At 47.4% G+C, this 70081-nt stretch overlaps 5 protein-coding genes across 54 annotated transcripts; 3 read left to right on the top strand and 2 right to left on the bottom strand.

The window, feature by feature from the left end:
* Positions 1 to 3821: 3821 nt before the first annotated feature.
* Positions 3822 to 5724, top strand: LOC141020504 (GDSL esterase/lipase At5g37690). Its single transcript, XM_073502297.1, has 6 exons — positions 3822 to 4176; positions 4283 to 4410; positions 4510 to 4636; positions 4727 to 4839; positions 4952 to 5201; positions 5299 to 5724. Exons 1-6 carry the CDS (start codon positions 3855 to 3857, stop codon positions 5559 to 5561), a joined length of 1203 nt encoding a protein of 400 aa, XP_073358398.1. The 5' UTR covers positions 3822 to 3854; the 3' UTR covers positions 5562 to 5724.
* An 881-nt stretch (positions 5725 to 6605) lies between these two features.
* LOC109745275 (probable LRR receptor-like serine/threonine-protein kinase At1g63430) lies at positions 6606 to 11002 on the top strand. Of its 50 annotated transcripts, none has more exons than XR_012188010.1 (13): positions 6606 to 7271; positions 7806 to 7877; positions 8022 to 8104; positions 8183 to 8387; positions 8459 to 8596; positions 8689 to 8846; positions 8937 to 9086; positions 9179 to 9260; positions 9419 to 9550; positions 9640 to 9858; positions 10212 to 10358; positions 10455 to 10711; positions 10801 to 11002. XR_012188010.1 is itself a non-coding variant. In XM_073502307.1 (13 exons), the coding sequence occupies exons 4-7, from the start codon at positions 8298 to 8300 to the stop codon at positions 8955 to 8957; spliced, it is 411 nt and encodes a 136-aa protein (XP_073358408.1). In that variant the 5' UTR covers positions 6606 to 7271; positions 7806 to 7877; positions 8022 to 8104; positions 8183 to 8297; the 3' UTR covers positions 8958 to 9086; positions 9179 to 9260; positions 9419 to 9550; positions 9640 to 9858; positions 10212 to 10358; positions 10455 to 10711; positions 10801 to 11002. The 50 variants fall into 50 exon arrangements, 32 of the variants coding, with proteins under 32 accessions (XP_073358408.1, XP_073358401.1, XP_073358422.1 ...); XM_073502307.1 differs by having other exon boundaries at positions 8459 to 8600; XM_073502321.1 differs by having other exon boundaries at positions 6639 to 7271; positions 7437 to 7877; positions 8918 to 9086; positions 9660 to 9858.
* Positions 11003 to 12122: 1120 nt separating this feature from the next.
* LOC109745272 (D-aminoacyl-tRNA deacylase) lies at positions 12123 to 20098 on the bottom strand. Its single transcript, XM_073502328.1, has 11 exons — positions 19630 to 20098; positions 19532 to 19594; positions 19272 to 19422; positions 18283 to 18466; positions 17776 to 17918; positions 17644 to 17707; positions 16929 to 16980; positions 16305 to 16361; positions 15508 to 15576; positions 13495 to 13680; positions 12123 to 12588 (listed from the first exon to the last, which is right to left on the bottom strand). Exons 1-11 carry the CDS (start codon positions 19755 to 19757, stop codon positions 12489 to 12491), a joined length of 1197 nt encoding a protein of 398 aa, XP_073358429.1. The 5' UTR covers positions 19758 to 20098; the 3' UTR covers positions 12123 to 12488.
* Positions 20099 to 55945: 35847 nt separating this feature from the next.
* On the top strand, positions 55946 to 56564 carry LOC109745269 (GDSL esterase/lipase At5g37690-like). The gene is made up of 2 exons (XM_020304400.1): positions 55946 to 56201; positions 56299 to 56564. The coding sequence occupies exons 1-2, from the start codon at positions 55946 to 55948 to the stop codon at positions 56562 to 56564; spliced, it is 522 nt and encodes a 173-aa protein (XP_020159989.1).
* A 4148-nt stretch (positions 56565 to 60712) lies between these two features.
* On the bottom strand, positions 60713 to 67088 carry LOC109745277 (probable potassium transporter 16). The gene is made up of 10 exons (XM_020304406.4): positions 66832 to 67088; positions 65247 to 65469; positions 64894 to 65136; positions 64747 to 64797; positions 63879 to 64139; positions 63637 to 63689; positions 62756 to 62873; positions 62377 to 62631; positions 61315 to 62132; positions 60713 to 61225 (listed from the first exon to the last, which is right to left on the bottom strand). The coding sequence occupies exons 1-10, from the start codon at positions 66970 to 66972 to the stop codon at positions 60971 to 60973; spliced, it is 2418 nt and encodes an 805-aa protein (XP_020159995.1). The 5' UTR covers positions 66973 to 67088; the 3' UTR covers positions 60713 to 60970.
* Positions 67089 to 70081: the final 2993 nt, after the last annotated feature.

Below are 70081 nucleotides of genomic sequence, written 5' to 3'. Positions count from 1 at the left end.
GCCCAGATCTAGCCCGTAGCACCCTCCATGGCCGCCGGCGGTAGCTCCACCGCGGATATCGCCGCCTCCAGGAAGCACCACCGACGGCCGCAGCGCTGCCAGCTCCGCCTACACGGCCCCAGGAAGCCGCACGGACGCAGACCTCGCGCCGCATCTCGTCGCCTCCAGGCCCGCGCCGCCGCTCCCATGGCCGCTCACCCCTCCGAGCTCCGGATCCCCTGCCAGCCATCATGCTACTCCGCCACGACCCTCCTCTCGCCGCCCGCCGCCTCTCAGCTCCGCTGCCATGCGCCGCCCGATGAGCCTTCCTCCGCGCGAAGTCAGGGCCACCAGGCGCACTCTCCTCCCCATCGCCTTTGGCGGTCAGGGGGCCGCCACCACCGCCAAGTCCGGCGGCGGCAGCGGCCGGGTGGATCCGGGGTAGGAGTGCGCTAGCTAGGGTTTCTGCCCCACGGAGTCGCCCGCGCGTGCGACCCGGGAGGGGGAGGGGAGCGTCGATCCGGTTGTGCTGAATTTTAAAATGGAAGCATGCAGTATGAATGTGCGGACTATTTTAATTTGAGCTAAAATGGAAGCATGCAATTTCTTTTTGCCAGATTAGGGCATCTCTAACGGTGATCTGCAAATCGGACAACACATCCGTTCGCGGACAGGGAGAATCGCTATCGGCAACATTTCAAATCGCATTTCAATTAACCGGATGAAATTCATCAAACATGACGGAATTCATTAAAGTCCGCACAAACCATTCATACATAGCATTGCAAATAAGTCTGTACAAGTTCAAATTCAACGAGAAATAGTTCAAATTCAAATGCTTAACCGGATGTTCAACACTTTTTTCATGAACGGATCATGTCGTGCCACTCATACTGTCCCTTGAGCTTCACCCAAAAGTGTATGTGCGTAAATGGTCTGCCCTTTACCCTGTGGTACATCACGACAACGCGTACATGCTATACAATGTGCAAACACTGAGTAAATGAATGAATCAAGCAACAAGAAGCAAAACTTACTATCTCCAAGGCTGCTACACGCAATGGCCGCATTGCCTTCAGCCGGTCCGATCAACCGCCGTATAAAACTTGGCAACGGTGGTCTAGATATTGTACCGTCGATACACTAACGACTGCACATTGCGTTCATGGATGATGTGCATGTCGTAGTGTGCAATGTGCTTTCGAGCGTGAAATGAACCATGCACACGCTACCGGAAGAGCCCCTTTCTGCTCATGCCTACGAAATCCGTGGATACAGCCAACCTCGCATCACATAGCAACTCGTCCTCCATGACCGAGTACCCCCGCCATCATTCGTACTCTAAAAAAACGACGTGAAGTTCCAAAATAAGCTCAATGGCATTTGACCGAACACCTGTTGGGCGTGGTGACTGCCATGGATGTCGTCGATGGGGGCGGAGGGTGCCTGGTTGCGGATGGATCCTGGGAGGATGGCGCCGTAGTACAAGGCGAGTGGGCGCGTGGGTGGTGATTGCGAACGTCCGGCAATGTCTGGGTGGCGGCGAAGAGGTACAACGGCGGCAAAGAGGAGGAGAGCATGGATGCAAAGTAAGGGGAGCAGGGGCAGAGTGGAAGAGAATGGAATCGGGACTGGGGTTTGAGTGGGTCGGGGGTGGTGTAGTCCTATGTGGCTGTTGTTCGGACTCCTGCAAAGCCCACCAACTTGCTTCAAATTTGCGGGAAAAAGCGTGTTCGGACCGGTCGGCGGATCGATACAGGACCGCGTTGGATGGCAAAGCACGTCCAGACAGCATGATCCGGACAGATGAGGGCGGTTTGAGGTTCGCTTTGGAGATGCCTTTATGTGCCGGGAGAATATCTGTGCTAGGCCCAGGTGCTATCGCGATATGGGTTGCTGGGCTGACGGATCTAAGATCTGAGGACATATGTGAGCTGCTGGCTCTACTGGACCTATGCACAATTTTCAAACTCCTAGTGGCTTTTTTGCAAAATTGCAGCCATTCCAGGAGTTCATATCACCGTAGCACCTGAGGTGTCGGAGGACCAGCTATTCTCCCCTTCTATGCCCTTATTAAGAACAGTAGCAAGGCAGAGGTGAGGCGCCGCGACCATGTATTACAACATCTACAACCGGGCTCCCTAAACTGTCCGCCCGCCCGGTCAATGCCTGGTTGTTGGGAAACATGGTAGGTAACAAAAAAATGGCCCTACGATCACAATCCCATGAACACTATAATGATGCATTAGAGGCAGATCCCACTGAGGGGCTCCCATAGCCGCAATCGCTATAGTTTGCCAGCGTGGGCCTAGTCCACCTGTGTGGGAGGGAGGAGTAGCAGAGTGAGAGGGAGGACCCACAGCAGAGTCGGGGGCGCAGGGAGGCGACAGCTTTGTGGAGGTCGGGCTGGATAATGGGAACGAGAGAGAGAAAGAGAGAGAGGGGGGGGGGGGTAGACGTGCTGATCGCTTCACTACTTTTTTTGTTTTACATATAAGCCCTACCTTGTTTTCTCGGCAGTTCTGCCAACGTGGCGCTGTCAATTTAGCGGTCAGCGTGGTCAAAACCGGTTGAGCATCCCAAAACCAAGACTAGGGTGTTCTGAACCTCAAGGTTAGTTGGAGTGTATTTCAACCGGTTTTGTAGTTCAGGGTTGTAAGTTAAAACATGTGGTTAGTTCAGGGTTGAAATGCAGACTTTTCTCTAGTATAAATAACATTTAAATCATGCTTTAATGTGATTACAAAAAACTACTCCCTCTGTCCCAAATTACTTGTCACACGAATGGATGTACCTAGACGTGTTTTAGTTCTAGATACACCCGTTTCTATCTTTTTTGAGACAAGTAATTCCGGACGGAGGGAGTATAATTTATCATTGGCTACTGTATACTAAACAATTCTATCAAAGGGGAATAATAAAATTGCAATAAGAAGTTTATGGTAGGTATAAGAGCAACTGTCAAAACAAAGCACATTGTAAAGACGTAAACAATATTCCTAACAAAGCATTTACGTATCCCCGCATAAAAGAAGCACTTATCTATGTTTATTGTGTAAGAAACCTGACAAAATAAAACATAGCAGGAAACTTTTTGTTTCAGCACAACAACTCACTGACTTATAAACTTAACATTGTAAAGGCACTCCTTGGCACTTCATTAAGAAAATAAAAAATAAAAACATAGTGGTTACAAAGAGCAACATCTTTTTTTTTTACGAAGAGCAACATCATCATTGGCACACAAAGGAAACAAAAGCATAACATGGTTGCCTCCCACATGCTCTGTCTTTAATGTCTTTTAGTTAGGCAAGACAATTTACTAAGTCTTCTCATCAACATTTTCCAAGGAATCCTTTACGTTCAATTAGGAGGGTATAATGATTTTCATCCTTATCTTCCTTCTCATAAATAGAGTGCACAGTCTCAATGGAAGGATTGATGACAAGTCCCTTTTTCCGACCGTATTTACCGTATTTACTCTTTCACAAGAGAAAAAGAAATCTGGAGTTTTCTCGTTTGTCCGGTTGCAGCAGGTTTGCAACGTTCGCACCCACCACGGAACTGTGTTTTTCACGTTCTCGATGCAAAGCAAAGCAAAACTGCTTCCAGCAACAACGTACGCAGTGCAGCGCGTTATTCTTCTTCAACCACCTCAGCTACCACGTCTGCTCGCACGGCCAACTCCTCTGTTTTCTCGTTTCCCCGCACGGCCGCCACACTCGGCTAGCCGTGAGCACGCAGTCCTGCGGTTCATCGCACTACACTCAACTCAAGCTGGCCGGAAAACTATAGACCGCTTCACTACAATAATAACCCGACCTTCTAGACGAGCCACGGTTTTGTACCGCACTATAAATCGGCGCCGCCCCGCCATGCAAATCAGCACCAACACACAGACGCTTGTGTGTGTTCTTCGGTTTGGGAGTACTGCACCAAAGCAACAAGCAATGGCAGCTCTCCGCGCGCTCGTCGTCGGCATCGCCATCGCCGCCGCACATTGTTGGGTCGCCGGCGGCACGGCGACCAAGGGCCCGGTGACGTACGTGTTCGGCGACTCGATGTCGGACGTGGGGAACAACAACTACTTCCAGCTCTCCCTCGCCAGGTCCAACTACCCCTGGTACGGCATCGACTACCCCAACGGCGTCGCCACCGGGAGGTTCACCAACGGCAGAACCATTGGAGACTACATGGGTAAGTCACTACTGACTGTCAACGTTACTACTTAGTTCATGAACCGTGTATGTACACGTGCGACGCGATCGAGTGGCATGACCGAAGGATGTTTGGACTGATGCAGCTGCCAAGTTTGGCATCCCACCCCCGCCGCCGTTCCTCTCCCTGTCGATGGCCGACGACGACTTCCTCGCCGGCGTCAACTTCGCGTCTGGTGGCGCCGGCATTCTGAACGAGACCGGCGTCTACTTTGTAAGCCGCATTGCTAATCACTTCTCCTCTGCAGAAACTGATCGGTAGCTCCCGTGGAGAGTTTTCTGACACGGTTAAATGAGGCATTGCAATTGGCAGGTGGAGTACTTCTCGTTCGACGAGCAGATATCGTGCTTCGAGACTGTGAAGAGGGCGATGATAGCCAAGATCGGCAAGGAGGCCGCCGAGGAGACCGTCAACGCAGCGATGTTCCAAATTGGTCTCGGTACGTCGTTTGCCTTCGTCTCAGTGCGTGAAGTACGAGCTCATGGATTCAAATATGTGCATCATAAATTAATTTGATCGTCTGAACTAGGGAGCAACGACTACATCAACAACTTCCTGCAGCCGTTCATGGCGGACGGCACCACGTACACGCACGACCAGTTCATCCGCCTCCTCGTCGCCACTCTAGACCGCCAGCTCAAGGCAAGAACACATCTGATCACTGTCCCAGACTAGAGACATGCACAAAGCTAGAGTCGATTATCAAGTCGGGAATGCATCGATTTCACAGACAGACGACTGATGAACTATGCAGAGGCTGTACGGGCTCGGGGCGCGGAAGGTGGCGTTCAACGGGCTGCCCCCGCTGGGCTGCATCCCGTCGCAGCGCGTCAAGTCGGCCACCGGGGAGTGCATAGCCCAGGTGAACAGCTACGCCGTGCAGTTCAACGCCGCCGCCAAGAAGCTGCTCGACGGCATGAACGCCAAGCTGCCCGGCGCGCAGATGGCGCTCGCCGACTGCTACTCCGTCGTCAAGGAGCTCATCGACCACCCAGAGAGAAACGGTACGGTAACATCGACGGCGCCGGCCAAGCCGTTCCGGTGCGTCGTGGTCCGTGCCTGACCTCCTCTTCTTTTCTTCTGCGCTGGTGTTCGTTGCAGGGTTCACGACGTCCGACACGTCGTGCTGCGGCGTGGACACCAAGGTCGGGGGCCTCTGCCTGCCGGATTCGACGCCCTGCCGCGACCGCAAGGCGTATGTGTTCTGGGACGCGTACCACACCTCCGACGCCGCCAACCGGGTCATCGCCGACCGCCTCTGGGCCAGCATGACGACGGCGAGCGCTCCGGCTCCGGCTCCTGCTGCTCGCGCCGGCGCGCCAGGGCCAGCCGCGGTGCCGGCGCCTTCTCCTTCTCGGGCTTAAAGAGTTAAACCCGAATTGATGTTGATCGATTTCGCGTGTTTACTTCGGACAGTGTTTTAGTTTACGGATTTGCAGTCCCTTAGTTTAAGCTGTGAGATGTGGGTGAAATACCGCAATATACGATTTTTTTACATCAATTTATACGAGTTGTTGTTTGGTAGCGAAGGGGACGAAATGTGTACGAGGATCACTTACACGGGGCCTGTTTCCACACGTGGATCATTCTGAGATTCGGTCCTACACGTGTCTATAAATACTCAAATTTGTGCCACTGTCATGTGTGGCGGCGTAGTGCACTCGTGTGCCTGCAAAATTATACTCAGAGTGCTGCTATACGGACCACGATGTCCAGCCGATTCTTGCACGATGGCATGGATCCAACCACACATGAACATGAACAAGTGTAGCACACCCGCTGTATTAAGAGTCGGCTGCAAATCAGGCAGTAAGCGTAGGTTGCAGAGTAGTTCCGATTATATTCCTTCGGTTTCATGATATAGTGCATATGAATTTTCTGATAAGACAAACTAAGGAAAGTTTGACAAAGTGCATTTGGTACATATTCGGAAATATCAACACTAATGTAGCACCAAATTATAAATTGAATGGTAGCTAACAAAACAATAATTGATAAATCTAGCCGCGCAAATGCATGGGTCACCCAGCTAGTTTATATCTACAATACCAAATGTATACAATATGAAAAATTAATTCATGATGTATCTCATGATATGCATTTAGTACTCAAATGTAAATAGTTTTCTCTTTAAAAATGGTCAAACTTTATGAATTTATGGTGTCCTAGGAGTGGTGTACTACACGTATAAAGAAATTATCAATTCTTGTGGTCTTTTGATGGTGAAAATCACTTCGGGTCATTCGGTTAGATTGTCATGTCAGATTTTATTTTGTTATTCATATGCCAAATCTTTCCATAATAATAAAGCGGCTAGTGGTTCTGCCAGCCCGCTCATCGTCACGCATTTTTTGCAAAAAAGCCCCTGTGATTTTGTGTATTGAACCTGCAATCCATCATTAATCTGCGAAGAAAAAACGGTTCGCTGGAAAAAAATACCCGTACGCTTCCCTCGCCTCGACCCTGCCTTGCCGAGCCAAATCCCCTAGCCGCCGCCGCACCACTCGCCGCCGCCGCCGCCGCCGCACCTCTGCCCGCTCGCCGCCCCTGCCGCAGCGCTCGAGCGCAGCTTCTGGCTCAGGTCAGCGCGGCGGCTCGAGGGGCTGGGGACGATGCGTCTGCTCGGTGCAGACCGGCGGCGGCGGGATCCAGCGGGCGCGGGAGAAGGAGGTATCCGGCGCGGCGGGAGAGGTCCTTGCAGGTGGAGGCAGGCCTCCATGGCTGGCAAGGAGAGCTCCAAGGTCATGGCGGGGCTTTGATTTTTCTGGTATAAAAGAGAGACAGAGGGGGATCCAGGGAGGAGGAGAGGTAGGAGAAGAAGGACGGGGAAGAAGGAAGGGTGCGGCAGGGGTGCAGCGGTGCGAGGGCACTGGTCTCGCGCGTGAGGAGCGCCTCTCCTCGGGAGGATAGGGAGGGAGCGAGTGAAACTCAAATCCACTTCAGATCAAGGTAATGTTGTAGAAGTACGAAGAAGCAAGCTGACCAGATGTACACGTACTAGCCGGCAACGACGATGAAGCAAGCCAACCAGATGTGCACGAAACTACCATACATCATGCCTGATTGATCTTCCGGTACGTGTTCCATTGGCTAATAGCCCATGCTAGCTAGCTAGCAACCATGTAAATTTCCCACGCTTGATCGATTCCTTTAGCACTTTATTAATTTTATATGTTCTCATGGTTATCTAGATAATACTAACTGTTGATGTTTCTTTCACGCATACATGGCTTTGCTAGGAGTTTTTCCACTGGTGAGGTCTGAACTCTGAATATTATGAACTTATAAGGATAAATCTTATAGCAGATCAAAATCATAGTCCACGCAAAAAAAGATCAGAATCATGGTTGTGCTGATTCTATAGGGGCCTCATGATGGTTTGTGTTCTTTTATTCAAATGAAAAAACCAAGATTATTATTGTAACTGTTACAGTTGTACTAGCAGGATTATCCTAGAAGCTGTGTCAATTTTTCATCAATTGATAACACAATAAGGTAGTGAATCATCTTTATAGACTGTACCATGCCTAGATTGGTTGACTTGGATCATGTGTATGTCTTAAACTTTTAGAAAATTCTGACTTTTTATGCTAAGCTCGTATTTGAAGATACAAGTTGAGGTCTGTCTTGGGACAGTGTGACTAAAAAACGAACCTTCAGTTTCTGCAATCTGAAGAAAAGTGAGTGATTTTTCAATGAAAACATAATACTTCTGAGCATAAGCATGATAAAGTGCAGCAACTGACTTGGCTTATTGTTTTGGAAATCGCAACCGGTACTCACCTAATTGTTTTTGTGATCACTGGTGTTGTTACTGCCTCCAGAAGCTGCAATCTAAAGCCTTCTATAAGAATATCATCACAGAGTAGATCAAAAAGTTGGAGCGGCGAGATAACAGTACTGATTGGTTGGTATTAACTTTATAAAATAAATTGATTATTTTGTCTAACATATATTGTTGCTAATGTGTTCATGCTTTCCTCAGATTTTGATATGCTGAAAATTTGCCAAAGTTGAGTCGCCAGGAATTTGACGTAGCGTGTGAGGATTTTAGCAACATAATTGGCTCAACTCCGGAGAATGTAGTCTACAAAGGAGCAATGAAGGATGGACCTGAGGTTTCTTTCATATTACTATTCTCCTTTGAAGGTCATTGGACTAGCCAGCATGAGCTCTTTTACCAAAACAAGGTAGTTCATTTGTCTAAAATTGTGACTCAAAAACACCTCTTAATTCAAATAAAATGGGATGAACATTGTAGGTTATTGATATGGCAAGGTTGAATCATGAAAACATAGCAAAGTTTCTGGACTATTGCAGAGAGAGTGACCCATTCTCGAGGATGTTAGTCTTTGAGTACGCATCAAATGGGACCCTGTATGAGCACCGTACCTACACTGTAGGTCTATCTCTTCAGTTTCGTTACGACAGACTAAATATTTGCATTTTCTATGTGTCGTAGATTTGATCTCATTTGTTTTCTTTCTTTAGATGGGGAAGTGGCCCAATTCTCTTGGCTCAGACGAATGAAAATAGCCATCGGCATCGCCCAAAGTTTAAGGTATCTGCACACCGAGTCGCGGCCTCCTTTCGCTATATCAGAGCTGAAATCCAATTCAGTATACGTTCCAGAAGATTTTACCCCCAAGGTATTTACATGGCTTTTCTGTACAAACTGAACTTTGAAATCCACTTTAGACAATTGCTCATGACTTGACAGAAATCATTCTTATGAACAGGCTGACGACGTCATCTACTGAAGCCCCACCGGCGACGCGATGGGAGAGCTCCAACCTGTACGTGGGTGTGGGGACGCAGATCCGCGTCGCCAGCCTACACAAGGCCATGGTCAAGGTGCCGACGCAGGGTTCATCATCCGTCTTCGTCAGGTAACCAAAGTGATCCACCTTTCCTCTTTCTCATCAGATCCATTTTATTGTGATATTGCATTTAAGTCAATCAATTTTTATGATTCTTTCAGTGTTAAAGAAGATGGATTTTTACCTGAATAAATTGCGTGTATAGATATGTAGAGGATGAACTCAACAAGCGGATCTTTCAAGGTTAATTAGCTTTGCACATTTTATTAAATAGATGCAATGGCATAGCACCTTCAATATCATGCTTGCACTCACATGTTGTTCCAACAGCACCATAAATGCTGCCCAGAATTGCCATGCCTTCAGCTTTCGCTATAAGTTCATATGCTGCTCCTTTTCAGGTGACTTTGTATGTGATTTCTACTTCTAAAAATTAGAAAATACCTTCAGATCAAAGCAGCGGATTTGTAGATTTCTGGGTATTGGTTACTCCATCTCCATCCAGCTTACGGTCTTTGGTCACTGATTCTAAGGTACGACACTGTTATACTTTTATGTTAAATCCCATTTAGCTCGACACTGTTAACTAAGGGTAAATGGTGGATTTCTTTTTGGTGACAAGCATTGGGAATGGCTGAACAGGGGACGACCAGGATTACGATGAGGGCGAGACGTTGAAGCTGGCGTCGGCAACTTTGACCGCAACCGCGACCTTAACATCGACCATGGGAGCGAGGCGTCAGCCCTTGACATAGACCGTGTTGGCCCCTTGTGTTTCTGACCAGCCGCGCTCCGGTTCCGGCAGCTCCCATTCCAGTCGATCCCTTCCGGGTGCCTTCAGGTGAGCGAGCAACTTCCATTCCACCGAAGCAGACATCTAGAGGTTCCACTGCTTGGGCGGAAGCTTTGCTGGATTGATATGCATATGCATTTTTCATCCTCTTTTAATGCAGGCAATGAAAATAGGTCTCTTTCAGTTACCACATATTTTAGTTTTTTTCTACTTACTGTCATCTCTACTTTCTTGTCAAATTAAGTAACTAATAAATGAATATGTGCACAGTCCTAGCATTTTTGCACTCAGTTATGGGGCCATATATATGTTAAACCAAGACTAAGTGTGCTCTGCTATTCGGCAACTTAATGCAGTCTCATGTGATCATTTCATTGCTAATGTTGCTTTTCTCTCTCCAGATCGCTAATGATACTAAGATTGCATGAGTCCATGAAGCAAGCAATAATCTATCTCAAAATATTGTGTCCAAGCATATAACGGTTCATCAATTTTCGAAATGAGACTATTGCTATGTAGCACGCTGACAAGACAAGAGAATAATTCTTGTAAGGTTCTGACTATGAGTTTCGTGAGTTAGCAAAATTTTGTTCTCATGGATAACTGCAAATATGAGAAGTTTTTACATCTTTTTACTGATGCAGGCATATGTCTGAGCTATGCCGCCTCCCACCAAACTCGAGCTCGGCGCTCTCGCATGCAAGGCTAAGCTATCTCCACCGACTCCTTTTTCTGTCCGAGCTCCTCCCTACCCTGGCAAAACCAAATGCTACAATCTCCTTTTTTTGGGATTCTAAAACTTATGTCAGTTCACTGTCATGGATAGATTAGTGATAATGAGGTTAGGATCACTACATTGGAGAGGATGAGGAGCTATACTGGCTACGAGATGTTGCTTGAGGTGTGGTTCTGGGACATGCTGCTGTTCAAATTACAGTTTCCTTATTTACTAGTACTAGCCATTCCCACTAACACTGACGATACGTGCAGCATTTCCAGCAGTGGCAGTAGACACATGTGGCAGCACTTCTGGGTAGATTTTGTCCATTTACTTTTTGTATCCTTTGAATTTGAATATTCTGTGCAATTGAGTCTAAATATGCTCAAATTAATCTTGTACACTCTGAATAAAATTAATGTTTTGTATCTTACTAAATTTTGTTTTGTAATGGAAGTATTTTTTTTCTTCAAATTCCCTTATGATTTTGGAACATACTGATAATTTTTGCAGGGTTCTATTGTACAACATCAAGTTATACTCTTACACCGATAATAAACTTTTACCTATCAATAATCGCATATTTACTCTCCAATGGATCAGCCTATAAATAAGCGAGCAACTGACCTAGATGTTCATTGTCGAGTGCCCAAACCCAGGCTCAAAGTCAACTTAGGTCTGAGTTTTCTTAAATTGGCATTATGGAAGTTGAGTACCTTAATTATTCTCCATATTTGTGATACACTAAATGTTTTATCGTGATGTTCTTGCCGTTGATGCATTTGAGAGGGGGAAAGAACGTCAATTTTGCTTTTTAAAGGGAAGACAAAGAAGAACTCCCTCCGTCCCATAATATAAGAACGTTTTTGACATTAGTGTAATGTCAAAAACGTTCTTATATTATGGGACAGAGGGAGTATGTTATTGATGGGATATGGACCCTGGCTTCTAGCGATGATCAATGTTGCAAGGCAACAAAGGCCATGGTTATTGAAGAGACGAAAGCTCTAGCAAAGTTCAGTTGGCAAATAATTGAAGCGATTGGATGAAATTAACATGCTAATGGCTTGCATTGTCCTCAGCTTTCCCATGAAACATTTTCTGATTCATGGCTCATGGCTAATAAAATTTCATCATCTTGATACCTTTATATGAAACCATAAAAAATGATACATAAATATGCAGTAATGCTTTTCTTCAGAGGTACAAGTGAAAAACATAGGTCAAAACGTGTTTGGATTGTTAAGGCAAAGTAGTGGATAAGGAAGGAAAACATGAGGATGCTAAAGCTATATGTTTGATACAACTGATGTTGAACCAGTATAATATTATACCCCCGTTGCAACGCACGGGCTCTTTTGCTAGTGGATACTAACATGATTACCAGTACCTGTCATGATTACACGAACAACCCAAATCGATCCCACAGGCAGCAGCTCGTCCATGGATAAGGGTCATTATAGTGCACGTACGCCCAAACGTGTTGAGATGGCAGCGTGTTAGCTTGCCCACGCCTCTTGGTGGCTTGGCGTGCGAGGACTAATTAGCAGTTGAACTCTGACGGGCTCCATTATGTGACCGGGATTGATTGGCATGCTCTAACCAGCTGGAACGTACGCGTACCAGTCTCAACCATGTTCTTTTTGTAAAGTCTCAACCATCATCTAGTCAGTCAATAGAAATAAAATACGGATAATGATAGCCCCATTTGCCTGCCAACTCTTCGAACCACAAGCACGCGTATTCTGGCAGACAAACGTGCCCTTAAGATACGTCTCTCTCTTATTTTTTTTTTTTTTCTCTTTTGGCACAAGCCAGGCCTTCTAAGATGAATGGGGAGGGAGTACTCTACATCTTGAAATCGGATTATCAAAATACAGTGCTCTATATTTACTCAATTTGCATGAGCCAAGCCCTAGGGAGGGTGAAGTCACTTCGACGACTTGCCTTGTGGGCGTGGTCAAGTATTTGTGCAGAGGAAATCATTGGGTTTTCCTATCCTGATATTTTGCTCCTGCAAATAGCTCGTGATGGCGTTCTTTTGCCAGCCCTTGAAGCTCCTGCAAAGCAAGCACCAAAAACATCAGACTACAACACGATCAAGGTAGCATTAGCACACAAAAAAGGTGGCATTAGCAAATGTTCATCGCTGTCGCCATCCAAATGAACCCTACACTAAATAGGCTTGCAGTAAATCATAAATGAACCTTTGAAGCAGAATTTTCATTGTGATTAAAGCTATACAAGAACAAATTTGGGCAAAATGCCTCCCAATGAAACATCATATGATTATATATGAAGTGAAAGGCGAGTATGATGAGATAGTCATGGACAAAAGTTATTAAACAGTTGCAGAAAACTTCAGCTGTTAATGTTGAACTTAAGATAAATGCGGACCGTCCAGCAGAAAAGAAGAGGGAAAATGAAAAATGTGATCACAACTATTACTGCTGCCAAGAGTGTCACTCAACAATGTTCGATGGACATTGATATCAAGAGACTCTAGACAAACAGTACAAGCTAGTATGAACCAAAAGAACGTATATGATATCAAGGAAAGCTTATCATGCTCATTCAAGATTCAACTAGCGTAATATTTAGGTGCTTGAACTAGTCAGAGATTTTGAATTATATGGAGGGTATAACTAGGTTAATAAATGATTTAGCCATATACATCAAATAAAACCAAATGCCAGAAAAAGTATTGAATATTCATTTCATAGATTGTGATGGCATGCAGTGCACAGGAACCGCACTGAGCAACATTGAAAGATCACAAGAGTTCCAATACGACCTATTTGCAAGAAAGATTATTTGAGATTTTGCTGTTTGGGAACCGAAACAAGCTTGTTTTCACCTTAAGGTGGGTTGGTTGCTGCTAATTAACCCAGTTTATGAAACTGCTACTACAATTATGCAGTCTTTTTATAAGAGGTGTCCCAGAAGAAACTGGTTATGCTACTTACTTCTGATCAAGATGTGCTATAACTTCACCACCAGGAAATCCTGCCTTCGTGGCTTCATACGAAACTTTGATGGAATGCATCCACATCCCACCAACCTCACCAGAACTCTTTCCATTTACTTGAGGCGGAGCGTCCATTGGCAAAGAGTAACCAGACAGGAGATGACCCACCCAGACACCATCTTTGCTGATAAAAATTGAGGATGTAAACAATATCAGACTACTAATATTGTTCAAGCATGAATGGAATGCTCACATCTCTGCCAGTTTGCCCCTCACTAAATAAGTATATACATAAACTGAGAACACATAGCTCGGAAAGAGTAGTCACTTAGGAATAGGGCTGCATACACATTCGCTTCAGCATAAGAGATACGGAATTTATCGGCAATTAGGTAAAAGTCAGAACCGATCAAACAGTACAGAACAAACTGTTTTCTTTCTAGTATGGTTATCCATTTCAACGGTATGCTTTGTATAATAATAACATTTAAACTAATAACTACATAATCATGTTACAAACAAGTTATAAGATGTTCAAGAATGCATTTTTGCACACTGGCATTAGAGCACTTCATAAAGGCCACATATTTTGCTTCGAGATCCATGTATGGTATATTTGGTTGTACTATTGGTGAATTTATCTTATGCTGCTGTGACAGGTGGAACCACGTGTATTACCTCTCCCCCTTCATCTCTCTATGTGTTCCAGGTTACCGAAATAGGCTTGCGCCCGCTATATTAATATAGCAACCACCCGATACAGCCAGAAGTTCGACACTGGGGCAAACAGCACAATCATGCCCAAAAGAAAAACAAGAGAAAAGCAAGAGAAAGAAATGCCGGCAGCACCGGATGAACGAAAGCTGAAGCACCCCGCAACCGCTGCGCCCACCGGAAACATCCACCACGCTCCAATGCCATCGAGCCGCCGCGAACCAAGCAACACCCTCAATAAGGACTGCGACGACGACGACGCTGCTGCCCGGACGAATCCTAGGATTTCTCCCGGTACACGGAGGGAAGCGGGTGAGAGGTACTCCCGACGCCCTTCAAGAAGGTTGATGGCGCCCGCAGGCGTCACCGCGTCGGTGCCGGGCGGACACGAGAGGGATTTCGCCCTGCCCCTCATACCCACAACCCAGGACCAACCGGCGGCTCCACCACGCCAACCGCCCACCAACCTGCGCCACCACAGTCACGAGGACACCACCGTCGTCTCTCCACCACAGACGCTGCGAGGCCGGCCGAACCAAACGAGACCACCGCCGATAGGGACCGGGAGCACCACAGCCACGTGGGAGGGGACAACCTCCACTGGCACAAGCCGTAGCAGACCGGACGCAGGCGCGGGAGCACGCCGGACCCCCTGCCCAGCCGGGCCCAGATCGGGCCCGTTAAGCTCCTGCTGCCGCACTGCAGCCGACGCAGCGCAGAGCCGCCGATCCCAACGACCTCATCCCGCCAGCCCAGCCGAAGGAGACCCGTCGGAGGCCAGAGTCCAGACCAACCCCCCGCCGGCCAAATCTGGGCCTGCAGGGCTCCGCAGGCCAACCCCCCGCCGCCAGCCGCCGCCGTATCTGCGCCCGATCTACACCGGAGCAGCGGCGGGAGGAGGGGTGGGAGGTGGGGGCTGGGCGGCGAGGGGAGGGAGGGCCGCCCCGGTCGCCCCGCTCGGGAGGGCGGCGCGGGGGGTACGGGGAGGGGTGTTCCAGGTTTAAGAAGGAAGGAATCACAAAATGCAGGTATTAGGTGATCTAAGGTGAATCTCATGGATGTTCCCTCAGATAATATCATCATGATTCATGATCAATATCAGGGAGCAACTTCACTACATAACATGAGCATGAAAAGAAACAGCCAGTCATCTATCTGTAACAAAGTGGGTTGGCTTAGGTCATACACTTTTATACTGAATCATTACAACTACAATAAGCATTATAAGTCCAGAATTCGAGGGGTGGCAATGCATCGTTAGAAACTGCTGCAATGATAATTTCACCTCAGGGCTTACATGACAATATCCATATGACGAGGGGCGTAGTGACCACCACCGATACCTAGTAGAACCTTTTCACCACTCCTGCATAACCAGAAATGAGGTTTGGAGCCTTAAGAAGAGCAAAAGTAATGATTGAATACTTGAAACAAAAAAGGGAAGGTTGCCATTTCAAATACCAAACAAGTATGACAGTGATAAGATGCAGCCCTGGTATGCAAGAGCATAACAGAACTTAATTATGCCAATGCAGAATGATACAGGTTTCACAAACCAAGGTCAACTGAATTGTGGCACATATTGCTAAAGGACCAATGTTTGTGACTTGTAATTTCAAACTTTTACTGTCTGGACCTCTCCTACAGTTTTCAGTTCAAAAGAAAAATTAATTTGCGAAGCATAATATATTGAAAGTGAAATTATTTTTCGTTTATCATAACACTGATCCATCTATGTCCTGGTCTGTCGAGAAGTAACATTTTTACATACTGACAAAAATAAGTGCTTGACTGCATGCATTTAAGAAAACCTATATTTAGTGATGCAGGGAGTATAGAAGACTGTTAAGTCATAAATCTTTTGACTAATACATCGTTGCAGATGATCTAACATTTTATTCGCACAATCTTGAATTCGAGTTGTTAAATTCCAATCATCCTAATTCCCAGAGCGGTTTAAAGTTCCTGTTAGAATTCTTAATTAAATCACTGCTCACCCCCATAAAACATAATAAATTACTGCAAAGATTCTAACCAGCCATGCAACCACCTCATTGTTAGACTCCATAAAGAGAAAAGAATATGTCAACATACCCCAGCCAAGTTCCAACAGCATTTCCTTCCTCAAGACCAAGACCTTTCCATAGAACCTGAAATGATTGGAGAGCTCAGTTTCATGTTCTCCTATGTTTTGTTTTTACTTTTGAAACAAATTAGTCGTCAAATGTACATTTGATTAATATTTAGAGAATTATGAGCCTGCGGTTACTTTAAACAGTGATAAGAGTGCATTTTTTGCAAGTTCTTACCTGCTTCTACCACATTAGGACTTATGGTGACAATTAAAACAAAGTTCTGCACATTGGGTAGTTGCCTAATTGGTACTGCTCCAACAGGTACTATGCATAATTAAAACAAAAGAAAGTTTGACACTCAAGAAAAAGGATGAAAGCTGACATTTTAGCTGAAAGGTATTGAATATGGGCAATGCGCCAATAAATGTCAATGCTTTGCTGTACTAATTTCAACCTATACATGCATTATGATCTTTTTCTGGAGGGGGGAGGGGGGGTGGCATGAGATCTTGCAGTTCGAACAATAAAACCCTTCGGGTTCTCTTGCAAATCCACAAGGAACAAAGTACATGACGAGAGAGAGAGAGAGAGAGAGAGAGAGAGAGAGAGAGAGAGAGAGAGAGAGAGAGAGAGAGAGAGAGATAGAGCAATGGCCTGCGCAGCATCTTGTCTACCCCAGTATTCTTGTGTACTTCCTGTCATACAAACATTCACATTAGCTATTCTGGTACAACATACTCATTGACAATAGCGTAGACTTGCTTGTTTTGCATTTATATGTAAATCAACTGCACGAGTGGCCATCTGCTGCTTTTATATCAGGAAATTCATATGAACCCAATGTAACCACTTTATTGCATCTCGATCAGCCAGTTTTTTCTGTGCAGCATCTTTTGGAGGAGTTGATTATTTGGTTCATTAGTTTTCATGTCAAATGCAGGATGTTTTACAGAGGTGGGTTGTCTGGCTGCTTGGGCTGCACAAGTGTGAATCTTTTGATATGATAAAATATAGTCCAAATAATAAATTATCTATCTTTTGGATTTTTAAGATTCGGAAGTTCTAATATAATAATATAAATGATTGTTGGCATTTATAGACTAAATGCTTCAACAGAGATACTGTGGTATCCTCATTATAGTTCGTGTTTGTCTGTTTTGTGAAAGAAACGGTAGAGGAGAGCCCAACCCTACATATCATATGTTAAATAGGCCCTTGTCCCTGAATTTATGTGTAATTCTTAAATAACAAACCACCGATCCTTTGGCTGCGCTAAGCGATAAAAATTAGCTTGTATGAGTTTATCCAAAAGAATGCACAAAAAATGTAAGGAACTAAGGATGGATATAAATGTGTACCTACCTCAACAAACATCGTGGGTGTACTGGTAAGTGGTCCATGGTGAGTAGCTTCAAGTGTGATCTTCAAAAACAATCAGTATTAAAATCAGTTGATTCAGAAATAGAAAAGGCGTCAAGGAAGCAACGTACCTCAAACTCTGGAACAAGACCTTGGTCTGCAGCAACCTTTTGCATCAACCGGAACCATGGGCCAATTCGAGGGTCTGGCACCGCTGCCCATCCAGGCCTCCCACCTTGAGGGGGGGTCTCATCCTCCCTCAGATGTGGCACACCTTCAGAAGTAGATTCACAAGAACGAGCGAACCATCAATTATAAAACAACGATTGTGGTAAGAAGGAACCACTAATTAGTAATCAACATGTCTGTATGCATGTGGATTGAAAAGCACGGACATTGCTCACAAATCATGAAACTAAACAATCGCAGGCTCACAGTATACAGGGAAATCAGGAAAATTATAGAATATAATTAACTGCCTGTATGCTAGAAGAATAAGTGCAGTACCTTTCGAATGTATTAACAATTTGTATGTGGTATCATATTTACGCATTTAATAGGATTTTACACATAACATATCGAGGTTTGATTGCACCTGTGCGTTAAACAAGATACAGACAGATGAATGCAGAACCAACCGATTGGATGGACAGTGAGCGCAGGGCGGTTGGAGACTGCAGTGTGTTTGCTGAGGAATATGACCTCGGAAACAGCTTCTCCAGTGGCTTCCTGCCACCGACGGTCAAGATCATCCTCTGCAACAATGCTGCGTTCATGCTTCAATAACCTAACATTCCCATTTGTAAAGCTCTCCATCCCCTCCTAAAAACAAATATCAGCAACAGTTAGTTGGGAACTATGCCACAAACACATTTGTCAGATACCTTACAAATAAATAAAATAAGGATAAAAGTTGCAGGTAACTTTAACTGAGATCAGAGTGGAACATGATGGACCATTGTTTTGTTACATTACATGATCCTAGATCTCTGTACACCAGTGAGGTATGCAATTTACTAGGGTATACTCGTGGATAAAATTCTAGCAACAACGCACCTAATAAACAGTTAGCTTGTTACTCCCAGATTACAGCCACTGCCACTATGTTGCCAGCAACAGCAGTCATGCCTCGGGTCACAAGTGTCATTCCAGACACCGTAATAATCTCAATAACACAGCTTTGGCAACAAATTTCTATTTAACATATCAAAACCTAGAGAGTATAGGTTGAATCTATTCTTCAAGACAAATCTAACCAAAATAATGATACAGAATACAGTCAAAATAATTTTACTGCACGCATTCTAAGATGACATCTATTCCCACATGGAGGTTTTTCAGTAGACAAACAAAAAGCGAAATTCTGCCCTTCAAGAAGCAAATCGTGAGGCAGAGATTTTTCTCATCGAAAGAGCTTCCTGCTTCACAGTCGCAACTACTCCTAAACGCTAGGTACTGTGCCAACCCTAACCGGCACCACACTTCGTCGCCTACTAATCATCCTTAGTCAATGGCAAAGTTAATCTTGCGATTGATGCATACAGATTGCCAAGAACAGCGTCTACAGCCGAATGTGCTCGAAACTCAAAGGGGTTAGATTGATGGGTGATAGGAAGAGCTTCCTCACGGGGATGGGCGGGCCGGGGGACCAGCCAGGCATAGCCAGGAACGCGGCGGCGGGGCCGATGGACGCCGGGTCGGACGCCGTCGCTACCACGAGAAGAACCATCTTCTCCGATTCCCCTCCTCCTCCGGCTCTGCTTCTCGCCGCCTCAAAGCTGTGGGAGTTTATTAAAAAATAAATTGAGACGGTAGTTTACGGAAGAAAATCTTATACGACCCTGGTCGTACGCTCTCAAACGTGAGACCCTCTCCAGCGCTTGACACCTGGACGAACGAATCTTAAAGCAATGTGAATCCCCTTTTTGTTCCTGACTCGGAGCCGCCGCCCACGCTCGCCCGTCGTCGTAGCCGCCGCCGCCGCCGCCGCCGCCGCTGCAACTCTTCCTGCTCGCTCTATCCCTGAAGCACCGGCGCCCCGTCCCCGCAGCTCTTCCGCCCTGTCCACGACCACGCTCCTCGGCGCCCCGGCAGCTTGACCATGGAGGCACATCAAATTCGTTTAGGCCACATCTTGTATGAGAACAAATTCAGAAGAAAGCGATGTGCCTTTGTTCAGATTTTTACAGCTCAAATTTAAGCATCAACAATGTACAGGGAGCACAGGGAAAATGTTGATTGACTCATCTAGTGAACCCAGGCGAGAAGACGGAGCTAGCTTCGCAACACACCGTCGCCGTCGGCTAGAAGCTTGGCAGCCAAGGAGTGCGTACAGCCTGCGTAGTGCGCCGGCGGTGCCGCAAGTGGAGGCGGACAGAAGCATCGCCGTGGCCGGCGGGGACGAGCACACCGGCGGCGATATGGAGAGATTGAGCTGGATAGAAATCACGATTTGGAGATGAGGAGGTGGGGCAAATTTGACAATTTTGACCTTGGGACGAAATCATTTCACAGAATGAACTGGGTGCGAAACTATTTCACTTCCCTGATCCTTTTGTGTAGCGCCCGCCACGCCGGCGCCACACCCTACTGTGCAGCGCCTAGCGCGGCAGCGTTGCACTCCTGTCCACCGTGGCAGCCCCTGGGCCCGCACCCAGCAGTGTAGCGCCTCCGAGCTACGCGCCACACATGTAAAGTGCAGCGCCTAGCCGTCGGGCGCTGCACTGTGACTTAGATCCAGCCGCGCCAGCCCTCTCCTCCCCCACCCACCCCCATTGCCAGTTACAGAACAGAACAGGGCGGCGGCCCTCTCCACTCCCCCTCTCAATCCCCTCTCCCACATCCTTCAGATCCGACGATTTGGTCCGTGCATTTCTTCACCAATCCACCCTAGAAGGTACTCTCCTCCGATCCCCTTCTTTCTATCCATAGAAAATATGATATTTTGAAGATTTGGGAAATCCTTGTTTGATTTGATTAGATTTGAATCTTGCATGTGTTAGAACTTTGCATGTATTACAACCCTTGTTTGTTTGATTTGTGGAACCCTAGTTTAGTTTATGGAAAAGTTATTTTATGAAGTTATTTGTATGAAATAGGCCTAGTTTATGGAAAAGTTATTTGTATGTAGTTATTTGTATGAAGTAGGCCTAGTTATTTGTGGAACCCTAGTTTATTAGTTTTGTTTGATTTGATATGGTTGGATACATAGATTGATATGGTTGCATCTAGTAGGCCTACTTTAGTTTTTTTGAATTGAAAAGATAATCGTGTTGACAAGAATGCTTTGTTGAAATTGTTAGGATGGTTTGGCTTCTCGATGATCATTGGGACAAACAACACCGGTCGTACGCTATGTCGGTGGAGCAGCGGGTAATACTAAAAGTGGCCGGTCGTACCCTAACCATAACCATAACCCTAGCCCTAAACCTAACCCTAGCACCAACATAAGAACACCCATAAGAATAACCCTAGCATACTAACAAAGCCTAATCATAGAAATTGGCAAACAAACATCTCACATCTCCATCCAAATGTCTAGATCCAAACAAAACTAGGGTTTCCCCAAACTAGGAACAAATGAGCAATGGGAGAACTTTACTTGGATCAAAACAAATGGATCGGAGAATATTACCTTGAGGGAGGGTTTGACTTCGAAATCCACGGACAAATTCTTCAAATTTGCAAGATTTGGAAGAGGATTTGAGAGGGGGAGAGAGTGGGAGAGGGGGCAAAGCTCGGGGAGAGAGTGCGAGAGTGTGTGGTGTGGGGGGGTGGGAGAGGGGGGCCAACCAAGTGGTTGGATAAGTCACAGTGCAGCGCCTACGCGCTAGGCGCTGCACATTACATGTGTGGCGCCTAGCGGCTAGGCGTTGCACTTTACATGTGTGGCGCTGTGACGCCCGGATAATTAAGCTACAGTAAACCTCTGCTACTGATGCCACATCATCTCGGTTACTGTAGATAAACTCGCGTTAGTTCAAAACGATTCAAATTCAAATTTAAAATATAGGCAAACAACAAAAGTTTTCAAATATAAGAACTAAAAATGTTCGAGATGTTGCAATTTTTTCACTAATTGACATGTAGAAACTAACATCATTTGACTCACCGATTAGTCCCTAGTAAAATTTAAAGTGGCCCAGCAACAACTAAAATAGCCTTTTAAAAATAAACAAATGTTTATGTATTTTCCAAATCACTTGAAATCTTGTGTGCTAGCTCAAAACATTGCGTACTAATTATGTGACAAGTTTTAGTTTCAAGAAAACTTTTGGGGTATTAAATTAAAATACAAAGCGATGAAGAAAATTACAAGACAAAATATATAAAAGAAAAATAAACAAAAAAGGAAGACCACCGTGCACTATAGGCCTAGTTATAGGCCTAGTGCTACAGTGGGCAGCCCAAGCCCACCACCAGCCTTTTTCTCCCTCCTTTGTACAGTACAGAGAGGAGGCAGAGGCTTGTGCGTGGCGGCCATCCCCACCTCCATGGCCATCCTTGCCGCCGTGTCGTGCATCCGGCGAACCCCTAGAGATGTATAAGAACACGCCCACGCCCCCGACGAACCCTAGCTTCCCCCTTTCTCCCCACACGCGTCGCTGCTCTCTTCGCCATCCACACCCGACGCCACCGTCGCCGTGCCGTCGTCGTTCGCGCGCACCGAAAGCTCCACGCGCCACCTGGGGACGTCCAGGAGGACCGCCACTCTCTCCTTCGTCCATCCCGGGGGCCAGCTCAAGCTAGGACACCGCATAGCCTCGCCATCGCCTCTTCTTCCCGCCACGGCCGTCGCGCGTCCCCGCCATCGATCTCCACCACCGGGCCTCCCCGGCCATCTCGAGCTCGTCTACGACCTCCCGGTGAGCTGCTCCTCCATTCCCCCCTACTACCCCCTTGCTTCGTCGCCGTATCGTCGTCCTCGTGCTTGGTCGCCATGGCCGAAGCTTCGCATCCGTGCGCACTAGCCTGAGTAGGGCCCCGTCCGCGTGCACCCCTGCCTGCCAGCCCGCGCCCTGGCCATGCCCCGCGCTCGCCTGCTGCCTTGGCCGCCCGCACCCCGTGTGCCGCGCGCGTCCGCAGCCGTTCGCTGCCGGCTCCCCTGCTGCGCCCGCCTGCTGCTGCTGAACTGCTCCTAGCCACGCTGCTGCTGTTGGCTGTGTTGCTCATGCTTAACTGCTGCTGCTAATGCGTTGCTGCTGCTTGCTACTCCGCTGTCGTTTGCTGCCGCTGCTTGCTGCCTCCAACGTCGTTGCCTGATACTGCCACTGCTGTTGGCCATGGTCATGGTCATGGCCGGGTTGTGTGTGTGTGTGTCGTGTGTGGCCGTCTGTGCCACGGCTGTGTGCCTCTGGCCGGCCCTGTGCAGTGTGCCGTGTGTGTGTGTGAGGCCATGTGTGTGTGGCCGGCTGGATCTCTGGATGAGGCTGGCCCTGTTTAGGTTAATAGCTAATTAGTACTAGTAGTTAGGCTAATTAGTGGTTAGGTGTAGTATATAGGCCATATGGTTAGATAAGATAAATTAGATAAAAATATCTAAGCCTATGACACGTGGGTCCCATTTAATTAGGTTAGTTTTATTTATTTTTAGGTACAGCCTGTGACATGTGGGCCATGCATACGCTTTTGACTAGTCAAATTGACTTGGTCAATTCGGATTAAACTAAATATAATAAATCCAGAAATTTCAGAAAATACTTAAAACTTTGGAAAATCATATAAAAAATAACCGTAACTCCGATGAAAATACTTTGTACATGAAAGTGTCTCAGAATTTCGAGACGAATCCGAATACGCAGTCGGTTCGTCCGCCACACGTCCCTAGCATAGCGAACATGTAACAATCCCCCTCCATTTCATCTGTCCGAAAATGCCAAACACCTGGAACACTTTCCTGGATGTTTCCCCCCTTCGCCGGTAGCACCTAGTACTACGTTAGGTCACCCCTAGCACCGCGTATTGCCTTGTTATGTTTTGTGATGCTGTGTTTGCTCCGTATTTACTGTTTCTTCCCCCTCTTATTCTCCGGTAGACTACGAGAATGACGTCGTTGCTGCCCCGATCGACTACGTTGTTGACGACCCCTTCTTGCTAGAGCAACCAGGCAAGCCCCCCCCCTTTGATCACCAGATATCGCCTATTCCTTCTCTCTACTGCTTGCATTAGAGCAGTGTAGCATGTTACTGCTTTCGGTTAATCCTATTCTGCTGCATAGCCTGTCATTGTTGCTACAGTTGTTACCCTTACCTGCAATCCTAAATGCTTAGTATAGGATGCTAGTATTCCATCAGTGGCCCTACACTCTTGTCCGTCTGCCATGCTATACTACTGGGCCGTGATCACGGGCATATACTATATACTGTTACATTACTTATGATACTGTACGGAGATGGGGGCTGAAGGGGCAGGTGGCTCCATCCCGGTAGAGGTGGGCCTGGGTTCCCGACGGCCCCCGAATGTTACTTTGTGGCGGAGCGACAAGGCAGGTTGAGACCACCTAGGAGGTGGGCCTGGCCCTGGTCGGCGTTAGCGGTTACTTCATAATAACACGCTTAACGAGATCTTGGTATTTGATCTGAGTCTGGCCACTGGCCTATACGCACTAACCAACTACGCGGGAACAGTTATGGGCACTCGGCGTCGTGGTATCAGCCGTAGCCTTGTGACGTCAGCGACTGAGCGGCGCGTGCCGGATTGGACTGGAACTCCTCCTAGGCAAGGTCTGCTTTCGGCCGCCCTCGCAACGTGCAGGTGTGCAATGGGCGATGGGCCCATACCCCTGCGCCATAGGATTTAGACTGGCGTGCTGACCTCTCTGTTGTGCCTAGGTGGGGCTGCGACGTGTTGATCTTCCGAGGTCGGGCATGACCCAGGAAAGTGCGTCCGGCCAAATGGGATCGAGCGTGTTGGGTTATGTGGTGCACCCCTGCAGGGAAGTTTATCTATTCGAATAGCCGTGATCTTCGGTAATAGGACGACTTGGAGTTGTACCTTGACCTTATGACAACTAGAACCGGATACTTAATAAAACACAACCTTTCAAGTGGCAGATACAACCCGGTGATCGCTCTCTAACGGGGCGACAAGGAGGGGATCGCCGGGTAGGATTATGCTATGCGATGCTACTTGGTGAACTTACCATGTACTCTCTCCTAGATGCTGCAAGATGGAGGTGGCCAGAAGCGTAGTCTTCGACAGGATTAGCTGTCCCCCTTTTATTCTGGCATTCTGCAGTTCAGTCCACCGATATGGCCCTTTACACATATACCCATGCATATGTAGTGTAGCTCCTTGCTTGCGAGTACTTTGGATGAGTACTCACGGTTGCTTTTCTCCCTCTTTTCCCCCTTTCCCTTCTACCTGGTTGCCGCAACCAGATGTCGGAGCCCAGGAGCCAGACGCCACCGTCGACGACGACTCCTACTACACTGGAGGTGCCTACTACTGCGTGTAGTCCGCTGACGACGACCAGGAGTTGTTTAGGAGGATCCCAGGCAGGAGGCCTGCGCCTCTTTCGATCTGTATCCCAGTTTGTGTTGGGGAACGTAGCAGAAATTCAAAATTTTCCTACGTGTCACCAAGATCAATCTAGGAGACTTCTAGCAACGAGAGGGAAAAGAGTGCATCTACATACCCTTGTAGATCGCGAGCGGAAGCGTTCAAGAGAACAGGGTTGATGGAGTCGTACTCGTCGTGATCCAAATCACCGATGATCCTAGCGCCGAACGGACGGCACCTCCGCGTTCAACACACGTACGGAGCGGGGACGTCTCCTCCTTCTTGATCCAGCAAGGGGGGGAGAGGTTGATGGAGATCCAGCAGCACGACGGCGTGGTGGTGGAAGTAGCGGGATTCCAACAGGGCTTCGCCAAGCGCCGCGGGAGAAGGGAGATGTGTCACGGGAGGGAGAGGGAGGCGCCAGGGCTTGGGGTGCTGCTCCCATGCGCCTCCCCACTATATATAGGGGTGGACGGGGCTGGTTTCTTCTCCAAGTCCATTGGGGCGTTGGCAAAGGTGGAGGAAAGAAATCCCATCATTTCCCTTCCCCACCGATTGTTATCCCCCCTTTTTAGGGATCTTGATCTTATCCCTTCGGGATATGATCTTATTCCTTCTAAGGTGGGATCTTGGTGCGCCTTGACCAGGGGTGTGGGGCCTTGCCCCCACTACCCACGTTCATGTGGGTCCCCCCATGCAGGTGGGCCCCACTTCGGAACCTTCTAGAACCTTCCCGGTACAATACCGAAAAATCCCGAACATTTTCCGGTGGCCAAAATAGGACTTCCCATATATAAATCTTTACCTCCGGACCATTCCGGAATTCCTCGTGACGTCCGGGATCTCATCCGGGACCCCGAACGACTTTCGAATTTCCGCATACTAATATCTCTACAACCCTAGCGTCACCGAACCTTAAGTGTGTAGACCCTACGGGTTCGGGAGACATGCAGACATGACCGAGACGACTCTCCGGTCAATAACCAACAGCGGGATCTGGATACCCATGTTGGCTCCCACATGTTCCACGATGATCTCATCGGATGAACCATGATGTCGAGGATTCAATCAATCCCGTATACAATTCCCTTTGTCAATCGGTACGTTACTTGCCCGAGATTCGATCGTCGGTATCCCAATACCTTGTTCAATCTCGTTACCGGCAAGTCACTTTACTCGTACCGTAATGCATGATCCCGTGACCAAACACTTAGTCACATTGAGCTCATTATGATGATGCATTACCGAGTGGGCCCAGAGATACCTCTCCGTCATACGGAGTGACAAATCCCAGTCTCGATTCGTGCCAACCCAACAGACACTTTCGGAGATACCTGTAGTGCACCTTTATAGCCACCCAGTTACGTTGTGACGTTTGGTACACCCAAAGCATTCCTACGGTATCCGTGAGTTGCACAATCTCATGGTCTAAGGAAATGATACTTGACATTAGAAAAGCTCTAGCAAACGAACTACACGATCTTGTGCTATGCTTAGGATTGGGTCTTGTCCATCACATCATTCTCCTAATGATGTGATCCCGTTATCAATGACATCCAATGTCCATGGTCAGGAAACCATAACCATCTATTGATCAACGAGCTAGTCAACTAGAGGCTTACTAGGGACATGTTGTGGTCTATGTATTCACACATATATTATGGTTTCCAGTTAATACAATTATAGCATGAACAACAGACAATTATCATGAACAAGGAAATACAATAATAACCATTTTATTATTGCCTCTAGGGCATATTTCCAACAGTCTCCCACTTGCACTAGAGTCAATAATCTAGTTCACATCGCCATGTGATTAACACTCAAAGTTCACTAGAGTCAATAATCTAGTCCACATCACCATGTGATTAACACTCAATGAGTTCTAGGGTTTGATCATGTTATGCTTACGAGAGAGGTTTTAGTCAACAGGTCTGCAACATTCAGATCCGTGTGTGCTTTACAAATCTCTATGTCATCTTGTAGATGTAGCTACCACGCGCTACTTGGAGCTATTCCAAATAACTGCTCTACTATACGAATCCGGTTTACTACTCAGAGTCATCCGGATTAGTGTCAAAGTTTGCATCGACGTAACCCTTTACGACGAACTATTTTACCACCTCCATATCGAGAAAATTCCTTAGTCCACTAGATACTAAGGATAAGTTCGACCGCTGTCATGTGATCCATTCCCGGATCACTATTGTACCCCTTGACTAACTCATGGCAAGGCACACTTCAGGTGTAGTACACAGCATAGCATACTGTAGAGCCTACGTCTAAAGCATAGGGGACGACCTTCGTCCTTTCTCTCTCTTCTGCCGTGGTCAGGTCTTGAGTCTTACCCAATACTCACACCTTGTAACACAGCCAAGAACTCCTTCTTTGCTGATCTATTTTGAACTCCTTCAAAATCTTGTCACGGTATGTATTCATTTGAAAGTACTATTAAGCGTTTTTGATCTATCCTTATAGATCTTGATGCTCAATGTTCAAGTAGCTTAATCCAGGTTTTCCATTAAAAAACACTTTTCAAATAACCCTGGATGCTTTCCAGAAATTCTACATCATTTCTGATCAACAATATGTTAACAACATATACTCATCAAAAATTCTATAGTGCTCCCACTCACTTCTTTGGAAATACAAGTTTCTCATGAACCTTGTATAAACCCAAAATCTTTGATCATCTCATCAAAGCGTTCATTCCAACTCCAAGATGCTTACTCCAATCCTTAGAAGGATTGCTGGAGCTTTGCATACTTGTTAGCATCTTTCAGGATTGACAAAACCTTCTAGTTGTATCAGATACAACCTTTCCTCAAGAAAATCGTCGAGGAAACAATGTTTTGACATCCTATCTGCAAGATTTCATAAATAATGCAGTAACTGCTAATATAATTCTAACAGACTCTTAGCGTCGCTATGAGTGAGAAAGTCTCATCGCAGTCAACTCCTTGAACTTGCCGGAAAACATCTTAACGACAAGTCGAGCTTTCTTAATGGTGACACTTACCATCATTGTCTGTCTTCCCTTTAAAATCCATCTGTACCCAACAGCCTTACGACCATCAAGTAGTTCTTTCAAAGTCTATACTTTGTTTTCATACATGGATCCTCTCGAATTTTATGGCCTCAAGCCATTCGTCGGAATCCGGGCCCACCATCGCTTCTCCATAACTCGTAGGTTCATTGTTGTCTAGCAACATGACTTCCAAGACAGGATTACGTACCACTCTGAAGTAGTACGCATCCTTCTCGTCCTATGAGGTTTGGTAGTGACTTGATCTGAAGTTTCATGATCACTATCATAAGCTTCCACTTCAATTGGTGTAGGTGCCACAGGAACAACTTCCTGTGCCCTGCTACACATTAGTTGAAGTGACGGTTCAATGACCTCATCAAGTCTCCACCATCCTCCCACTCAATTCTTTCGAGAGAAACTTTTCCTCGAGAAAGGACCCGTTTCTAGAAACAATCACTTTTGCTTCCAGATCTGAAATAGGAGGTATACCCAACTGTTTTGGGTATTCTATGAAGATGCATTTATCCGCTTTGGGTTCGAGCTTATCAGCCTGAAACTTTTTCACATAAGCGTCGCAGCCCCAAACTTTTAAGAGACGACAACTTAGGTTTCTCTAAACCATAGTTCATACGGTGTCGTCTCAACGGAATTGCGTGGTGCCCTATTTAAAGTGAATGCGGTTGTCTCTAATGCCTAACCCATAAACGATAGTTGTAATTCGATAAGAGACATCATGGTATGCACCATATCCAATAGGGTGCAGTTATGATGTTCGGACACACCATCACAATATGGTGTTCCAGGCGGTATTAGTCGTGAAACAATTTCCACAATTTCTTAATTGTGTGCCAAACTCGTAACTCAGATATTCATCTCTATGATCATATCACAGACATTTTATCCTCTTGTCACGACGATCTTCAACTTCACTCTGAAATTACTTGAACCTTTCAATAATTCAGACTTGTGTTTCATCAAGTAAATATTCTCAGCATCTACTCAAATCATCTGTGAAGTAAGAACATAACGATATCCACTGCGTGCCTCAGCACTCATTGGACTGCACACATCAAATGTGTTACTTCCAACAAGTTGCTCTCTTGTTCCATCTTACTGAAAACGAGGCCTTTCAGTCATCTTGCCCATGTGGTATGATTTGCATGTCTCAAGTGATTCAAAATCAAGCGAGTCCAAATGATCCATCTGTATGGACTTTCTTCATGCATATATACTAATAGACATGGTTCGCATGTCTCAATCTTTTCAAAAACGAGTGAGTCCAAAGATCCATCAACATGGAGCTTCTTCATGCGTTTTATACCAATATGACTCAAGTGGCAGTGCCACAAGTATGTGGTACTATCATTACTATCTTATATCTTTTGGCATGAACATGTGTATCACTACGATCGAGATTCAATAAACCATTCGTTTTAGGTGCAAGACCATTGAAGGTATTATTCAAATAGACAGAGTAACCATTATTCTCCTTTAATGAATAACCATATTGCGATAAACATAATCCAATCATCTCTATGCTCAACGCAAACACCAAATAACAATTATTCAGGTTTAACCCCAATCTCGATGGTAGAGGGAGCATGCGATGCTTGATCACATCAACCTTGGAAACACTTCCAACACATATCGTCATCTCACCTTTAGCTAGTCTCCGTTTATTCTGCAGCTTTTATTTCGAGTTACTAACACTTAGCAACCGAACCGGTATCTAATACCCTGGTGCTACTAGGAGTACTAGTAAAGTACACATTAATATAATGTATATCCAATATACTTCTGTCGACCTTGCCAGCCTTCTCATCTACGAAGTATCTAGGGTAGTTCTGCTTCAGTGACCGTTCCCCTCATTTCAGAAGCACTTAGTCTCGGGTTTGGGTTCAACCTTGGGTTTCTTCACTAGAGCAACAACTGATTTGCCGTTTCATGAAGTATCCATTCTTGCCCTTGCCCTTCTAGAAACTAGTGGTTTTACTAACCATCAACAATTGATGCTCCTACTTGATTTCTACTTTCGCGGTGTTAAACATCGCGAGTTGCTCAAGGATCATCATGTCTATCCCTGATATGTTATAGTTCATCACGAAGCTCTAATAGCTTGGTGGCAGTGACTATGGAGAACCATCACTATCTCATCTGGAAGATTAACTCCCACTCGATTCAAGTGATTGTAGTACTCAGACAATCTGAGCACATGCTCAACGATTGAGCTTTTCTCCCTTAGTTTGCAGGCTTAAGAAACTTGTCAGAGGTCTCATACCTCTTGACGTGGGCACTAGTCTGAAATCCCAATTTCAGTCTTTGGAACATCTCATATGTTCTGCGACGTTTCAAAACCGTCTTTGCTGCCACAATTTTAAACCGTTCAACATGACGCCCTGAACTATCACGTAGTCATCAAAACGTGTATGTCAGATGTTCGCAACATCCACAAACGACGCTCGAGGTTCAGCACACCGAGCGGTGCATTAAGGACATAAGCCTCCTGTGCAGCAATGAGGACAATCCTCAGTTTATGGACCCAGTCCGCATAATTGCTACTATCAACTTTCAACTAAATTTTCTCTAGGAACATATCTTAGTAGAACTAAAGCGTAAGCTACGACATTATTTGCAAAGACCTTTTGACTATGTTCATGATAATTAAGTTCATCTGATTATTTAATGAACTCCCACTTAGATAGACATCCCTCTAGTCATCTAAGTGATACATGATCCGAATCGACTAGGCCGTGTCCGATCATCACGTGAGACGGACTAGTCATCATCGGTGAACATCTCCATGTTGATCGTATCTACTATACGACTCATGTTCGACCTTTCGGTCTCTTGTGTTCCGAGGCCATGTCTGTACATGCTAGGCTCGTCAAGTCAACCTAAGTGTTTTGCTTGTGTTCCGAGGCCATGTCTGTACATGCTAGGCTCGTCAACACCCGTTGTATGCGAACGTTAGAATCTATCACACCCGATCATCACGTGGTGCTTCGAAACAACGAACCTTCGCAACGGTGCACAGTTAGGGGGAACACATCTCTTGAAATTTTAGTGAGGGATCATCTTATTTATGCTACCGTCGTTCTAAGCAAATAAGATGTAAACATGACAAACATCACATGCAAATCACAAAGTGACATGATATGGCCAATATCATCTTGCGCCTTTGATCTCCATCTTCGAGGCGCGGCATGATCACCTTCGTCACTGGCATGACACCATGATCTCCATCATCGTGTCTTCATGAAGTTGTCTCGCCAACTATTACTTCTACTACTATGGCTAACGGTTAGCAATAAAGTAAAGTAATTACATGGCGTTTTCATTGACACGCAGGTCATACAATAAATTAAGACAACTCCTATGGCTCCTGCCGGTTGTCATACTCATCGACATGCAAGTCGTGATTCCTATTACAAGAACATGATCAATCTCATACATCACATATATAATTCATCACATCCTTTTGGCCATATCACATCACATAGCATACCCTGCAAAAACAAGTTAGATGTCTTCTAATTGTTGTTGCATGTTTTACGTGGCTGCTATGGGTTTCTAGCAAGAACGTTTCTTACCTACGCAAAAGCCACAACGGTGATATGCCAATTGCTATGTAACGCCCGGATAATCAACCACAATAATCCCATGCTAATGGTGCCACGTCACCATAGTTACTGTTGCTAATCTACCGTTAGGTCAAACCGTTTAAAAATTCAAATTCAAATTAATGTAACGATAAAAGTTTTTCAAAATTTTAAACAAAAATGTTCGGGAGATGCCAAATAAGGCATAGTTAATTATGGTGAAGTAAACACATTTTTAGAGAATGCCTAAATATTTTAAATTGAAATGAAACAGTAAAGAAAATAAATAAAAGAAAGAAATTACAAAAAAGAAAACAGAACAAAAAAAGGAGGAAGAAACCCCCCCTACTGGGCCATCTGCGGCCCAGCTGGCCAGCCCAACTGGGCAAGGGCCCAGTCGGCCGGCCCACCCCGCCCCCACTCCCTTATCCACTCCCCCAAACCCTAACCCTCCACCGACACCCCCCACTCCCCCCCTCCCTCCCCCGATCCAGATCGGATCGGACTCGTCCCCGTCGCCCCGCTCGTCCCCGTCGCCCCGCTCGCCCCGACGTCGCCCCGCTCGCCCCCAACGCCTCCTCGACGGCCCCGTCGCCCCGCTCGCCCCCGACGCTGCCCCGACGACCCCGCGCCCCGCGACCACGCTACGTCGCCACGCCGGAGCTCGCCCTCGCTGGACCTCCCCGCCGGCCTGCTCCCACGTCGCCGTCGTCCCCGTCCCCCACCTCGAGCCCCGCTGCCACTCCCCTACGGCCACAGTGAGCCGCGCCCCTCCCCTCTCTCCCTCGCCCCGAGCTCGTCCCTTCCCCTGCTCGCCGCGGTCGCCGCGCCCCGCACGCGCTCGGCCGCGCTCGTCGCCGCGCTCACCGCCTCCACCACCGCGCCCCCACGGCCCCCCTCCGTTCGCCCTGTCCCTGGCACTGGCCGACGCGTTCCTCCGCCCCCGCCGACGCCAGGGACCAGTCGGGCTGCAGCGCCCCGTCGCCACGGTGGCCTCGCCCCTCTGCGCCACCTCCGGCGGCTGGCCGCGCACCACCGCGGCCTCGCCCCGCTCCGGCCATGGCCACGCCGTGCCGCCCCCGCGTGCTGGTCGCCGCTCGGCCACTTCCTCCGCCCGTGGCGCTCGTCGCCGGGTCCGCCCGCACCACGCCCGTCGCCCGCGCCGCACACGGGCGCCCACGCCCGCACCGGCCACCCGCGCCCCCGCTTTGGCCCCCTGGGCCACTGCAAGGTGGGGCCTCGCCCCCCTGAGCCACTGCCCCTGGGCCCGAACCCCCTTGGGCCACAGACAGGTGGGCCCCCGCGCCCAGAGGACGAAAAGAAAAAATGATTTAAAAAATAAAATAATAAAAATAATAATTAATTAATTAATAAAAATTAATAAATAAATAAATAAAGAAAATAAAAATGAATTTAATTAATTAATTAATTAACTAAATTAATTAAGTTAATTAATCCTGTTTAAATTAATCTAATTAGTTAATTAATTTAACTAAACAGTAGTTAATTAGATAACAACCCCTGACAGGTGGGACCCACCTGTCAGGTTGACCAGGTCAATGGTCAACTGCTGACGTCAGCATGACATCATGCTGATGTCATAAATCCAAATTTCGAATTGAATTAAATAATTAATTAAATTCCAGAAATTAATAAATTCTTTTGAAAACCATATCTTTTAAACCGTAACTCGGATGGAAATACTTTGTACATGAAAGTTGCTCAGAACGACGAGACGAATCCGGATACGCAGCCCGTTCGTCCACCACACATCCTTAACCTATCGAACTCGCAACTTTCCCCCTCCGGTCCGTCTGTCCGAAAACGCGAAACAGCGTGAATACTTTCCCGGATGTTCCCCCCCTTCGCCGGTACCACCTACTGTCGCGTTAGGACACACCTAGCACCGCTCATTGTCATGTCACGCATCGTCATGCTTATGTTTGCATTGTATTTACTGTTTCTTCCCCCTCTTCTCTCCGGTAGACTACGAGACCGACACTGCTGCTGCCCAGTTCGACTACAGAGTTGACGACCCCTCCTACTTGCCAGAGCAACCAGGCAAGCCCCCCCATTGATCATCAGATATCGCCTATTCTTCTCTATACTGCTTGCATTAGAGTAGTGTAGCATGTTACTGCTTTCCGTTAATCCTATACTGATGCATAGCCTGCCCTTGCTTCTACTGTTGTTACCTTTACCTGCAATCCTACATGCTTAGTATAGGATGCTAGTTTTCCATCAGTGGCCCTACATCCTTGTCCGTCTGCTGTGCTATACTATCGGGCCGTGATCACTTGGGCGGTGATCACGGGTATATACTTATATACTCTATACATGACACATGTGATGACTAAAGTCGGGTCGGCTCGTAGGAGTACCCGCAAGTGGATCTTTGTGGCGGAGCAACAGGGCAGGTTGAGACCGCCTAGGTGAGAGGTGGGCCTGGCCCTGGTCGACGTTCGCGGATACTTAACACGCTTAACGAGATCTTGGTATTTGATCTGAGTCTGGCCATTTGGTCTATACGCACTTGCCATCTACGCGGGAGTAGTTATGGGTATCCCGGCGTCGTGTTATCAGCCGAAGCTCTTTTTGACGTCAGCGACGGAGCAGCGGGCGCCGGATTGGACTGGAATGCCACTAGGCTAGGTCTGCTTCCGGCCGCCCTCGCAACGTGCAGGTGTGCAATGGGCGATGGGCCCAGACCCCTGCGCGCATAGGATTTAGACCGGCGTGTTGACCTCTCGGTTGAGCCTAGGTGGGGCTGCGACGTGTTGATCTTCCGAGGCCGGGCATGACCCAGAAAAGTGTGTCCGGCCAAATGGGATCGAGCGTGTTGGGTTATGTGGTGCACCCCTGCAGGGAAGTTTATCTATTCGAATAGCCGTGTCCCTCGGTAAAAGGACGACCCAGAGTTGTACCTTGACCTTATGACAACTAGAACCGGATACTAAATAAAATACACCCTTCCAAGTGCCAGATACAACTCGGTGATCGCTCTCTAACAGGGCGACGAGGAGGGGATCGCCGGGTAGGATTTATGCTATGTGATGCTACTTGGAGGACTTCAGTCTACTCTCTTCTACATGCTGCAAGATGGAGATGGCCAGAAGCGTAGTCTTCGACAGGATTAGCTATCCCCTCTTATTCTGGCATGCTGCAGTTCAGTCCACTGATATGCCCCTTTACACATATACCCATGCATATGTAGTGTAGCTCCTTGCTTGCGAGTACTTTGGATGAGTACTCACGGTTGCCTTTCTCCCTCTTTTTCCCCCTTTCCTTTCTACCTGGTTGCCGCAACCAGATGCTGGAGCCCAGGAGCCAGACGCCACTGTCGACGACGACTCCTACGACACTGGAGGTGCCTACTACTACGTGCAGGCCGCTGACGACGACCAGGAGTAGTTAGGAGGATCCCAGGCAGGAGGCCTGCGCCTCGTTCGATCTGTATCCCAGTTTGTGCTAGCCTTCTTAAGGCAAACTTGTTTAACTCGTGTCTGTACTCAGATATTGTTGCTTCCGCTGACTCGTCTATGATCGAGCACTTGTATTCGAGCCCTCGAGGCCCCTGGCTTGTATTATGATGCTTGTATGACTTATTTATGTTTTAGAGTTGTGTTGTGATATCTTCCCGTGAGTCCCTGATCTTGATAATACACATTTGCGTGCATGAATAGTGTACGGTCAAATCGGGGGCGTCACAAGTTGGTATCAGAGCCGACTGCCTGTAGGAATCCCCCTTTCCACACTCCTTGGCCGAAGTCGAGTCTAGACATTACAATTTTTTTACTAACATGGCTGTGTGTCTTACGGGCCCACGTCGCCATTGGGTGGTACTAGGATCTTTTACTCCTCGACCTTTACTTTGGGACTCTGAACTCTCTTCTACTCGGGTTAAACGAATTTACTAACTCTAACACTAGGATCCCGTGACCGCATTCACCCCAAAGTTGGATAAGCCATAGTTGTTTCTTAGAATAGTATTTTGAACAATTCACACACTGTCATTTGACTCCTTTGAAACATCTTTGCTTTCAGATGGAACCCACGAGGCAGGTCGTGCGCCACACGACGGCCATTGGTGCCTCGGGATCACCGGCTGTGCTAGCTGAGATGATGACCTATCTGGGTTATCGCTGGCACCCTGAGTACACCGTCTACGAGGAGTACCAGGACTTTAACCAGGAGCAGTACCGTGCCATCGTCCACCTCTACTCGCGGGAGTATGACTCCACTACTGTGCTGCACACTGCTCATGGTGTTGGTGTGACCATCGATATGGCTGTCCACGATGCTGCCTATGTTGCTCTGACACGTCTTCGTGGAGAGTATCGGGAGTTGGACACCTCCCCTTTCAGGCACATTGCTATCGCATCTGATGTTGGTGCGGAGGGATACTATACTGCTGCCTACTCCACTGTCACTCGAGAGCCCTTCTACCATCAGAACCTGGTTCTGCATGCTGATGGTCTGGATCGAGCGAACCGAGCTCTTCGCCACGAGATGTACACCACCCGTCAGCACCTTTACCGTGCTCTGACGCTGCTGCACCCCTTTGTCCGATCTGGACAGCTACCGCGTACTGCGATCTACCCAGCCAGGACCGTGATGCCCCACGGTGTCGGTTGGCCAGAGGTGGGAGGCTACTCTCCCGCACTTGGTCCTCTTCTGCCACCTGAGCGTCGGGCTCTACACCTGAGTATCCGCGGCCCCCAGTCTGCTGACGTGGAGGGCTATCCGTTGCCTCACTACCAGCTGTCGGGCTACGATTACCTCCACAGTACCTCTTGGGACTGATGTAGGCTTGCTTGTAGTGTTAGATGCATTCGCCGCGAGCCTGTGTGCCGCCTATGTTGTCTTAGTCTGTGTACTGAACTCTATGCATGACCCCTTTTGTAAGTTATGCCGACTACTATGTAGTAGCTATCGTGCTCCTTTCATTATGCATGTTTCATCATGAATGATTCTTGTCTTTGCAAATTTCTCAATGCTGAACTACCCCTGTTATATATTAGCAGGATGGTTAGACCAGGTGTTCGTGGTCGTGGTGGCAATGCCCCACCACCACCTGAGTACATGGCTGGTATGATCCAACAGTTTGAACTGAACTGCCAATTCATGGAAAATATGATGGCTCAGTTTCCTCGCCCCAATATGGACCAGCAACCAACCCCAGTAACTCTGCAGGATTTCATGCGCCTGAACCCAACTGTGTACCGCAGCTCAACTCAGCCTCTGGATGCTGATGACTGGCTCCGTGACATCACCTATGAGATGGAGTCTGCCGATGTAGCCCCTGGCAGCTATGTCAACTTTGCTTCCTTCTTTCTGAAGGGACCCGCAGCTCAATGGTGGGACAGCCACAGGCGTACTCTGCCAGCTGGAACAATCATCACCTGGCCAGACTTCCAAGCTGCTTTCCGTGCCCGCTTCATTCCTCAGGGAGTCATGGACCGGAAGAAGCGTGAATTCCGCAACCTCACCCAAGGCAACAAAACTGTTGAAGCTTATCAGCGGGAGTTTCTGGACTTGTCTCGCTATGCTAAAGAGGACATTGCAACTGATGCAGCAGACAGGAGAAGTTCCGTGATGGCCTTCAAGCTGACATCAAGCTCGCACTTCTAGTGCATGACTTTGCTGATTTCGCCACCCTGGTGAACAAGGCCATCAATGTCGAAACTGGTCTGCAGGAATACCAGAGCTCTCACAGGCGTAACCGTGACACGGGCTCATCTTCGGGCCCGCCCTCACAGAAGCGTAAGATATGGATCCCGAACAACATGTACCGTCCAAATGCATCTGCCCCAAGGCAGACCTATGATGCACCTCGTCTGCCCCCACCACCATCTAGGCAGTCAAGACTTCCAGCTCCACCATCCCAAGCCCCTGTTCCCACTCCCAATAATGGCTTGTGCTTCAGGTGTGGTTAACCAGGACACCGTGCTAGAGAATGCAACCAGAACCAGAATCAACTGGCCCTTCCAGCAACTGGCCGTGGTAACAACCAGCCCCGCAACAACAATGCTAAGTCTTATGGTCGTGCTCATGCCAACCACGTTGATCTCAACGAAGCTCAAGACCAGCCTGCTACTGTGATGGGTACACTCCTCGTAAATTCAGTACCAGCATCCGTTTTATTTGATACAGGTGCATCACATTCATTCATGTCAGAAGATTTTGCATTCATGCATGGCATTAGAAGCGAAGACATGAATGCTTCACTATTAGTACACACCCCTGCGGGCCAATGTCGAACCTCCATGATTTGCAACGACGTCCCCGTTGAAATCGAAGGACTGGAATTTCTTGTCTCTCCCATCGTACTGAAGTCCTGTAGCATTGATCTCATTCTGGGAATGAATTGGTTAAAAGCGCATACTGCTTCAATCGTTTGCACCACTAAGACCGTCCATCTGCTACACCCTTCAGATGAAATAGTTACTTACCAAGCCCATCTGGTGCAAAATGCCGAGGCAAGGCTCTATGCATTGAATGCATTGAACGCTGCACCACTCGAGGGCATTGAAAACATTCCCGTCGTGCGTGAATTCCTCGACGTCTTTCCTGAAGAATTTCCAGGGATTCCCCCTGCTAGAGCTATCGAATTCATCATCGACTTGAAACCAGGCACCACTCCTATAGCCAAGCGACCATACAAGATGTCGCCGCATGAACTCCTTGAGCTTAAGGAGGAAATCGACAATTCTCTTCGCAAAGGATTCATTCGCCCAAGTTGCTCTCCTTGGGGAGCACCTTCTCTCTTTGTCAAGAAGAAGGATGGGACAAACCGATTAGTTCAAGACTACCGTCCTATAAACCAAGCTACCATTCAGAATAAATACCCTCTTCCTCGGATCAATGATCTGTATGACCAACTGGCGGGTTCGTCAGTGTTCTCTAAGCTCGACTTGAGGTTGGGTTACCACCAGATCCGTGTTCGTGAAGAGGATATCCCAAAGACCGCCTTCGTGACTCGGTATGGTTCATACGAGTACACCGTCATGTCTTTCGGTTTAACCAATGCTCCAGCCACCTTCTCTCGTCTGATGAACTATATATTCATGGATTACCTCGACAAGTTCGTCGTGGTTTATCTGGATGATATCCTGGTATTTTCCAAGAACGAAGAAGAACATGCTGAACATCTTCGACTGGTGCTGGAAAAGCTACGAGAGCATCAACTATATGCCAAGTTCTCCAAATGTGAATTCTGGCTACCGGAAGTAACCTATCTTGGGCATGTAATCTCTAAGGATGGTATTGCCGTCAACCCTGAACGAGTCCAGGCTATCCTTGATTGGACTCCTCCCAAGAACGTTAAGCAAGCCAGAAGTTTTCTCGGTCTCGCCAGCTATTGCCGTCGATTCGTCGAGAACTTCTCCAAGATCGCCAGGCCTCTGACTAACCTGTTGCATAAGGGCGTCAAGTTCCAATGGACAGACAAATGTCAGGAAAGTTTCCAGGCACTCAAAGACAAGTTGACTTCTGCCCCAGTTCTAGCTCCACCTGATACTAAGAAGGACTTCGTCATTTACTGCGACGCTTCCCGTCAAGGATTAGGCTGTGTCCTAATGCAAGACCGCAAGGTGATTGCTTATGCCTCTCGGCAATTGCGCCCTCACGAAGAGAACTACCCAGTTCACGACCTTGAACTTGCTGCTGTCATTCATGCGCTGAAGCAGTGGCGACATTACCTTCTCGGTAATCGTTGCGAGATCTTCACTGACCACCAAAGTCTGAAGTATCTGTTTACTCAGCCAGACCTGAACCTCCGTCAGCAGAGATGGATGGAGCTTGTTGCAGACTTTGACTTGGGTATTTCCTATACGCCAGGCAAGGCTAATGTAATGGCTGATGCCTTGAGCCGCAAGTCTTACTGCAACCACCTCCAGGTTCACAAAGTTCAGCCCTCGCTTGTTGAAGAATTCAGGAAGCTGAACCTCCATATTGTTCCTCCGGGTGCACTCGCTCCCCCTCCTAAGGAGTTTGGCAAGGTGAACCTCCACGTTGTTATCCAGGGTTCCCTCAATACCCTAGTTGCTAAACCAGATCTCGTGGACAGCATCAAAAGGCTACAGAAGTATGACTCTGAAGCCCACAAGATTAAGCGCTACCTCGCAGAAGGAAAGCCCTCATTCTTCACTATTGCTGAAGATGGCACTTTGTACTTCAAGGGCCGCCTAGTGGTGCCATGTGCAGAGAAAAACCTGGATATGACACAGGAAGTTATGAAAGAAGCTCATGATACGCCTCTATGTATCCACCCTGGTAGTACAAAGATGTACCAAGACATCCGTCAGAGATTCTGGTGGTCTAATATGAAGCAAGACATTGCTCGTTATGTTGCTGAGTGTGACGTTTGCCGTCGTATCAAAGCAGAACACCAAAGGCCTGATGGAACTCTGCAACCTATCTCTATTCCTGAATGGAAATGGGACCATGTTGAGATGGACTTCGTCACTGGATTTCCCAAATCACAGAAAGGTAATGATGCTATCCTTGTCGTCATTGACCGGCTTTCCAAAGTTGCACATTTTCTGGCGGTCAAGGAAACGATCACTGCTAGTCAACTGGCAACGCTCTATATGTCCAGGATTGTTTCACTCCACGGTATTCCATTGGTTATCAGTTCAGACCGTGGCAGCTTATTCACTTCAAGATTCTGGGCAAGTTTCCAAGAAGCTATGGGAACTCACCTGTCATTCAGTACTACGTTTCATCCTCAGTCGCAGGGGCAAGTTGAACGCGTCAACCAAGTTCTCGAAGATATGCTTCGAGCTTGTGTTATTTCCTTCGGCAAGAAATGGGAGGAATCTCTCCCGTATGCTGAGTTCTCTTATAATAATAGCTATCAAGCTAGTCTGAAGATGGCCCCCTTCGAAGTGTTATATGGACGAAAGTGTCGAACCCCTCTGAACTGGTCGGAAACTGGGGAACGTCCACTCTTTGATCCGGATATTATCCAACATGCCGAAGAACAAGTCCGCATTATTCGTGAGAATCTCAAGACTGCTCAGTCACGTCAGAAGAGTCAGTATGACCGTCATCATAAAGACATGGTCTATCAACCTGGCGAAAAGGCTTATCTTCGAGTCACACCAATGAAGGGTGCTCACCGCTTTGGAATCAAGGGCAAACTAGCTCCTCGCTATATTGGCCCATTCACTATTCTCGAAAGGCGTGGAAAAGTGGCATACCAACTCGAGCTTCCGCCGAACCTTTCTTAGGTTCACGATGTGTTCCATGTGTCACAGCTCCGCCGTTGCTTCAAGGACCCAATCCGAGCAGTGGATCATGAAGTGCTCGAATTGCAGCAGGACATCTCCTATAAGGAGCATCCGGTCCGCATTCTCGACCAAGCTGAACGCCGCACACGTCAGAAGGCGATCAAGTTCCTCAAAGTCCAGTGGTCGCACCATTCTGAAGATGAAGCCACTTGGGAACGAGAGGATCGTCTGCGCGAAGAATACCCCGCAATTTTTCCTTCTACCTCCTAAATCTCGGGACGAGATTTCTTGTAGTGGAGGAGTTTTGTAACGCCCGGATAATCAAGCCACAGTAATCCCACGCTAATGTGCCACGTCACCATAGTTACTGTTGCTAATCTACCGTTAGGTCAAACCGTTTAAAAATTCAAATTTAAATTAATGTCAACGATAAAAGTTTTTCAAAATTTAAAACAAAAATGTTCGGGAGATGCCAAATAAGGCATAGTTAATTATGGTGAAGTAAACACATTTTTAGAGAATGCCTAAATATTTTAAATTGAAATGAAACACTAAAGAAAATAAATAAAAGAAAGAAATTACAAAAAAGAAAACAGAACAAAAAAAACAAAAGGAGGAAGAACCCCCCCCCCACTGGGCCATCTGCGGCCTAGCTGGCCAGCCCAACTGGGCAAGGGCCCAGCCGGCCGGCCCACCCCGCCCCCACTCCCTTATCCACTCCCCCAAACCCTAACCCTCCACCGACACCCCCCACTCTTCCCCTCCCTCCCCCGATCCAGATCGGATCGGGCTCGTCCCCGTCGCCCCGACGTCGCCCCGCTCGCCCCCGACGCCGCCCCGACGGCCCCGTCGCCCCGCTCGCCCCCGACGCCGCCCCGACGACCCCGCGCCCCGCGACCACGCTACATCGCCACGCCGGAGCTCGCCCTCGCCGGACCTCCCCACCGGCCTGCTCCCACGTCGCCGTCGTCCCCGTCCCCCACCTCGAGCCCCGCTGCCACTCCCCTACGGCCACAGTGAGCCGCGCCCCTCCCCTCTCTCCCTCGCCCCGAGCTCGTCCCTTCCCCTGCTCGCCGCAGTCGCCGCGCCCCGCGCGCGCTCGGCCGCGCTCGTCGCCGCGCTCACCGCCTCCACCACCGCGCCCCCACGGCCCCCTCCGTTCGCCCTGTCCCTGGCCCTGGCCGACGCCTTCCTCCGCCCCCGCCGACGCCAGGGACCAGTCGGGCTGCAGCGCCCCGTCGCCACGGTGGCCTCGCCCCTCTGCGCCACCTCCGGTGGCTGGCCGCGCACCACCGCGGCCTCGCCCCGCTCCGGCCATGGCCACGCCGTGCCGCCCCCGCGTGCTGGTCGCCGCTCGGCCACTTCCTCCGCCCGCGGCGCTCGTCGCTGGGTCCGCCCGCACCACGCCCGTCGCCCGCGCCGCACACGGGCGCCCACGCCCGCACCGGCCACCCACGCCCCCCTTTGGCCCCCTAGGCCACTACCAGGTGGGGCCTCGCCCCCCCTGAGCCACTGCCCCTGGGCCCGAACCCCCTTGGGCCACAGACAGGTGGGCCCCCGCGCCCAGAGGACGAAAAGAAAAAAATGATTTAAAAATAAAATAAAATAATAGTAATAAATTAATTAATAAAAATTAATAAATAAAGAAAATAAAAATGAATTTGATTAATTAATTAATTAACTAAATTAATTAAGTTAATTAATCCTGTTTAAATTAATCTAATTAGTTAATTAATTTAACTAAACAGTAGTTAATTAGATAACAGCCGGGTCAACTGCTGACGTCAGCATGACATCATGCTGATGTCATAAATCCAAATTCCGAATTAAATTAAATAATTAATTAAATTCCAGAAATTAATAAATTCTTTTGAAAATCATATCTTTTAAACCGTAACCTGGATGGAAATACTTTGTACATGAAAGTTGCTCAGAACGACGAGGCGAATCCGGATACGCAGCCCGTTCGTCCACCACACATCCCTAACCTATCGAACTCGCAACTTTCCCCCTCCGGTCCGTCTGTCTGAAAACGCGAAACAGCGGGAATACTTTCCCGGATGTTCCCCCCCTTCGCCGGTACCACCTACTGTCGCGTTAGGACACACCTAGCACCGCTCATTGTCATGTCACGCATCGTCATGCTTATGTTTGCATTGTATTTACTGTTTCTTCCCCCTCTTCTCTCCGGTAGACTACAAGACCGACACTGCTGCTGCCCAGTTCGACTACGGAGTTGACGACCCCTCCTACTTGCCAGAGCAACCAGGCAAGCCCCCCCCTTGATCACCAGATATCGCCTATTCTTCTCTATACTGCTTGCATTAGAGTAGTGTAGCATGTTACTGCTTTCCGTTAATCCTATACTGATGCATAGCCTGCCCTTGCTTCTACTGTTGTTACCTTTACCTGCAATCCTACATGCTTAGTATAGGATGCTAGTTTTCCATCAGTGGCCCTACATCCTTGTCCGTCTGCTGTGCTATACTATCGGGCCGTGATCACTTGGGCGGTGATCACGGGTATATACTTATATACTCTATACATGACACATGTGATGACTAAAGTCGGGTCGGCTCGTAGGAGTACCCGCAAGTGGATCTTTGTGGCGGAGCGACAGGGCAGGTTGAGACCGCCTAGGTGAGAGGTGGGCCTGGCCCTGGTCGACGTTCGCGGATACTTAACACGCTTAACGAGATCTTGGTATTTGATCTGAGTCTGGCCATTTGGTCTATACGCACTAGCCATCTACGCGGGAGTAGTTATGGGTATCCCGGCGTCGTGGTATCAGCCGAAGCTCTTTTTGACGTCAGCGACGGAGCGGCGCACGTCGGATTGGACTGGAACGCCACTAGGCTAGGTCTGCTTCCGGCCGCCCTCGCAACGTGCAGGTGTGCAATGGGCGATGGGCCCAGACCCCTGCACGCATAGGATTTAGACCGGCGTGTTGACCTCTCGGTTGAGCCTAGGTGGGGCTGCGACGTGTTGATCTTCCGAGGCCGGGCATGACCCAGAAAAGTGTGTCCGGCCAAATGGGATCGAGCGTGTTGGGTTATGTGGTGCACCCCTGCAGGGAAGTTTATCTATTCGAATAGCCGTGTCCCTCGGTAAAAGGACGACCCGGAGTTGTACCTTGACCTTATGACAACTAGAACCGGATACTAAATAAAATACACCCTTCCAAGTGCCAGATACAACCCGGTGATCGCTCTCTAACAGGGCGACGAGGAGGGGATCGCCGGGTAGGATTTATGCTATGCGATGCTACTTGGAGGACTTCAGTCTACTCTCTTCTACATGCTGCAAGATGGAGATGGCCAGAAGCGTAGTCTTCGACAGGATTAGCTATCCCCCTCTTATTCTGGCATGCTGCAGTTCAGTCCACTGATATGCCCCTTTACACATATACCCATGCATATGTAGTGTAGCTCCTTGCTTGCGAGTACTTTGGATGAGTACTCACGGTTGCCTTTCTCCCTCCTTTTCCCCCATTCCTTTCTACCTGGTTGCCGCAACCAGATGCTGGAGCCCAGGAGCCAGACGCCACCGTCGACGACGACTCCTACGACACTGGAGGTGCCTACTACTACGTGCAGGCCGCTGACGACGACCAGGAGTAGTTAGGAGGATCCCAGGCAGGAGGCCTGCGCCTCGTTCGATCTGTATCCCAGTTTGTGCTAGCCTTCTTAAGGCAAACTTGTTTAACTCGTGTCTGTACTCAGATATTGTTGCTTCCGCTGACTCGTCTATGATCGAGCACTTGTATTCGAGCCCTCGAGGCCCCTGGCTTGTATTATGATGCTTGTATGACTTATTTATGTTTTAGAGTTGTGTTGTGATATCTTCCCGTGAGTCCCTGATCTTGATCGTACACATTTGCGTGCACGAATAGTGTACGGTCAAATCGGGGGCGTCACATGCTATTTACCCTTCATAAGGACTCTTTTCATCGAATCTGATCCAACTAAAGTGGGAGAGACAGACACCCGCTAGCCACCTTATGCATCAAGTGCATGTCAGTCGGTGGAACCTGTCTCACGTAAGAGTACGTGTAAGGTCGGTCCGGGCCGCTTCATCCCACAATGCCGCCGAATCAAGATAAGACTAGTAACGGCAAGCAAATTGAACAAATCATCGCCCACAACTACTTTGTGTTCTACTCGTGCATAGAATCTACGCATAGACGTGGCTCATGATGCCACTGTTGGGGAACGTAGCAGAAATTTAAAATTTTCCTACGTGTCACCAAGATCAATCTAGGAGACTTCTAGCAACGAAAGGGAAAAGAGTGCATCTACATACCCTTGTAGATCACGAGCGGAAGCGTTCAAGAGAACGGGGTTGATGGAGTCGTACTCGTCGTGATCCAAATCACCGATGATCCTAGCGCCGAACGGACGGCACCTCCGCGTTCAACACACGTACGGAGCGGGGACGTCTCCTCCTTCTTGATGCAGCAGGGGGGAGGAGAGGTTGATGGAGATCCAGCAGCACGACGGCGTGGTGGTGGAAGTAGCGGGATTCCAACAGGGCTTCGCGAAGCGCTGCGGGAGAAGGGAGATGTGTCACGGGAGGGAGAGGGAGGCGCCAGGGCTTGGGGTGCTGCTCCCATGCGCCTCCCCACTATATATAGGGGTGGAGGGGGCTGGTTTCTTGCCCTCCAAGTCCATTGGGACGTTGGCAAAGGTTGGGGAAAGAAATCCCATCATTTCCCTTCCCCACCGATTGTTATCCCCCTTTTTAGGGATCTTGATCTTATCCCTTCGGGATATGATCTTATTCCTTCTAAGGTGGGATCTTGGTGCGCCTTGACCAGGGGTGTGGGGCCTTGCCCCCACTACCCACGTTCATGTGGGTCCCCCATGCAGGTGGGCCCCACTTCGGAACCTTCTAGAACCTTCCCGGTACAATCCCGAAAAATCCCGAACATTTTCCGGTGGCCAAAATAGGACTTCCCATATATAAATCTTTACCTCCGGACCATTCCGGAACTCCTCGTGACGTCCGGGATCTCATCCGGGACCCCGAACGACTTTCGGATTTCCGCATACTAATATCTCTACAACCCTAGCGTCACGGAACCTTAAGTGTGTAGACCCTACGGGTTCGGGAGACATGCAGACATGACCGAGACGACTCTCCGGTCAATAACCAACAGCGGGATCTGGATACCCATGTTGGCTCCCACATGTTCCACGATGATCTCATCGGATGAACCATGATGTCGAGGATTCAATCAATCCCGTATACAATTCCCTTTGTCAATCGGTACGTTACTTGCCCGAGATTCGATCGTCGGTATCCCAATACCTTGTTCAATCTCGTTACCGGCAAGTCACTTTACTCGTACCGTAATGCATGATCCCGTGAACAAACACTTGGTCACATTGAGCTCATTATGATGATGCATTACCGAGTGGGCCCAGAGATACCTCTCTGTCATACGGAGTGACAAATCCCAGTCTCGATTCGTGCCAACCCAACAGACACTTTCGGAGATACCTGTAGTGCACCTTTATAGCCACCCAGTTACGTTGTGACGTTTGGTACACCCAAAGCATTCCTACGGTATCCGGGAGTTGCACAATCTCATGGTCTAAGGAAATGATACTTGACATTATAAAAGCTCTAGCAAACGAACTACACGATCTTGTGCTATGCTTAGGATTGGGTCTTGTCCATCACATCATTCTCCTAATGATGTGATCCCGTTATCAATGACATCCAATGTCCATGGTCAGGAAACCATAACCATCTATTGATCAACGAGCTAGTCAACTAGAGGCTTACTAGGGACATGTTGTGGTCTATGTATTCACACATGTATTACGGTTTCCAGTTAATACAATTATAGCATGAACAACAGACAATTATAATGAACAAGGAAATACAATAATAACCATTTTATTATTGCCTCTAGGGCATATTTCCAATAGTTTGTGCTAGCCTTCTTAAGGCAATCTTGTTTAACTTATGTCTGTACTCAGATATTGTTGCTTCCGCTGACTCGTCTATGATCGAGCACTTGTATTCGAGCCCTCGAGGCCCCTGGCTTGTATTATGATGCTTGTATGACTTATTTTATTTTTAGAGTTGTGTTGTGATATCTTCCCGTGAGTCCCTGATCTTGATCGTACACGTTTACGTGTATGATTAGTGTGCGATTGAATCGGGGGCGTCACAAGTTGGTATCAGAGCCGACTGCCTGTAGGAATCCCCCTTCCACACTCTTGGCCGAAGTCGAGTCTAGTCATTACAAAACTTTTACTAACATGGATGTGTGTCTTACGGGCTCACGTCGCCATTGGGTGGTATTAGGATCTTTTATTCCTCGTCTATACTCTGGGACTCTGATATCTCTTCTATTCGGGTTAAATGATTTTGCTAACTCTAAAACTAGGATCTCGTAACTACTTCCTCCCGGAGAGCCCCTTCATTCCAGATGATGGCCTGATTCATTAGAAGACCCCAATGATACTCTCCGATGTTATCCCGAGAACTTGTGTTCATTGCGTTTGCAATTCCCCTTCCACCGTCAACCCCTATAGATAACTACATGCACTTGTCATTCTTACATTAGTCCCCAGTTGCTCTTGCTATTACAAGATACCCCGAAATACTCGTTGTTGTTTCGAGAATCCTTTGAGCTTACTGCCCTGCAGTTCTTGCCTAATGAATACCCCCACGGATAAATCCTCGCACTTATCGAGTATCCGTTCTTTCCCCATTGTTCGTATGATTCACAAGATACATTGAAATACTACCCGATCTCCCGATAATCCTCTACCCGCTATTACTCTACAAATACTTGTCTGATTGCATTATGGATGCGTTCCATATGACTAGCAATATTCATAGTATCCTTCGTCATTATCATTGCGAGTCCCTTGATTCAATATGTTGCGAATTCTCGCAATCCTCAATGAGGTCTTAGATTCTTCCTTCCAGCTCAAACATCATTTTAAACATGAGCTGGATCTCGACCAATCAAATTGTCGTCGTTTGTACCCCCAAGCTTACTCAAGTTATCCATCCTTAATCAGAGCGTTTGCTTCTGATCCCTTGATTTGGAAATCATAAATTCCTTTACATGTGAGCTTTGAATTAGCCAGTTGCTTCTATAATCCAATGCCTTCACATTGTTTCATCCTCTGGTTGTGTGCCGATACTCATATCAGCTTCGCTATGGACCGCCGGATCCTTTGTTGAAATATCATCCGACAGTGTCCTTCGTATACAAAAACATCGAGAAGTTCTTTCCCTGATATATAATGCCTTTGGCAATTTGTATCCTCAGCTTTGATAACCATACTCTACTTTCGAGCTTGTACTATTTACTCCGAAGTTTGTGGTATCTGTTCCTAAGATGCCACGATGGGTTGAACCAACGCCTTCCCTAATCTGTGTGCACCCGAAAGATTTCACGGGTCATACATATCTAGTATTACACTAGGTAAAACTTTCAACAACTAATGTCATTTTTGAAATACGAGAGGTGAATGAATGATTATGCATTGGAGAAGTGGGAGTCGACCTTGAACTTTGTGTTCATGCCCATGGACACGATGTAGATCTTATCATGGAAACTTCTCTTAAATTAGTTATTCCCTTGGTATAAGTTCATATTATATCTAGGATTTGGTCTTTTGCAATCGTGCTTTCGACCATATTGTCTTTTTTGGGTCCCATTTCTCGGACGATTTAAATACTTGCCATCTCAGATCAGTACGCCTGCCCAACCTCTATTTTGATCTACCTTCGAGTATTACCCCCTGGTATCTCGAGGATATCACCCCCATTGCACTACATGTTATGAATTTCTGATGAAGTAGTAGCTTTCCCCGTCATAGTCACTCCACGAGTTCTGGGTTGTCGTCAACCGAAAGCACCGGGTTGTGAATCAAATCAACACTGAGATTCAGTACTCCCAGTACTTTGTTGTTGATAATTTTAATACTCAGTCACGTCATTCCTAGCCTGATCGGCTACATCATTATCGTGCTAATTTTAACTGTGCTACCTGGTCCTTCTTCTCGGAGCACAATTTTTGACGTTGAGCTAACCTTACGTCGATCTTCCTCGTCTTATCATTTCACCTCAAACAACAAGCCTGATTCCGAGTTGGTGTCGTATCCGTGGTTCCAATAATCTTATGCCACATCAGTCCTTTTGCTTGTTTTAGTCGCTGTTCGATTACTTCTTCGTGGAGCCTCTCGACAAAATTTGTCGTGATCATCATCAACATTTTGAATCTTTCCAGGATACCAATCGAATTCATGATGATAAGTACCACCCTCGTCCCTTGGTAATTTGAGTTACCATCGACAACATCCTTACCTTCCTTCCGTCACAAACTTATTCATGTTATGGATGCAACTTGATATCCAGCTTGTAATATGTTCTACCTTGAAGTATTACCATCCTTTACGTCAAGGATGTTGTGAGAATTACTCCACCTCTTAAGAATTCTTGATATAGTGATACTTCTCACAAGCACCATCCTTTCTTGATCCCCATATTGGCTAACTGGGAATATCGACAAGTGAACGATGCTGCTTGGACTCTGTAATTCAAGCAACCCCGTTGCTTTGAAATTAATGGCCGATAGTTCATCCTCAGACTATTGGTTATTGAATCACCATTCTAACATTGATCATGCTACATAAGCCCATATTCCGGGTGCACTTTTCAACCAATGTTTAATTGTGTATGTTTTCCTCGAGCATACCTCATTATATCATTTGATCCAACAAATGTTATCTCCCTGATCACATAATTGTGGAAATCCAACTTGTTGGAATTCTCGATGAATTGTCGCTGAGTCCATCAGCCAACTCCTCACCCTCTCCTTGATTTAATGATGAACTCTTGTTTCGAAACTCGCTTCCATATTTAATTTCCCGAGAATCTTCGATGTCATCTTGTCAACTTGTGTCGCACCTTTTCTCCTCGGGCATCCTGAGTCTGAGGTATCCTGACACCAATCAGATCTGAATCTCGGTCAGATATGATGGTTGGAACATATATCCAAGAGTTATAACATTGGTCTTTATATATGACCCGGTAAGATGATGTCATGCCTAGCACACCTGGCCTGAGGCCCTATTGTTATAGTTTCCTTTTTAGTAAGATTATCCATTTCTCCATGAGGAAATCGCAAGACTTACTCTATGAGTGTTCCTGATGGATCCTTTGTGTATGCAAAGTCCAACCTTTGCTTGAAGACCATGTCAATGCTATCTCGAAGCATGTCTGTGGTACTCCGAATTTCAATAAGAACATCTGAAGCACAATGCTAAATTTTATTTATCAATTATCCAAACACTGTTGTATGGGTAATGGCATGCAATTTCTCTCCCCTTACCTAAAGAGTCTAATACATTATATCCTGTCATGGATATCATGCTCTGCTTGTCCTTGGGGAGGATATACCCTTGAAGTATGTGCTTAAACACATTTTCCTTTCCATTGTCCTGTTTAAACTGAGAATCATAATTTTCCTTTCCATTGTTTGGTTTAACCTTTCTTGTGATCTATATGATCTAAGCAGCAATATTCTCCTGCTTATGTAAACACCTCGGTGTACAATTCTGTTAGTAAGACCCTGTTACTATTGTTGAAAACATTCCGGTAACCACCGATGGACGAGAACTTTGCCTATTGGTCTGCCTCGTTCGACGAGCAGGAAGATGGTTCTCTTCGTCCCTCGCCCTTGGTACTGATGTTGTTGCCGACATAACTGACAGGCTACCCTCTGACATGCCTTGCTATCATGACCATGCAAGATGTCACCACTCCTCCTACTTTTATCCCACATGGTGGGCCCATAACCCACAGTTCCACAGGATCGAAACCTAACTCTCCTGTACACCACCTGTTCCCAAGGTTGTTCCTCGCGCTTGACTTCGTATGTAATTCACGGACCACCTGTCTAGTGATCTATTCTGGTATGAGGCGCAATACCTATTCTCGTTGCCCTGAAACCCTTTCACCTTCTGATTAGGCATCGAACGATTGCCTATCTGTTTGAAACTTCTCATGGTACCTTCTTACTTTGCTCTCGATATATTCTTAAGTTTCAAATTGAGAGATACTTATGCTTCTTCCCTGAGTTAACCGTCTGATGCTCGATCTTGTTAGAATCCATCCATATAGAGTTTTCCCTTCTTACCCCTTCGTAAGTACGGTGAAGATCCTGAAGGAAGGACGACAACTTCACCATGATGACCTGAAGCAGAGAAATGAAGACGTCAATGTAATGGATCGACCTGTTCGAGAAGAGCAACCAAGACCGAGAAGATCCGTTAGATTTTTCGTAACCCAATCCCTTCCCCCTTACTCCCCTCCTAAATCTCGAGACGAGATTTCTTGTAGTGGAGGAGAATTGTGACGCCCGGATAATTAAGCTATAGTAAACCTCTGCTACTGATGCCACGTCATCTCGGTTACTGTAGATAAACTCGCGTTAGTTCAAAACGATTCAAATTCAAATTTAAAATATAGGCAAACAACAAAAGTTTTCAAATATAAGAACTAAAAATGTTTGAGATGTTGCAATTTTTTCACTAATTGACATGTAGAAACTAACATCATTTGACTCACCGATTAGTCCCTAGTAAAATTTAAAGTGGCCCAGCAACAACTAAAATAGCCTTTTAAAAATAAACAAATGTTTATGTATTTTCCAAATCACTTGAAATCTTGTGTGCTAGCTCAAAACATTGCGTACTAGTTATGTGACAAGTTTTAGTTTGGGGTATTAAATTAAAATACAAAGCGATGAAGAAAATTACAAGACAAAAAATATAAAAGAAAAATAAACAAAAGAGGAAGACCACCGTGCACTATAGGCCTAGTGCTACAGTGGGCAGCCCAAGCCCACCACCAGCCTTTTTCTCCCTCCTCTGTACAGTACAGAGAGGAGGCAGAGGCTTGTGCGTGGCGGCCATCCCCGCCTCCATGGCCATCCTTGCCGCCGTGTCGTGCATCCGGCGAACCCCTAGAGATGTATAAGAACACGCCCACGCCCCCGACGAACCCTAGCTTCCCCCTTTCTCCCCACACGCGCTGCTGCTCTCTTCCCCATCCACACCCGACGCCACCGTCGCCGTGCCGTCGTCGTTCGCGCGCACCGGAAGCTCCCCGCGCCACCTGGGGACGTCGAGGAGGACCGCCACTCTCTCCTTCGTCCGTCCCGGGGGCCAGCTCAAGCTAGGACAGCGCATAGCCTCGCCATCGCCTCTTCTTCCCGCCATGATCGCCGCGCGTCCCCGCCATCGATCTCCACCACCGGGCCTCCCCGGCCATCTCGAGCTCGTCTACGACCTCCCGGTGAGCTGCTCCTCCATTCCCTCCTACTACCCCTTGCTTCGTCGCCGTATCGTCGTCCCCGTGCTTCGGTCGCCATGGTCGAAGCTTCGCGTCCGTGCGCACTAGCCTGAGTAGGGCCCCGTCCGCGTGCACCCCTGCCTGCCAGCCCGCGCCCTGGCCATGCCCCGCGCTCGCCTGCTGCCTTGGTCGCCCGCACCCCGTGCGCCGCGCGCGTCCGCAGCCGTTCGCTGCCGGGCTCCCCTGCTGCGCCCGCCTGCTGCTGCTGAACTGCTCCTAGCCACGCTGCTGCTGTTGGCTGTGTTGCTCATGCTTAACTGCTACTGCTGATGCGTTGCTGCTGCTTGCTACTCCGCTGTCGTTTGCTGCCGCTGCTTGCTGCCTCCAACGCCGTTGCCTGGTACTGCCACTGCTGTTGGCCATGGCCACGGTCATGGCCGGGTTGTGTGTGTGTGTGTGTGCCGTGTGTGGCCGGCTGTGCCACAACTGTGTGCCTCTGGCCGGCCCTGTGTAGTGTGCCGTGTGTGTGTGTGGGTGGAGCGTGTGTGTGTGAGGCCATGTGTGTGTGTGGCCGGTTGGATCTCTGGATGAGGCCGGCCCTGTTTAGGTTAATAGATAATTAGTACTAGTAGTTAGGCTAATTAGTGGTTAGGTGTAGTGTACAGGCCATATGGTTAGATAAGATAAATTAGATAAAAATATCTAAGCCTATGACATGTGCGTCCCATTTAATTAGGTTAGTTTTATTTATTTTTAGGTACAGCCTGTGACATGTGGGCCATGCATACGCTTTTGACTAGTAAAATTGACTTGGTCAATTCGGATTAAACTAAATATAATAAATCATGAAATTTCAGAAAATACTTAAAACTTTGGAAAATCATAAAAAAATTAACCGTAACTCCGATGAAAATACTTTGTACATGAAAGTGTCTCAGAATTTCGAGACGAATCCGAATACGCAGTCGGTTCGTCCGCCACACGTCCCTGCATAGCGAACATGTAACAATCCCCCTCCATTTCATCTGTCCGAAAATGCCAAACACCGAGAACACTTTCCCGGGTGTTTCCCCCCTTCGCTGGTAGCACTTAGTTCTGCGTTAGGTCACCCCTAGCACCGCGTATTGCCTTGTTATGTTTTGTGATGCTGTGTTTGCTCCGTATTTACTGTTTCTTCCCCCTCTTATTCTCCGGTAGACTACGAGACTGACGCCGCTGCTGCCCCGATCGACTCGTTGTTGACGACCCCTTCTTGCCAGAGCAACCAGGCAAGCCCCCCCTTTGATCACCAGATATCGCCTATTCCTTCTCTCTACTGCTTGCATTAGAGTAGTGTAGCATGTTACTGCTTTCGGTTAATCCTATTCTGCTGCATAGGCTGTCATTGTTGCTACAGTTGTTACCCTTACCTGCAATCCTAAATGCTTAGTATAGGATGCTAGTATTCCATCAGTGGCCCTACACTCTTGTCCGTCTGCCATGCTATACTACTGGGCCGTGATCACTTCGGGAGGTGATCACGGCCATATGCTATATACTTTATACTGTTACCTTACTTATGATACTGTTCGGAGATGGGGGCTGAAGGGGCAGGTGGCTCCATCCCGGTAGAGGTGGGCCTGGGTTCCCGACGGCCCGCGACTGTTACTTTGTGGTGGAGCGACAGGGCAGGTTGAGACCACCTAGGAGAGAGGTGGGCCTGGCCCTGGTCGGCGTTCGCGGTTACTTCATAATAACACGCTTAACGAGATCTTGGTATTTGATCTGAGTCTGGCCACTGGCGTATACGCACTAACCAACTACGCGGGAACAGTTATGGGCACTCGGCGTCGTGGTATCAGCCGAAGCCTTCGTGACGTCAGCGACTGAGCGGCGCGCGCCGGATTGGACTGGAACGCCTGCTAGGCTAGGTCTGCTTCCGTCCGCCCTCGCAACATGCAGGTGTGCAATGGGCGATGGGCCCAGACCCCTGCACCATAGGATTTAGACCGGCATGCTGACCTCTCTGTTGTGCCTAGGTGGGGCTGCGACGTGTTGATCTTCCAAGGCCGGGCATGACCCAGGAAAGTGTGTCCGGCCAAATGGGATCGAGCGTGTTGGGTTATGTGGTATACCCCTGCAGGGAAGTTTATCTATTCGAATAGCCGTGATCTTCGGTAACAGGACGACTTGGAGTTGTACCTTGACCTTATGACAACTAGAACCAGATACTTAATAAAACACACCCTTCCAAATGCCAGATATAACCCGGTGATCGCTCTCTAACGGGGCGACGAGGAGGGGATCGCCGGGTAGGATTATGCTATGCGATGCTACTTGGTGAACTTACCATGTACTCTCTCCTACATGCTGCAAGATGGAGGTGGCTAGAAGCGTAGTCTTCGACAAGATTAGCTATCCCCCTTTTATTCTGGCATTCTGCAGTTCAGTCCACCGATATGGCCCTTTACACATATACCCATGCATATGTAGTGTAGCTCCTTGCTTCCGAGTACTTTGGATGAGTACTCACGGTTGCTTTTCTCCCTCTTTTCCCCCTTTCCCTTCTACCTGGTTGTCGCAACCAGATGCCGGAGCCCAGGAGCCAGATGCCACCGCCGACGACGACTCCTACTACACTGGAGGTGCCTACTACTGCGTGCAGTCCGCTGACGACGACCAGGAGTTGTTTAGGAGGATCCCAGGCAGGAGGCCTGCGCCTCTTTCGATCTGTATCCCAGTTTGTGCTAGCCTTCTTAAGACAATCTTGTTTAACTTATGTCTGTACTCAGATATTGTTGTTTCCGCTGACTCGTCTATGATCGAGCACTTGTATTCGAGACCTCGAGGCCCCTGGCTTGTATTATGATGCTTGTATGACTTATTTTATTTTTAGAGTTGTGTTGTGATATCTTCCCGTGAGTCCCTGATCTTGATCGTACACGTTTGTGTGTATGATTAGTGTACGATTGAATCGGGGGCGTCACATGCGCCTAACTCGGAGGCACTGCACTGCTGGGTGCGGGCCCAGGGGCTGCCACGATGGACAGGAGTGCAACGCCGCCGCGCTAGGCGCTGCACAATAGGGTGTGGCGCCGGCGTGGCGGGAGCTACACAAAAGGGTCAGGGGAGTGAAATAATTTCGCACCCAGTTCATTCTGTGAAATGATTTCGTTCCGAGATCAAAATTGTCAAATTTACCGGAGTTGGGGAATGAGACGGCTGCTGTTTTACGATTCGTATCACCAGGTGTCGCCTTGGGAAGAGGGTCGCACGATCAGCTTTGTACGACCCGGTCGCATAGGAAAAGCTTCGCGCCGCAGCCCGCAGGGATTGGTTTTCAGGGGGCGGCGCACACGCCTGTGACGGCTCAGGACAATACGGGCCGTTTGATTCGACGTTTAATGGCTGAGATTAGATTAACGAAACTCCGATGTGTCCCGTGCAAGTCGCAAACAAGCTACTCATATTCCTCGTACCATCGTATTTGGGGTCGATTTACTAACAAAAAGAGTCCCTGCATTGCAACGAGAGAAGAAAAATACCACGCGACATGCACAAAGCTAGAGTCGATTATCAAGTCGGGAATGGATCGATTTGACAGACAGAATGTTAACCTGTCGACTGATTAACTATGCGGAGGCTGTACGGGCTCGGCGCGCGGAAGGTGGCCTTCAACGGGCTGCCCCTGCTGGGCTGCATCCCGTCGCAGCGCGTCAAGTCGGCCACCGGGGAGTGCATAGCCCAGGTGAACAGCTACGCCGTGCAGTTCAACGCCGCCGCCAAGAAGCTGCTCGACGGCATGAACGCCAAGCTGCCCGGCGCGCAGATGGCGCTCGCTGACTGCTACTCCGTCGTCAAGGAGCTCATCAACCACCCTGAGAGAAACGGTACGGTAACATCGACGGCGCCGGCCAAGCCGTTCCGGTGCGTCGTGGTCCGTGCCTGGCCTCCTCTTCTTTTCTTCTGCGCTGGTGTTCGTTGCAGGGTTCACGACGTTCGACACGTCGTGCTGTGGCGTGGACACCAAGGTCGGGGGCCTCTGCCTGCCGGATTCGACGCCCTGCCGCGACCGCAAGGCGTATGTGTTCTGGGACGCGTACCACACCTCCGACGCCGCCAATCGGGTCATCGCCGACCGCCTCTCGGCCGGCATGACGACCGCCAGCTCCGGCTCCAGCTCCTCGCGCCGGCGCGCCAGGGCCAGCCGCGGTGCCGGCTCCTTCTCCTTCTCGCCGGGCTTAAAGATTTAACCCACATTGATGTTGATGGATTTCGCGTCTTTACTCCAGACAGTGTTTCAGTTTAAACTGTGAGATCTGGGTGAAATACCGCAATTTATACGAGTTGTTTCATAGCGAAGGGGACGAAATGTATACGAGAATCACTTTTACACGGGGCCTTTTCTCATACATGGTTCATTTTGAGAATCGGTCCTGCATGTGTCTATAAATAGCTTGCAAATTTCTACTCTCTCCGTCCCATAATATAAGAACGTTTTTGACACTACACTAATGTCAAAAACGTTTTTATATTATGGGACGGAGGGAGTACTTCCTCTGTTTCATAATCCAGTGCATATAAATTTTTCTGATAAGTTAATCTTAACAAACTTTTCTTGGCAAAAAAAATTTCTTAACAAACTTTGACAAAGCTTAAGAAGGAAATTATCCATATCTACAATGCCAAACATATATAATATGAAAAGTTAACTCATGATGTATCTGATGATTGCATTTAGTATTCCAAATGTAAATATTGGGTCTGTCTAGGGCACATCTAGATGTGCCCTAGTTATTGCACATCTAAGTGACTCACTCAAACTAGAAAGAAAAAGAAAAAAGACAAGAGAAAACGCTTGCACGAATCTTAGCATAAAATCAAAGACACAAGACTTAGGTGTGCGATATTTAGAGCACATCTAGATGTTACTCTTTAAAAATGTTCAAATTTAGAATGTTTGACTTTTGAAAAAAAATCTATAGGCACCACATTACGGAACAGAGAAAGTATGATAACTTTGTTTGAATTGTGATCTTAGTCGTGAAAGAAAAAGAGTGATTTCTCGAGAAAATATCCGGTAAAAACCAAATTACAATAAAAATAATATCCGAACAACACTTGGAAGTTTTTCAGAAATTCTGGGAAAAAATAATATGTTAAGAGGGTGATGTTTTATTAGCATGTGAAATTCCAAGTTCAAACATAAATTCATTTATGAGGTATGACAAAACAAATTCATTAATGAACATTGATGTTTACTGTTCAACACTATTCATTGTTGAATTTGTCCTTTTCAGATCGCGTAAATGAATTTGTGGCTGAGTTTGGAGTTTACATGTCTATATGGTTGTTTTTATCCTGACACACCTAGTCTATGGAGAGATTCTGATGGGTTAAACATTGCCCAATGGTAGGCATGGTCCTCTGTAAGGTATGGGGGCGCTCGCCATGACTTTGTGATTACTGTATCCACTACATTTGAGTAGTTTGGTTGCCCTAAATCTCGCCTTTGGATTATGATGCCAACAGTGGCGGGTCTATAGGGTAGACAGGGTGGGCCGCCGGCCACCCTGAAATTTTGAGTCGACCCATATATATACCATAGCCCATAAGAGATTAAGGGATGGGCCCGAAGAAAAGAAAAGCCCAGTAAACACAATGGCAACTCGTCGCACGGTCGCTCTCGCAGTAGTTTTCGCCGAACATGAAGAATAATTCTAATATCTTTTTTTCCGTTCATTCATAGGCACATTGCAGATTTAGGGATGATTCCCATCAAGAGCTCAACAGTAAGTGTGGGCTCTTCTGCGACTGATATGAAGTGGAACCCTCCATCGAGTGGATTCGTAAAGATTCATGTTGACGCAGTAGTGGAAGGCATGGTGATTGAGGTGCATTTGATGATGTATATCGTTCGAAGAATGGTGATTATTTAAGTGCTTCGGCTGTGGCAATCCCAGACTTGACAGACCCGGAGATATCGAAAGCGATGGCTTTGCAATGAAGCTTGTTGCAACAGACTGTATATCCACTCTGAAGCATGTTAATGGAATATACAAGAGGCCATCTGAAACTATTGTCAGAGAGATCAAAATTGAAGTGCTCAGGCTTTGCTTCAGTGCAAATTATTCATGAGAAACGAAGTTTAAATGTTGAAGCACATAGTTTAGGTAGAGTTGCTACTACTCTGGATTTTGGTCGGCATGTTTGGCTGACAGAAAGACCAGATATTACTGTAAGTCCTAGTGGTCGCATTTATCCTGGATTTATTTCAGAATTTCTGGCGATACGCGTTCGGCGGGAGAAGATGTTTCCATCGACTACGAGGCGCTTACGGTGATTTCGTAAAATCTCAAGATGATATGCCGGGTCAGTCTCTCAAAGGTGCTTATAGGGATAGGGTGTGCGTGTGTGCGTTCATAGGGGTGAGTGTATATGTGTATATATGAGCGCTTGCGTCTGTACTGTATTAAAAAGAAAAAAAATTCAACCCTTCAAAAAAGAACCGCGGTAGCCTTTTGCTCAAAAGGAAAAAAAAGACCCTGATAAATCTCAAATGTTCGGATTTTAAGTAAGTCAACCTGAATCTTTTTTCATGACAACTTTAGTTGTTAAAACACGGCAATTTTGTCCTGGTTCTTTTTTTTCAGAAAATTTTCATGTATGCCAACCTCGCGTGAATTAAAGTTGCGATGAAAAATGTTGGGATTGCCACGCTTAAAATCTGAAGGGATTTATCATTTTCGAAAAAAAAATGCCGCGGTAGCCGGGGGAAGCCGCTGCGCACTGCCTCCCGTCCCCCTGATTCCCCTCGCGACTGCTCTGCACTCCCACCGATCTCGCCGCCCTAACTCGCCGGCGACTCTACTCGACACGCCCCGCCCCTGCCCGTCGCCAGCGCGCCCAGCCGGCAGCCCGCAGCCGCCCAGTCCACGCTCGGCAGTGGGTGCCCCGTGCCCGGCACCCGGCCTTGTGTAGCTGCAGCAGGCCAGCAGTCAACCGCCCGGCCCGATATGAGGTATACGTTTGATGAGATTTCTGCATGTCCCTATTTCTGTTTACTCGTCACTCATTGCTCGTCGTGCTGCCACCTGCCAGTACTTCTCGGTACGAATTTAGGTGCAAATAGCCTGCTCCCTATGCGTGGAGAGGAAGAGGAAGGACACTAGGAACAGAGAAAGAGATGGGGAATTCAGAGTACATGTATACTCATATTAGTGGTGTATTCTTGCTTTGGTATGAGCACTCTGTGAAGAAGATGGACCAGCACTCGAAGGAAGAGCCCTTGTACCAGATAAGGTTGCAGCTGTAGGAGCTGATGATGAATTTAATTTCTCCTTTGTGTTTCTTCTATTTTGTTGAAACGCAAAAATAAAATGGATGCATTAGCGGAACACATTGACAGTAAAACAAAAAATAAACATGCTTAATACCTTGTGTTTATGTTTTCTCAACTGCAGTCCCCACCTCCATGGAACTTCATAACTGGTGTACATATATGGCTTTGTCTCTTGTCGTTACTACTCCCTTTGATCCATATTACTTGTCGCTCAAATGGATGTGAGTATAAATTATTGTTCCTACTATAGATGTATCTCTGGGTTTTGGGACTTCAAATTGTCCCTTCCTTCATCTGGTTCGCTCTATGCCCTTTTCCTCTTTGAAAATAGGAGGGTCAATGTCTCTCGTATCAGTCTTCGTCCATGCATCTGGTCTAGGCACATGGTATATCAGTGGCTTGTATGCTTTCAAGTATGTACATTAGACTTTTTAATAACTCATGGACAAAGTCTTGAGGGTGCTGGTTTGATTTATATATGGCTTAAACCAACATGGTGATAAGGTGTTGTTATCATGTCTCATTTCCTACATCTTTTTTAGGGGCATTTCCTACATCCACATGTTCTTTCTACCAGATTCACAAAATATGTTTTTCCCCCACTGTTTACTTGCCACGCATTAGGACCAGCACACAAACACTTGTAGTTCCTAGTCCCCTTGGCCTCTTATGATTTTTCTATGTATAAGTAGAGGTTATTATCTACTCCCATCTAGCATTTTCTCCATCAATTTTCTTCCCATTGGACTTAACCATCATCTTTGCCCTAATGCATGCAACCATTATCTTAATTGGTCTCCCCCTAACATCCAAGGTCATCCTGTTGAACAACTCATTTAGGTTGTTAGCAACTATATCAACTGAAGGTTAGTAGACATAGCAACAATATGTGGTACCTAGTGTGTAATAATGAAACCCGACACAATTTCTTACTAGACGTCTCTTTGTTTAGCCACATAGATATACATTTTTCTTTTTGTAAAGGGTGATTTTATTGACTTATAGAGTCGCATCAAGGGGATATAAGCATAACGAGTTCACACCCGGACTCTATAATTAGGATGCACACAACCGACATCTCGCATACACGCCAAGAGGAGGCAAAACACATAGCCAACATGACTAATAAGATGACTACAAGGGAGGACAGATCCACATACATATCTTCTACATATGGAGTACATTCATTCTGCCCCATAGACGTATGTTTGCACGCCCATCAAATCCATGAACCAACACATGAAGTCTTCGGCATGCATGATGCACATATCTACATGGACCCTTTGTGCACACAAGCTGTCCGCTTGCCCTGTAAATTTATATTTCATACGTGATACCAACCTTGAGCAGTTGCCCGCGTGGAATGGACAACATCTTCTCCCCTTTCCGAGAGTTCTTCCGTAGGAAGTCGAAGATGTAGTTTACGGCAATCTTTTTAAGGAGGTTGGAGTGAGGCTTGGCCACCACTTCAGTCTCCCCAAGTATGTACACCACACCATTATCCACCTCCCGTTGGATCACCTTTTGGTCCTCCTCTATTCTTAGCATCTCCTCTAGGTTCATCTTGGCCGTCTAGTTCACGTGAAAACAAGTAGTAGTAACAATCAGATCCAGCCAAGTTCAAAAACATATAGTTTGTAGTACGTGTTTTGATTGTTCACCTGAAATTGCGGCAGCCGGTTGCTCATACCAACTTGATGCATTGTGAGCTCAGAGAAGGACTGGATTGGTGTAAGCATCTCCTCGGCATGGATGCCATGGCCATGCCCCGAGCGCCCCGAGCGCCCCGAGGGCTTCTTCTCCCATCTAAAGCTATCGATCCGAATGCTAGGGTAGCTTGTCCTGAGAGGCTCGGCCGTACAGTAGAGGCTGAGGTCCCGGACATAGTACTGGAGGTACTCGACGAGGGTGGCCACGAAGTCACCGGCCATCTCGAGGGTGTCCCGGTAGCCGTACCGAGCGACGCACCGGAACACCATGCTCTCCTTGGGCTCCACTTGCCGGAAGAGGAAGCGCTCCTGAACGTCGACGTGCGGGATGGGCAGGTGCTTGACGGAGATGAAGACGATGACGGAGTGGACGGTGGGGATCTTCTCGATGAGGTGGGGGAAGATGGGCGGGATGCCCTGCACCAGCTCCGTGTAGAAGAGGCCGAGCCCCGGGACCCGCTTGAGGTCGTGGCGCTCGAGAAGGTGCTTCACCTCGTCGGGCGACACCGTGTGCTGGAGCTCGTACTTGTACCGCTTCACGTGCACGTAGTGCCACACGATCATGATCACCATGAGCACCGCCGACATGGCCAGCGGGAAGTAGGGGCCCTGGGTGAACTTGTACAGCACCGCCGACAGGTAGACGGTCTCTGTGGACATGAAGACGACGAAGAAGGCGGCGATCCACCAGATGTTCACCTTCCACACCAGGAGCATCACGATCGTCATCAACAGCGTCGTGATCACCATCACAAGAGCCACACAGATCTCTGTTCAAGCACGCGTCATGTCCGTTAGGCCACTGAGATAAGCATGCATAGATTTCTGTCATGGTTTAAATAGCGCGCTATAGCGTTTAGAAGTGATCCTGGGCTAAGTGACTTTGGTCCAAACACATGAACAAACATTTTAAATAGCACACGTAACGTTTAGATGAGGTCCACCGCTATGAGGCATGACCCGCTATTTAAAAATATTTTTTCTGTTCAAGCATGTGTTGGATGCAATTTTTACCATGTGCTTTGGCGATGAAACCGGTTGTCCTGAAGCTTATGGTGACGATACAAGAAGCCACGCAGAGGAAGAAGTTGACTTCAGGGATGTAGAGTTGGCCCGAGTAACGCCTTGACGTGTGCAGTATCTTCACCCTCGGGAAGCAGCTAAGTGTTTGCAGATGTGACATAGTCGCGAAGGCGCATGAGACCATGGCTTGGCTTCCGATGACCGAAGCCAGAAGCGCGAGGACGAACGTCGGCCAGAACAAAGTGCCTGCAATTGCTCAGGAAATTTTATTTAGTTTCTCATGCATAACCTCAGGATGCATAACTTATACTCCAGGCACTTATGGAGTAGAATAGTAGTAGATTAGTGAGGTATCTTGTCGATTACATACTTGGAATGGAATTGAAGAAAGCGTTGGATATTGTCATGTCCATGTGCGTCCGGAGGTAAGCTGCTTGCCCAATATAAGTGAGCAACACGGAGGGGAGTAAGCCAAAGCTAAAGCTCAGCTGAAACAGGGAAAAGGTTGTTCAGTTCAGTCTTCATATATATTCTTGGAAAATACTAGAATTTCCTACATACAGTTCACCATGTAGAGGTCAGTATAAGAAACTCCACTAATCATATTGAAAAGGTGACGGTCATATTTAGGAAATAAACAACTTGATATATGGTATACAAAGTCATAATAGTTCTACTACCCCAATCTAAAATACTCCCTCCGTTCCGAATTACTTGTCACAAAAATTGATAGAAATGGATGTATCTAGAACTAAAAATACGTCTATATATATCCATTTATGCGACAAATAATTCCGGACGGAGGGAGTAGATGGCATTCTAGAAAGTTGTAGTCAAACTTCTTTAATTTTCACTGTCGCTATTGAAAAGGATTATTGTGATTTCCAAACGAATATATTTTTTGTAAATTTTTCAAAGAAGTATTTTGTAGTTATGAAGTTTACATGTTTGGGTTAAAAACAATAGCCAAAGTTCCATCTGATAGACTCTATCCATACCAAAAACCTCGTGGAACGGTGGGAGTATCTTCAGAACTTTGGCAGTCAAAGGAAATCTTCCTATTCATCTTTTTTACAGTTATAAGAAGAGAGCTTCAAACTTTGAAGTGGTCAAGGAATCTTCTGTCTAAATATATATCATTATCCCTCAACATTGTGTAGTGCATCATGTAGGGGTCTCCCTGACAGTTTTGTTTCAAAAACACATGGCATAATGTGTAATTGTGGCAGTCAGAGAGGATGTTATTTATACCTGAATTGACTTTATGCTGAAGTAACCTAGATCAGCAAAGAGGGCTTCCGTGCCTGTCACAAAAGAACAACTCTGTCAAGTTCAGTAAATGCCCCCCACAGAAAGAAAGTTCAGTGTGTGCAAATTGTGCTTTCATAAGATTTTTTGCTAATAGTACAACACCACCTGAAACTGGCCAGTGTGGAATTTTGTGAATGCAGTACCATATATGCTATCATCAGAATGATAGGTGCCTTTTTTACCTGTAAAGCAAAGAAGGATTTCACCGAGCGAAACCCATCCCTTCTTCTTGTTCCTTCGGAAATAGTCGAAGATGTACTTGGGGTTGAAGGCCCTCAGGGTGCCGATATCGTACTTGATCAGGTTGTAAAGCCCGATACCGGCGATGAGGAGAAGCCACACGACGACGAGCGGAGCAAACGTGTAACCGATCTTGTCGGTCCCGAGGTGTTGCACCGCGAAGAACAATATCAGAATGCCCACTGTGATCCACACTATCTGATCTGTTCAGAGTAACCAAATCATATCATCAGGAATCAAATTCTGAAAGAAGAAAAAAAAATGCAATCTGTAGAAATGCAGGTCTTTATCGAAAAAAAGAAATGCAGGTGAAAGTCGGTCAAAGTCGTTTCTTTCCCAGATCTTTGGGGATTCATTTGCTTGTTTTTTACACTACCAAGGGGGGTCAGCAGCAACAGGCTGGCGCTCAAAGTCCTATGTCAAACTTGATCCTGATCTGGCTTTTTATTTTTATTTCTTGACAGCTCGGTCTAGTTCTGGTTATTAATAACATGAAGACTAGTTTGCGAGCTAAACGTGGAGAGGAATTAATAGCCAGTTGAAACGGTCAGAAACTGCAACTAGTTGGTTTAAACTGAACTGTCGTAGCTTGCAATTTTGCTCTCATGGGAAACGTGATCTGAGACTGTACGTGTCATGTGCAAGCAGTCTCCATACAGGGCAGGCTATGGCTGACAGTAGCCATGAGCTGGGCACATTTCCCATTTGACTTCCCAGGTTTAACTGATTACGCACACACTCACATATAAATCGATTGAAAAGGGGAGAGAATGCGTGTAGTACACATCTCAGTACTGCATTTCTGTGTACCTGTTGTCAGGTGAGGCGCTCTCAGTCGCAGACCGTTGACCGCAGATAGTACTGAAACATTTACACGAGCAAATTCGTTAGAAAAACGTACAAGGTTATTAGGCGGCCCCTATCATATTCTGATGATAAGAAAGCGAGGAGGAGTACCGGAGATGGGAGGGGTTAGCATGCAGTCGCTGATGGCGAGCGCCGTGGCGAAGATGGTGAGGAAGAAGAGCGTGAGCTTGGCCGGCTTGCTCGTCTCCAGCAGGTTCTTCATCCACTGCGCCCTCCTCCTCGTCGCCGACAGATGCCGGTGGCTAGACACGAGGTCGTCCTCCGCCTGCTGGTTCGGGATCAGCGCCACCCTCGCGTACCTCGAGATCAGCGAGTAGAGCGCGAACGTTCCCCCTGAAGAATTGAGAGTTCAAAGTTCAGACTGATACGATGGTCTCAGATGAGTGACACATTGATTGATTGATTGATTGATCTGTGTGTGAGAGATGATGGTTGGCACGCACCATCCCCGTCGTCGTTGGCGTAGAGCGCGATGAAGATGATCTTGACCATGGCGAAGAGCAGGAAGCTGTAGATGATGAGGGAGAGGACGCCCAGCACGTCGTCCTTGTGCCCGACACCGTACTTGAAGGTGTTGGAGAAGACGTAGAGCGGCGACGTCCCGAGGTCGGCGTAGAGGATCCCCACGCACTGGAAGCCCAGCCGCAGTGTCCTCACCCAGTTGTCCTGTTGGTGCGCAGGAGTAACATTTACAGTATGAAAGCTTGGACTTCGATCGACATATTATTAACAATTCTTCTACCTAGAAACTAGAGCATGCATATGCAGGTGTACTACATACAAACAACTTGATAAGGCTGTGTCTGTCCGAGTAATCCAACTTGATAGATAGGAGTAACATTTACAGTAAGTGCTGTAAAGCTTGGACTTGGATCATCAAGATGTTATATTAGAGCAACAACTTGACAAGTCTGTGCCTGTCCGAGTAGTTCAACTTGATAGGTAGGAGTAACATTTACAGTATGAAGCTTGGACTTGGATCCCACATGTCAATTCTTCTACTCCCTTGCATATGCAGGTGGTATAACATATAAAGAACAAACAACAACTTGATAAGTCTGCCCGATCGAATAGTCCAAGTCGTGGAAAACAACGTACGGCAACTCTGAGAAATCTCCTTGCTTGCTCAACCACGTCGAACAGCAGTAGGAACGCACTATATGCTTCCTCTCCACGTACCACCGTACGTACCATGCTCGGTCACACGCTCGTTCCTCCTCCACCCAGCAGCAGAGACAGGATAGGAACATTTCAGTATCAGGCTTGGACTTGGATCGACATATTAATTCTTCTACGGGAGTACGTACCTAGTACTACTAGAAGGTAGAGCATGCATGCATATGCAGGTGGCATGACATAAAGAAGAACAGCAACTTGATGCTACTAAGTCTGCCCGAGTAGTCCAAGTGATGGAAAACAACGGTACGGCAGGTCTGACAAATCTCGTTACTTACTTCTTCAACAACGTCGAACAGCCGTAGGAACGTGCTACCTATGTATACGTGCCACCATGCTCGGTCACACGTTATCTCCTTCCTCCTCCTCCCAGCAGCTTCAGCTAGGGCGCGGAGGCGGGAGCATGGTGGTGGTGCCGTTCATCGGTGGCACTGTACGTCGTGGATTCAGTTACGTACTACATAACCGCGCGACGGGCGGCGGCGGCCAGTCGGAACGGCGGGCGAGGAGGATGAGGAGAGAATGCTAGCTTAATTTGACGGAGCAGCGCATGCGCAGAGGAGGAAGAAGCCACAGCCCACAGTGGGTGCTGCGGTGATTCGCCGTCAGGTTAGGGAGGTGGAAGCTACGGCCAGGCGGACACAGCGAACTCGGATGGGCATGCATGCGGTGATTCGCCGTCAGGTTAGGGAGGTGGAAGCTACGGCCAGGCGGACACAGCGAACTCGGATGGGCATGCACCATGGCGCCATGCAGATTTGCAGTCCGACTAGCCGAGGCGATGAACATAGACAGTAGCTAGGATAACAGCGCGCTAGCAAGTTCACCAACGGCGTTGCCATGCATGCATACCTGTCCATGGTGTCCGCCGTGCGCGGGCCTGGTGGCGTCGCGGTAGAGCGAGTCCTGCCGCGGCACGTCCGCCGGCGGCACCTCGAGGTCGCCGCTGTGGGGCACGATCTCCAGGGTGCTCCTCGCGCTGGCCATCGCCATCTCCCCTTTCCCGCCGCTGCGTACTACCTCCCCTGCCCGCGCGTGTGCCACCACTTATAATGGCCTTTATCTGCTGCTTTGCTTCGCTTAGCTTACGTCCCTGCGGAGCTCATCCCGTTTCGGGCTGCTTATACCGCCCTTTATAAGCGCAGGCGGCCGGCCGGGAGGCCGTGCACTGACCTCTCGTTACTGACTTGTCTCGCTTCGCTGGCTGCTTTTGGGTTGCTTGCTTGCCGCAACAGTTTACCAGCCGATCGATCGATCGATCACGCACGTCGGTCCAGCGTCAATGTTGACTTGCTCCACGACTCATTAATTTTGGACGGAAAGTCGCCAATGGCGATGTATCGGCCGACGCCAGCGCGCGGGCGACGTGGCGCTCCGTCGCTCGACTGACTCGCCCGCGGCGTCGTCTGCGGCGAGAATAGTAGCCAGCTCTAGAGACTGAAATCACGCGTGCCCGTGCGCTCCCGTTGGATCAGAAATCTGCGGCTGGTTCACATGCATGTGTTAATTTTTTTTTACTAGTAGTAGTATAATCAGAAGGAAGCGTGGATAAGGGTCCAAAACTAAATTTCGTCCTGCCTTCCGTTTCGAGGAAAAGACGATCGTCCTGCGTGTACCATGGGCTGCTAAGCCGCCGCTTATCTATGTGGTAAGTCAAGATAAACTGTTGCGACCTGGCTTGACGGGACTTCTAAAAGTGACAATTGTATATGTTTATGTTTTTCTGTGATTTTGTTACAGGTTTGCAAAAAGAAACTCAAAAAAGGTTTACTAAAAATGACTTCAAACAAAACTTGTATACGTTGTAATATAATATGATAAGGAGGGACTGCATGGTCTAACCGAATGAAGTGTGGCATAAGTTTTTTGTAATAAGTAGACTTAAGATGAAACCGACTTCAAATTAACAAAATCACCAACCAACCAAGATGTCTTGGTGGCGTCAATGGTGGAGGACCTGCCAAGGCTCACGTAGGTGGAGGTCGTCGTTTGGCGTCGTGGTGGCGTCGATGGCGGAGGACCTGCCAAGGTTGTCACCTCAATCTGCTCTGAAGATGGACCAGGGGAAGACGGCGGTGGCGACACATGTGAGTGCGCCGGACCGGTTTGAGCCCCGGACCTGGCAGATGGCTCGGTCGGTGCCTCCGACTTTAGATGTTAGGCTTATGTGAGAGGTCTGGGTATGTGGCCCAGCTTGCATCCCTTCATCATTTGGATTGGAGTAGCGGTTGATGTTGCCAAGAAGGCGGGCATATTGTTGTTTTACTTTGTAAGGTCCTCGAGAATAATTAATAAGCCGCATGCATCTCCCAGATGCAGAGGCCGGGGGTCATCCTCCTTAAAAAAAACCAACCAAGATTACAACTAACAACAAAAGATAAGAAATCGCAACACAAAATGCTTGAACAGCTTATAGATTAGCGCGTTGTGGGCAAACAGAAAGAAAGAGAGTAAACCCAAACTCCACCACCAGAAGGGAGGTGAAGATCAATGAAGGAGCCACTGACACTAGAAGAAAACGCATCCTCGCGTACACCCTAAAGGTCACGAACACTATTCGACAAGTTGCCTACGCCAACTTTATCACCCCCCTTTTTGTTTGCGCCCTAGATTGAAATTACACGTGCCCATGTGCTCCTGTTAGATCAGAAATCTGCAGTTCACATCTGTTACATATATTATTACATATAACCTGGAAAAAGGTCCACAACTTCACTTTAGTCCTACCTTCCGTTTTGAGAAAAAAATATATATAATCATGTGTGTACCATGGGCTAAGCCGCCACTTACATATGTGATAAGTCAATATAGTATATATATATACAAATGTTCCAGATACTGTTGTGACTTGCGGCTTGATATGACTTCTAATGGTGACAATCTTTTACGTTGAAACAATACCATTAGATTCACAATGAAATATATTTTCATATGATATAGATTTGGTATCATAAATACTCATGTATTTCTTTCAATAATTTCAGTCAAAATTGACCAAGTTCGACTTCGGATAAGACTTATATGCACTTCACAGAGAGGAAAAACACAGTCCAATCAGAGGCGTGGCGTATGTGTTAACCACGTACCGGCCGGTGGGATATAGTACGTGCCGGGACATATAAATGAAACGAAGTGCTTCCCTCAAAAAAAAGAAAAAAAGAAACGAAGTGCTTTTCGCAAAAGAAAATGAAATGAAGTGCTGGCACAGGACAATAAATTGACAGAAAACGACATGAACAAATTTTCAAGTCTTGTGTGCGAACAGAGACGAGTTCTTCTTGCGGCGTGGACCAAGAGAAAAAAAGGTCTAGTAAGCAATAGGTCGACCTACTCGGTATAGATAGACAGCATATGAACCTCAGAATAGTATGTGGAGTGGCTATAGAACTTTCCTGTGGAGTAACTTGCGCATGCCTAAATTTGAGTTCTTGATGGTTGCAAGAAGATTCACTCTTTAAAGTGTTATAACCGCGTGCTGGTGGGAAGACTCCAGAAGTGTAGTGCGTACAGGGACATACGTATAAAGGAAACGAAGTGCTGACACAGAACGAAAAATTTACAGAAAATGACATGATGCAGATTTTCAAGTCTCGTGCGCGTAGAGAGAAGAGTTCTTCCTGCAGCGTGGACCTGGAGAAAAAGAGGTCAAGTAAGCAAGCCTACCTGCTAGGTACAAAGACCAGATATCAAACTCAGAATAGTAGGCGGTGTGAATTTTTGAGACATGGGTCTAGACGCAGCACCCGATTTAGCAAACACAATTTAAAGAAAGTATTAGAAAAAGTCAAATATTTCTGAAACTCTTTTGCAGCAAATCTAGCGTTATACTTCCTCCGTACCTAAATATTTGTCTTTCTAGAGATTTCAACAAGTAACTACATACGGAGTAAAATGAATGAATCTACACTCTAAAATATGTCTATATATATATATATATATATATATATATATATATATATATATATATATATATATATATATATATATATAGGTAAGAAAATGGTCTATTTGAAATCTCTAACAAGACAAATATTTAGAAACGGAGGAAGTACATGTATGTAACGTTTCGCACAAAATGCATTACGTGAAAATCCTGGCAAAA

Source organism: Aegilops tauschii, chromosome 6 (assembly GCF_002575655.3).
Source record: "Aegilops tauschii subsp. strangulata cultivar AL8/78 chromosome 6, Aet v6.0, whole genome shotgun sequence".
NCBI lineage: Eukaryota > Viridiplantae > Streptophyta > Magnoliopsida > Poales > Poaceae > Aegilops > Aegilops tauschii.
This window is presented reverse-complemented; position numbering and strand designations above follow the sequence as displayed.

What these genes read in the sequence shown, in the direction of transcription:
- LOC109745277 (XM_020304406.4), bottom strand. Translation starts at nt 66,972, where the DNA reads ATGGCGATGGCCAGCGCGAGGAGCACCCTGGAGATCGTGCCCCACAGC. An exon ending in CGCCAACGACGACGGGGATG is followed by an intron (nt 65,137 to 65,246) that starts GTGCGTGCCAAC and finishes TCAATTCTTCAG; the next exon opens with GGGGAACGTTCGCGCTCTAC. An exon ending in AATCCTTCTTTGCTTTACAG is followed by an intron (nt 63,690 to 63,878) that starts GTAAAAAAGGCA and finishes CTTTTGTGACAG; the next exon opens with GCACGGAAGCCCTCTTTGCT.
- LOC141020504 (XM_073502297.1), top strand. Translation starts at nt 3,855, where the DNA reads ATGCAAATCAGCACCAACACACAGACGCTTGTGTGTGTTCTTCGGTTT. An exon ending in AACCATTGGAGACTACATGG is followed by an intron (nt 4,177 to 4,282) that starts GTAAGTCACTAC and finishes GGACTGATGCAG; the next exon opens with CTGCCAAGTTTGGCATCCCA. An exon ending in GATGTTCCAAATTGGTCTCG is followed by an intron (nt 4,637 to 4,726) that starts GTACGTCGTTTG and finishes CGTCTGAACTAG; the next exon opens with GGAGCAACGACTACATCAAC.
- LOC109745269 (XM_020304400.1), top strand. Translation starts at nt 55,946, where the DNA reads ATGCGGAGGCTGTACGGGCTCGGCGCGCGGAAGGTGGCCTTCAACGGG. An exon ending in CAACCACCCTGAGAGAAACG is followed by an intron (nt 56,202 to 56,298) that starts GTACGGTAACAT and finishes TGTTCGTTGCAG; the next exon opens with GGTTCACGACGTTCGACACG.
- LOC109745275 (XM_073502300.1), top strand. Translation starts at nt 8,565, where the DNA reads ATGGGACCCTGTATGAGCACCGTACCTACACT. An exon ending in ATGAGCACCGTACCTACACT is followed by an intron (nt 8,597 to 8,688) that starts GTAGGTCTATCT and finishes TTCTTTCTTTAG; the next exon opens with ATGGGGAAGTGGCCCAATTC. An exon ending in TCATCATCCGTCTTCGTCAG is followed by an intron (nt 9,087 to 9,467) that starts GTAACCAAAGTG and finishes AAATACCTTCAG; the next exon opens with ATCAAAGCAGCGGATTTGTA.
- LOC109745272 (XM_073502328.1), bottom strand. Translation starts at nt 19,757, where the DNA reads ATGTGCCTCCATGGTCAAGCTGCCGGGGCGCCGAGGAGCGTGGTCGTG. An exon ending in CACGATGTTTGTTGAGGTAG is followed by an intron (nt 16,981 to 17,643) that starts GTACACATTTAT and finishes TTTGTATGACAG; the next exon opens with GAAGTACACAAGAATACTGG. An exon ending in CGTCATATGGATATTGTCAT is followed by an intron (nt 13,681 to 15,507) that starts GTAAGCCCTGAG and finishes AATTTTTATCAG; the next exon opens with CAAAGATGGTGTCTGGGTGG.